The sequence below is a fragment of the Spermophilus citellus genome (genome assembly GCF_964194105.1).
Source record: "Spermophilus citellus genome assembly, chromosome: 6".
Taxonomy (NCBI): Eukaryota; Metazoa; Chordata; class Mammalia; order Rodentia; family Sciuridae; genus Spermophilus; species Spermophilus citellus.
This window is the reverse complement of record NC_138187.1, coordinates 58,032,415-58,104,503: the sequence shown is the minus strand read 5'-3', so window position 1 is coordinate 58,104,503 and position 72,089 is coordinate 58,032,415.

Sequence of the window (72,089 nt, the reverse complement as noted above, 5' to 3'; positions counted from 1 at the left end):
GGAAACAAACCATAGATATAGAACTTGGAACTATTTTATTGTGTCAAGTTTCAAAGAGCTAGCACAAACCGTGTTTGATTTAGAGTTCCAACTACATGTATCCATATAGGAGAAAACAGAGTGAAACCTAAATATTAAAACTGTTAGTGCCAACGAATGGTTTAACCTAGAAGAACGAAATTTGGTGAGCCAAGGAGGATTTGGGTACTGATCATTACCTGAAAGTGTCATCAAGCTTGGGTGAAAAAATGTGTGCTGAGATGTCAGGAAACTCGTAGTTTTTTGGAAGCTTGGCAACCACTTTCCATAAAAGTGATTTTTGCCAGTCTCTGCTTAGGGCTACATCAATAGGAAACAAACCATAGAGATAGAACTTGGAACTACTTTATTGTGTCAAGTTTCAAAGAGCTAGCACAAACCGTGTTTGATTTAGAGTTCCAACTACATGTATCCATATAGGAGAAAACAGAGTGAAACCTAAAAATTAAAACTGTTACTGCCAACGAATGGTTTAACCTAGAAGAACGAAATTTGGAATGCCAAGTCGGATTGGGGTACTGATCATTACCTGAAAGTGTCATCAAGCTTGGGTGAAAAAATGTGTGCTGAGATTTCAGGAAACTCGTAGTTTTTTGGAAGCTTGGCAACACCTTTCCATGAAAGTGATTTGCGACAGTCTCTGCTTAGGGCTACATCAATAGGAAACAAACCATAAAGATAGAACTTGGAACTACTTTATTGTGTCAAGTTTCAAAGAGCTAGGACAAACCGTGTTTGATTTAGAGTTCCAACTACATGTATCCATATAGGAGAAAACAGAGTGAAACCTAAAAATTAAAACTGTTATTGCCAACAAACGGTTTAACCTAGAAGAACGAAATTTGGAATGCCAAGTCGGATTGGGGTACTGATCATTACCTGAATGTGTCATCAAGATTGGGTGCAAACGGTGTGCTGAGATTTCAGGAGACTTGTAGTTTTATGGAAGCTTGGCAACCTTTTTCCATGAAAGTGATTTGTGCCAGTCTCTGCTTAGGTCTACATCAATAGGAAACAAACCATAGAGATAGAACTTGGAACTACTTTATTGAGTCACGTTTCAAAGAGCTAGCACAAACCGTGTTTGATTTAATGTTCCAACTACATGTACCATGTAGGAGAAAACAGAGGGAAACCTAAGAATTAAAACTGTTACAGCCAATGAACGGTTTAACCTAGAAGAAGGAAATTTGGTGAGCCAAGTGGGATGGGCTACTGATCATTACCTGAAAGTGTCATCAAGATTGGATGAAAAAAATGTGTGCTGAGATATCAGGACTCTCATAGGTTTTTGGAAGCTTGGCAACCTTTTTCCATGTAAGTGACATGCGCTGGTCTCTGCTTAAGGCTAAATCAATAGGAAAAAAACCATAGAGATAGAATTTGGAACTACTTTATTTTGTCAAGTTTCAAAGAGCTAGCACAAACTGTGTTAGATTTAGAGTTCCAACTACATGTATCAATATAGGAGAAAACAGAGTGAAACCTAAAAATTATAACTGTTACTGCCAATGAACGGTTTAACCTAGAAAAATGAAATTTGTTGAGCCAAGTGTGATTGGGTACTGATCATTACCTGAAAGTGTCATCAAGATTAGGTAAAAAACTGTGTGCTGATATTTCAGGAAACTCGTAGATTTTCGAAGCTTGCCAACCCCTTTGCATGAAAGTGATTTGGGCCAGTGTCTCCTTAGGGCTACTTCAATAGGAAAAATACCATAGAGATAGAACTTGGAACTACTTTATTGTGTCAAGTTTCAAAGAGCTAGCACAAACCGTGTTTGATTTAGAGTTCCAACTACATGTATCCAAATAGGAGAAAACAGAGTGAAACCTGAAAATTAAAACTGTTACTGCCAAAGAACCGTTTAACCAAGAAGAACGAAATTTGGTGAGTCAAGTGAGATTGGGTACAGATCATTACCTGAAAGTGTCATCAAGATTGTTTGAAAAAATGTGTCCTGAGAATTCAGGATATTCGTAGTTTTTTGGAAGCTTGGCAACCCCTTTCCATGCCAGTGATTTGCGCCAGTCTCTGCTTAGGGCTACATCAATAGGAAACAATGCATAGGGATAGAACTTGGAACTACTTTCGTGTGTCAAGTTTCAAAGAGCTAGCACAAACCATGTTTGATTTGGAGTTCCAACTACATGTATCCATATAGTAGAAAACAGAGTGAAACCTAAAAATTAAAACTGTTACTGCCAACGAACGGTTTAACCTAGAAGAACGAAATTTGGTGAGCCAAGTGGGATTGGGGTACTGATCGTGACCTGAAAGTGTCATCAAGATTGGGTGAAAAAATATATGCTGAGATCAGGAAACTCGTAGTTTTTTGGAAGCTTGGCAACTCCTTTCCATGAAAGTGATTTGCGCCAGTCTCTGCTTAGGGCTACATCAATAGGAAACAATGCATAGGGATAGAACTTGGAACTACTTTATTGTGTCAAGTTTCAAAGAGCTAGCACAAACCGTCTTTGATTTAGAGTTCAAACTACATGTATCCATATAGGAGAAAACAGAGTGAATCCTAAAAATTAAACCTGTTAATGCCAACGAACGGTTAAACCTAGAAGAACGAAATTTGGTGAGAAAAGCGGGATTGGGGTACTAATCATTACCTGAAAGTGTCATCAAGAATGGGTGAAAAAATGTGTGCTGAGATTTCAGGAAACTCGTAATTTTTTAGAAGCTTGGCAACCCCTTTCCATGAAAGTGATTTGCGCCAGTCTCTCCTTAGGGCTACATCAATAGTAAATAAACCATAGAGATAGATCATGGAACTACTTTATTGTGTGAAGATTCAAAGTGCTAGCACAAACCGTCTTTGATTTAGAGTTCCAACTACATGTATCCATATAGGAGAAAACAGAGTGAAACCGAAAAATTAAAACTGTTAATGCCACCGAACGGTTTAACTTAGAAGAATGAAATTTGGTGAGCCAAGCGGGATTGGGGTACTGATCATTACCTGAAACTGTCATCAAGATTGGGTGAAAAAATGTGTGCTGAGATTTCAGGAAACTCGTAGTTTTTTGGAAACCTAGCATCCGCTTTCCATGAATGTGATTTCCGCCAGTCTCTGCTTAGGCCTACATCAATAGGAAACAATCCATAGAGATAGAACTTGGAACTCTTTTATTGTGTAAAGTTTCAAAGAGCTAGCACAAACCGTGTTTGATTTAGAGTGCCAACTACATGTATCCATATATGAGAAAACAGAGTGAAACCTAAAAATTAAACTGTTACTGCCAACGAACCGTTTAACCTAGAAGAAGGAAATTTGGTGAGCCAAGTGGGATTGGGGTACTTATCATTACCTGAAAGTGTCATCAAGATTGCGTGAAAAAACGTGTCCTGAGATTTCAGGAATTTCGTAGTTTTTTGGAACCTTGGCAACCCCTTTCCATGAAAGTGATTTGCGCTGGTCTCTGCTTAGGGCTACATCAATAGGAAACAAACCATAGAGATAGAACTTGGAACTACTTTATTGTGTCAAGATTCAAAGAGCTAGCACAGACCGTCTTGATTTAGAGTTCCAACTACATGTATTCATATAGGAGAAAACAGAGTGAAACCTAAAAATTAAAAGTGTTACTGCCAACGAACGGTTTAACCTAGAAGAACGAAATTTGGTGAGCCAAGTGAGATTGGGTACTGATCATTACCTGAAAGTGTCATCAAGATTGTTTGAAAAAATGTGTGCTGAGAATTCAGGATACTCGTAGTTTTTGGAAGCTTGGCAACCCCTTTCCATGACAGTGATTTGCGCCAGTCTCTGCTTAGGGCTACATCAAGAGGAAACAATGCATAGGGATAGTACTTGGAACTACTTTCGTGTGTCAAGTTTCAAAGAGCTAGCACAAATCGTCTTTGATTTAGAGTTCCAAATACATGTATCAATATAGGAGAAAATAGAGTGAAACCTGAAAATGAAAACTGTTACTGCCAAAGAACGGTTTAACATAGAAGAACGAAATTTGGTGAGCCAAGCAGGATTGGGGTACTGATCATTACCTGAATATGTCATCAAGATTGGGTGCAAATTGTGTGCTGAGATTTCAGGAAACTTGTAGTTTTTTGGAAGCTTGGCAACCCCTTTCCATGTAAGTGATTTGTGCCAGTCTCTGCTTAGGGCTACATCAATAGGAAACAAACCATAGTGATAGAACTTGGAACTACTTTATTGTGTCAAGTTTCAAAGAGCTAGCACAAACCGTGTTTTTTTTAGAGTTCCAACTACATGTATCCATAAAGGAGAAAACAGAGTGAAACCTAAAATTAAAACTGTTACTGCCAACGAACCATTTAACCTAGAAGAACGAAATTTGGTGAGCCAGGTGGGATTGGGGTACTAATCATTACCTGAAAGTGTCATCAAGTTTTGGTGAAAAAATGTGTTCTGAGATTTCAGGAAACTCGTAGTGTTTTGGAAGCTTGGCAACCATTTTCAATGTATGTGGTTTGCGCCAGTCTCTGCTTTGAGCTACATCAATAGGAAACAAACCATAGAGATAGAACTTGGAACTACTTTATTGTGTCAAGATTCAAAGAGCTAGCACAAACCGTCTTTGATTTAGAGTTCCAACTACATGTATCCATATAGGAGAAAACAGAGTGAAACCTAAAAATTAAAACTCTTACTGAAAACGAACGGTTTAACCTAGAAGAATGAAATTTGGTGAGCCAAGTGGGATTGGGGTACTGATCATTACCTGAAAGTGTCATCAAGATTGGGTGAAAAAATGTGTGCTGAGATTTCAGGAAACTCGTAGTTTTTTGGAAGCTTGGCAACCCCTTTCCATGAAAGTGATTTGCGCCATCTCTGCTTAGGGCTACATCAATAGGAAACAAACCATAGAGATAGAACTTGGACCTACTTTATTTTGTCAAGATACAAAGAGCTAGCACAAACCGTGTTTGATTTAGAGTTCCAACTACATGTATCCATATCGGAGAAAACAGAGTGAAACCTAAAAATTAAAACTGTTACTGCCAACGAACGGTTTAACCTAGAAGAACAAAATTTGGTGAGCCAAGTGGGATTGGGGTACTGATCATTACCTGAAAGTGTCATCAAGATTGGGTGAAAAAATGTGTGCTGAGATTTCAGGAAACTCGTAGTTTTTTGGAATCTTGGCAACCCCTTTCCATGAAAGTGATTTGCGCCCGTCTCTGCTTAGGGCTACATCAATAGGAAACAAACCATAGAGATAGAACTTGGAACTACTTTATTGTGTCAAGTTTCAAAGAGCTAGGACAAACCGTCTTTGATTTAGAGTTCCAACTACATGTATCCATATAGGAGAAAACAGAGTGAAACCTGAAAATTAAAACTGTTACTGCAAACGAACGGTTTAACCTAGAAGAACGAAATTTGGTGAGCCAAGTGGGATTGGGATACTGATCATTACCTGAAAGTGTCATCAAGATAGGGTGAAAAAATGTGTGCCTAGATTTCTGGAAACTCGTAGTTTTTTGGATTCTTGGAAACCCCTTTCTATGAGAGTGATTTGCGACAGTCTCTGCTTAGGGCTACATCAATAGGAAACAAACCATAGAGTTAGAACTTGGAACTACTTTATTGTGTCAAGTTTCAAAGAGCTAGCACAAGCCGTGTTTGATTTAGAGTTCCAACTACATGTATCCATATAGGAGAAAACAGAGTGAAACCTGAAAATTAAAACTGTTACTGCCAACGAACGGTTTAACCTAGAAGAACGAAAATTGGTGAGCCAAGTGGGATTGGGTTAGTGATCATCACCTGAAAGTGTCATCAAGATTGGGTGAAAAAATGTGTGCTGAGATTTCAGGAAACTCGTAGTTTTTTGGAAGCTTGGCAACCCCTTTCCTTGAAAGTGATTTGCGCCAGTGCCTCCTTAGGGCTACATCTATAGGAAAAAAACCATAGAGATAGAACTTGAAACTACTTTATTGTGTCAAGTTTCAAAGAGCTAGCACAAACCGTGTTTGATTTAGAGTTCCAACAACATGTATCCATATAGGAGAAAACAGAGTGAAACCTAAAAATTAAAACTGTTACTGCCTATGAACGGTTTAACCTAGAAGAAGGAAAGTTGGTGAGCCAAATGGGATTGAGGTACTGATCATTACCTGAAAGTGTCATCAAGATTGGGTGAAAAAATGTTTGCTGAGATTTCAGGAAACTTGTAGTTTTTTGGAAGCTTGGAATCCCCGTAAGATAAAAGTGATTTGCGTAGGTCTCTGCTTAGGGCTACATCAATAGGAAACAAACCATAGAAATAGAACTTGGAACTACTTTATTGTGTCAAGTTTCAAAGAGCTAGCACTAACCGTCTTTGATTTAGAGTTCCAACTACATGTATCCATATAGGACAAAACAGAGTGAAACCGAAAAATTAAAACTGTTAATGCCACCGAACGGTTTAACCTAGAAGAACGAAATTTGGTGAGCCAAGCTGGATTGGGGTACTGATCATTACCTGAAACTGTCATCAAGATTGGGTGAAAAAATGTGTTCTGAGATTTCAGGAAACTCGTTGTTTTGTGGAAACCTAGCATCCCCTTTCCATGAAAGTGATTTCCGCCAGTCTCTGCTTAGGCCTACATCAATAGGAAACAATCCATAGAGACAGAACTTGGAACTCTTTTATTGTGTCAAGTTTCAAAGAGTTAGCACAAACCGTGTTGGATTTAGAGTGCCAACTACATGTATCCATACAGGAGAAAACAGAGTGAAACCTAAAAATTAAAAGTGTTACTGCCAATGAACGGTTTAACTTAGAAGAATGAAATTTGGTGAGCCAAGTGGGATTGGGGTACTGATCATGACATGAAAGTGTCATCAAGATTGGGTGAAAAAATGTGTGCTGAGATTTCAGGAAACTCGTAGTTTTTTGGAAGCTTGGCAACCCCTTTCCATGAAAGTGACATGCGCCGGTCTCTGCTTAGGGCTACATCAATAGGAAACAAACCATAGTGATAGACCTTGGAACTACTTTATTTTGTCAAGTTTCAAAGAGCTAGCAGAAACCGTCTTTGATTTAGAGTTCCAACTACATGCATCCATATAGGAGAAAACAGAGTGAAACCTAAAAATTAAAACTGTTACTGCCAAGGAACGGTTTAACATAGAAGAAGGAAATTTGGTGAGCCAAGTGGGATTGGGGTACTGATCATTACGTGAAAGTGTCATCAATATTGGGTGAAAAAATGTGTGCTGAGATTTCAGGAAATTCGTAGTTTTTTGGAAGCTTGGCAACCCCTTTCCATGAAAGTGATTTGCACCAGTCTCTGCTTAGGGCTACATCAATAGGAAACAAACCATAGATATAGAACATGGAACTACTTTATTGTGTCAAGTTTCAAAGTGCTAGCAGAAACCGTCTTTGATTTAGAGTTCCACCTACATGTATCCATATAGGAGAAAACAGAGAATAACCTAAATATTAAAACTGTTACTGCCAAAGACCGGTTTAACCTAGAAGAATGAAAGTTGGTCAGCCAATTGGGATTGGGGTACTGATCATTACCTGAAAGTGTCTTCAAGATTGGTTGAAAAAATTTGTGCTGAGATTTCAGGAAACTCACAGTTTTTTGGAAGCTTGGCAACCCCTTTCCATGAAAGTGATTTGGGCCAGTCTCTGCTTAGGGCTACATCAATAGGAAACAAACCATAGAGATAGAACTTGGAACTACTTTATTGTGTCAAGTTTCAAAGAGCTAGCACAAACCGTGTTTGATTTTGAGTTCCAACTACATGTACCCATATAGGAGAAAACAGAGTGAAACATAAAAATTAAAACTGTTACTGCCAACGAACCATTTAACCTAGAAGAACGAAATTTGGTGAGCCAAGTGGGATTGGGGTACTGATCATTACCTGAAAGTGTCATCAAGATTGGGTGAAAAAATGTGTGCTGAGATTTCAGGAAATTCGTAGTTTTTTGGAAGCTTGGCAACCCCTTTCCATGAAAGTGATTTGCACCAGTCTCTGCTTAGGGCTACATCAATAGGTAAAAAACCATAGAGAGAGAACTTGGAACTACTTTATTGTGTCAAGTTTCAAAGAGGTGGCACAAACCTTGTTTGATTTAGAGTTCCAACTACTTGTATCCATATAGGAGAAAAAAGAGTAAAACCTAAATATTAAAACTGTTACTGCCAACGAACGGTTTAACCTAAAAGAACGAAATTTGGTGAGCCAAGGAGTATTGGGGTACTGATCATTACCTGAAAGTGTCATTAAGTTTGGGTGAAAAAATGTGTGCTGAGATTTCAGGAAACTCGTAGTTTTTTGGAAGCTTGGCAACCACTTTCCATAAAAGTGATTTGCGCCAGTCTCTGCTTAGGGCTACATCAATAGGAAACAATCCATAGAGATAGAACATGGAACTACTTTATTGTGTCAAGTTTCAAAGTGCTAGCACAAACCGTCTTTGATTTATAGTTACACCTACAAGTACCCATATAGGAGAAAACAGAGTGAAACATAAAAATTAAAACTGTTACTGCCAACGAACCATTTAACCTAGAAGAACGAAATTTGGTGAGCCAAGTGGAATTGGGGTACTGATCATTACCTGAAAGTGTCATCAAGATTGGGTGAAAAAATGTGTGCTGAGATTTCAGGAAACTCGTAGTTTTTTGGAAGCTTGGCAACCACTTTCCATGAAAGTGATTTGCGCCAGTCTCTGCTTAGGGGTACATCAATAGGAAACAATCCATAGAGACAGTACATGGAACTACTTTATTGTGTCAAGTTTCAAAGTGCTAGCACAAAACGTCTTTGATTTATAGTTCCACCTACATGTACCCATATAGGAGAAAACAGAGTGAAACATAAAAATTAAAACTGTTAGTGCCAACGAACCATTTAACCTAGAAGAACGAAATTTGGTGAGCCAAGTGGGATTGGGGTACTGATCATTACCTGAAAGTGTCATCAAGATTGGGTGAAAAAATGTGTGCTGAGATTTCAGGAAATTCGTAGATTTTTGGAAGCTTGGCAACCCTTTCCATGAAAGTGATTTGCACCAGTCTCTGCTTAGGGCTACATCAATAGGAAACAAACCATAGAGATAGAACTTGGAACTACTTTATTGTGTCAACTTTCAAAGAGCTAGCACAAACCGTGTTTGTTTTAGAGTTCCAACTACATGTATCCATATAGGAGAAAACAGCTTGAAACCTAAAAATTAAAACTGTTACTGGCAACGAACGGTTTAACCTAGAAGAACGAAATTTGGTGAGCCAAGTGGGATTGGGGTACTGATCATTACCTGAAAGTGTCATCAAGATTGGGTGAAAAAATGTGTCCTGAGATTTCAGGAAATTCGTAGATTTTTGGAAGCTTGGCAACCCTTTCCATGAAAGTGATTTGCACCAGTCTCTGCTTAGGGCTACATCAATAGGTAAAAAACCATAGAGAGAGAACTTGGAACTACTTTATTGTGTCAAGTTTCAAAGAGGTGGCAGAAACCTTGTTTGATTTAGAGTTCCAACTACTTGTATCCATATAGGAGAAACAGAGTGAAACCTAAAAATTAAAACTGTTACTGCAAACGGACGGTTTAACCTAGAAGAACAAAATTTGGTGAGCCAAGTGGGATTCGGGTACTGATCATTACCTGAAAGTGTCATCAAGATTGGGTGAAAAAATGTGTGCTGAGATTTCAGGAAACTCGTAGTTTTTTGGTTGCTTGGCAACCCCTTTCCATGAAAGTGATTTGCGCCTGTCTCTGCTTAGGACTACATCAATAGGAAACAAACCATAGAGATAGAACTTGGAACTACTTTATTGTGTCAACTTTCAAAGAGCTAGCACAAACCGTGTTTAATTTAGAGTTCCAACTACATGTATCCATATAGGAGAAAACAGCTTGAAACCTAAAAATTAAAACTGTTACTGGCAACGAACGGTTTAACCTAGAAGAACGAAATTTGGTGAGCCAAGTGGGATTGGGGTACTGATCATTACCTGAAAGTGTCATCAAGATTGGGTGAAAAAGTGTGTGCTGAGATTTCAGGAAACTCGTAGTTCTTTGGAAGCTTGGCAACCCCTTTCCATGAAAGTGATTTGCGCCGGTCTCTTCTTAGGGCTACATCAATAGGAAACAATCCATAGAGATAGAACTTGGAACTACTTTATTGTGTCAAGTTTCAAAGGGCTAGCACAAACCGTCTTTGATTTATAGTTCCACCTATATGTACCCATATAGGAGAAAACAGAGTGAAACATAAAAATTAAAACTGTTACTGCCAACGAACCATTTAACCTAGAAGAACGAAATTTGGTGAGCCAAGTGGGATTGGGGTACTGATCATTACCTGAAAGTGTCATCAAGATTGGGTGAAAAAATGTGTGCTGAGATTTCAGGAAACTCGTAGTTTTTTGGAAGCTTGGCAACCCCTTTCATGAAAGTGATATGAGCCAGTCTCTGCTTAGGGCTAGGTCAATAGGAAACAAGCCATAGACAAAGAACTTGGAACTACTTTATTACGTCAAGATTCAAAGAGCTAGCACAAACCGTCTTTGATTTAGAGTTCCAACTACATGTATCCATATAGGAGAAAACATAGTGAAACCTAAAAATTAAAAGTGTTACTGCCAACGAACGGTTTAACCTAGAAGAAAGAAATTTGGTGAGCCAAGTGGGATTGGGGTACTGATAATTACTTGAAAGTGTCATCAAGATTGGGTGAAAAAATGTGTGCTGAGATTTCAGGAAATTCGTAGTTTTTTGGAAGCTTGGCAACCCCTTTCCATGAAAGTGATTTGCACCAGTCTCTGCTTAGGGCTACATTAATAGGAAACAAACCATAGAGATAGAACATGGAACTACTTTATTGTGTCAAGTTTCCAAGTGCTAGCACAAACCGTCTTTGATTTAGAGTTCCACCTACATGTATCCATATAGGAGAAAACAGAGTAAAACCTAAATATTAAAACTGTTACTGCCAACTAACGGTTTAACCTAAAAGAACGAAATTTGGTGAGCCAAGGAGTATTGGGGTACTGATCATTACCTGAAAGTGTCATTAAGTTTGGGTGAAAAAATGTGTGCTGAGATTTCAGTAAACTCGTAGTTTTTTGGAAGCTTGGCAACCACTTTCCATGAAAGTGATTTGCGCCAGTCTCTGCTTAGGGCTACATCAATAGGAAACAATCCATAGAGATAGAACATGGAACTACTTTATTGTGTCAAGTTTCAAAGTGCTAGCACAAACCGTCTTTGATTTATAGTTACACATATATGTACCCATATAGGAGAAAACAGAGTGAAACATAAAAATTAAAACTGTTACTGCCAACGAACCATTTAACCTAGAAGAACGAAATTTGGTGAGCCAAGTGGGATTGGGGTACTGATCATTACCTGAAAGTGTCATCAAGATTGGGTGAAAAAATGTGTGCTGAGATTTCAGGAAACTCGTAGTTTTTTGGAAGCTTGGCAACCCCTTTCATGAAAGTGATATGAGCCAGTCTCTGCTTAGGGCTAGGTCAATAGGAAACAAGCCATAGACAAAGAACTTGGAACTACTTTATTACGTCAAGATTCAAAGAGCTAGCACAAACCGTCTTTGATTTAGAGTTCCAACTACATGTATCCATACAGGAGAAAACAGAGTGAAACCTAAAAATTAAAAGTGTTACTGCCAACGAAGGGTTTAACCTAGAAGAACGAAATTTGGTGAGCCAAGTGGATTGGGGTACTGATCATTACCTGAAAGTGTCATCAAGATTGCGTGAAAAAATGTGTGCTGAGATTTCAGGAAACTCGTAGTTTTTTGGAAGCTTGGGAACCCCTTTCCATGAAAGTGATTTGCGCCAGTCTCTGCTTAGGGCTACATCATTAGGAAACAAATCATAGAGATAGAACTTGGAACTAATTTATTGTGTCAAGTTTCAAAGAGCTAGCACAAACCGTGTTTGATTTACAGTTCCAACTACATGTATCCATATAGGAGAAAACAGATTAAAACCTAAATATTAAAACTGTTAGTGCCAACGAATGGTTTAACCTAGAAGAAGTAAATTTGGTGAGCCAAGGAGGATTGGGGTACTGATCATTACCTGAAACTGTCATCAAGATTGGGTGAAAAAATGTGTGCTGAGATTTCAGGAAACTCGTAGATTTTGGAAACCTAGCATCACCTTTCCATGAAAGTGATTTCCGCCAGTCTCTGCTTAGGCCTACATCAATAGGAAACAATCCATAGAGATAGAACTTGGAACTCTTTTATTGTGTCAAGTTTCAAAGAGCTAGCACAAACCGTGTTTGATTTAGAGTGCCAACTACATGTATCCATATATGAGAAAACAGAGTGAAACCTAAAAATTAAACTGTTACTGCCAACGAACCGTTTAACCTAGAAGAAGGAAATTTGGTGAGCCAAGTGGGATTCGGGTACTGATCATTACATGAAAGTGTCATCAAGATTGGGTGAAAAAATGTGTGCTGAGATTTCAGGAAACTCATAGTTTTTTGGAAGCTTGGCATCCACGTGATATGAAAGTGATTTGCGCCAGTCTCTGCATAGTGCTACATCAATAGGAAACAAACCATAGATATAGAACTTGGAACTATTTTATTGTGTCAAGTTTCAAAGAGCTAGCACAAACCGTGTTTGATTTAGAGTTCCAACTACATGTATCCATATAGGAGAAAACAGAGTGAAACCTAAATATTAAAACTGTTAGTGCCAACGAATGGTTTAACCTAGAAGAACGAAATTTGGTGAGCCAAGGAGGATTTGGGTACTGATCATTACCTGAAAGTGTCATCAAGCTTGGGTGAAAAAATGTGTGCTGAGATGTCAGGAAACTCGTAGTTTTTTGGAAGCTTGGCAACCACTTTCCATAAAAGTGATTTTTGCCAGTCTCTGCTTAGGGCTACATCAATAGGAAACAAACCATAGAGATAGAACTTGGAACTACTTTATTGTGTCAAGTTTCAAAGAGCTAGCACAAACCGTGTTTGATTTAGAGTTCCAACTACATGTATCCATATAGGAGAAAACAGAGTGAAACCTAAAAATTAAAACTGTTACTGCCAACGAATGGTTTAACCTAGAAGAACGAAATTTGGAATGCCAAGTCGGATTGGGGTACTGATCATTACCTGAAAGTGTCATCAAGCTTGGGTGAAAAAATGTGTGCTGAGATTTCAGGAAACTCGTAGTTTTTTGGAAGCTTGGCAACACCTTTCCATGAAAGTGATTTGCGACAGTCTCTGCTTAGGGCTACATCAATAGGAAACAAACCATAAAGATAGAACTTGGAACTACTTTATTGTGTCAAGTTTCAAAGAGCTAGGACAAACCGTGTTTGATTTAGAGTTCCAACTACATGTATCCATATAGGAGAAAACAGAGTGAAACCTAAAAATTAAAACTGTTATTGCCAACAAACGGTTTAACCTAGAAGAACGAAATTTGGAATGCCAAGTCGGATTGGGGTACTGATCATTACCTGAATGTGTCATCAAGATTGGGTGCAAACGGTGTGCTGAGATTTCAGGAGACTTGTAGTTTTATGGAAGCTTGGCAACCTTTTTCCATGAAAGTGATTTGTGCCAGTCTCTGCTTAGGTCTACATCAATAGGAAACAAACCATAGAGATAGAACTTGGAACTACTTTATTGAGTCACGTTTCAAAGAGCTAGCACAAACCGTGTTTGATTTAATGTTCCAACTACATGTACCATGTAGGAGAAAACAGAGGGAAACCTAAGAATTAAAACTGTTACAGCCAATGAACGGTTTAACCTAGAAGAAGGAAATTTGGTGAGCCAAGTGGGATGGGCTACTGATCATTACCTGAAAGTGTCATCAAGATTGGATGAAAAAAATGTGTGCTGAGATATCAGGACTCTCATAGGTTTTTGGAAGCTTGGCAACCTTTTTCCATGTAAGTGACATGCGCTGGTCTCTGCTTAAGGCTAAATCAATAGGAAAAAAACCATAGAGATAGAATTTGGAACTACTTTATTTTGTCAAGTTTCAAAGAGCTAGCACAAACTGTGTTAGATTTAGAGTTCCAACTACATGTATCAATATAGGAGAAAACAGAGTGAAACCTAAAAATTATAACTGTTACTGCCAATGAACGGTTTAACCTAGAAAAATGAAATTTGTTGAGCCAAGTGTGATTGGGTACTGATCATTACCTGAAAGTGTCATCAAGATTAGGTAAAAAACTGTGTGCTGATATTTCAGGAAACTCGTAGATTTTCGAAGCTTGCCAACCCCTTTGCATGAAAGTGATTTGGGCCAGTGTCTCCTTAGGGCTACTTCAATAGGAAAAATACCATAGAGATAGAACTTGGAACTACTTTATTGTGTCAAGTTTCAAAGAGCTAGCACAAACCGTGTTTGATTTAGAGTTCCAACTACATGTATCCAAATAGGAGAAAACAGAGTGAAACCTGAAAATTAAAACTGTTACTGCCAAAGAACCGTTTAACCAAGAAGAACGAAATTTGGTGAGTCAAGTGAGATTGGGTACAGATCATTACCTGAAAGTGTCATCAAGATTGTTTGAAAAAATGTGTCCTGAGAATTCAGGATATTCGTAGTTTTTTGGAAGCTTGGCAACCCCTTTCCATGCCAGTGATTTGCGCCAGTCTCTGCTTAGGGCTACATCAATAGGAAACAATGCATAGGGATAGAACTTGGAACTACTTTCGTGTGTCAAGTTTCAAAGAGCTAGCACAAACCATGTTTGATTTGGAGTTCCAACTACATGTATCCATATAGTAGAAAACAGAGTGAAACCTAAAAATTAAAACTGTTACTGCCAACGAACGGTTTAACCTAGAAGAACGAAATTTGGTGAGCCAAGTGGGATTGGGGTACTGATCGTGACCTGAAAGTGTCATCAAGATTGGGTGAAAAAATATATGCTGAGATCAGGAAACTCGTAGTTTTTTGGAAGCTTGGCAACTCCTTTCCATGAAAGTGATTTGCGCCAGTCTCTGCTTAGGGCTACATCAATAGGAAACAATGCATAGGGATAGAACTTGGAACTACTTTATTGTGTCAAGTTTCAAAGAGCTAGCACAAACCGTCTTTGATTTAGAGTTCAAACTACATGTATCCATATAGGAGAAAACAGAGTGAATCCTAAAAATTAAACCTGTTAATGCCAACGAACGGTTAAACCTAGAAGAACGAAATTTGGTGAGAAAAGCGGGATTGGGGTACTAATCATTACCTGAAAGTGTCATCAAGAATGGGTGAAAAAATGTGTGCTGAGATTTCAGGAAACTCGTAATTTTTTAGAAGCTTGGCAACCCCTTTCCATGAAAGTGATTTGCGCCAGTCTCTCCTTAGGGCTACATCAATAGTAAATAAACCATAGAGATAGATCATGGAACTACTTTATTGTGTGAAGATTCAAAGTGCTAGCACAAACCGTCTTTGATTTAGAGTTCCAACTACATGTATCCATATAGGAGAAAACAGAGTGAAACCGAAAAATTAAAACTGTTAATGCCACCGAACGGTTTAACTTAGAAGAATGAAATTTGGTGAGCCAAGCGGGATTGGGGTACTGATCATTACCTGAAACTGTCATCAAGATTGGGTGAAAAAATGTGTGCTGAGATTTCAGGAAACTCGTAGTTTTTTGGAAACCTAGCATCCGCTTTCCATGAATGTGATTTCCGCCAGTCTCTGCTTAGGCCTACATCAATAGGAAACAATCCATAGAGATAGAACTTGGAACTCTTTTATTGTGTAAAGTTTCAAAGAGCTAGCACAAACCGTGTTTGATTTAGAGTGCCAACTACATGTATCCATATATGAGAAAACAGAGTGAAACCTAAAAATTAAACTGTTACTGCCAACGAACCGTTTAACCTAGAAGAAGGAAATTTGGTGAGCCAAGTGGGATTGGGGTACTTATCATTACCTGAAAGTGTCATCAAGATTGCGTGAAAAAACGTGTCCTGAGATTTCAGGAATTTCGTACTTTTTTGGAACCTTGGCAACCCCTTTCCATGAAAGTGATTTGCGCTGGTCTCTGCTTAGGGCTACATCAATAGGAAACAAACCATAGAGATAGAACTTGGAACTACTTTATTGTGTCAAGATTCAAAGAGCTAGCACAGACCGTCTTGATTTAGAGTTCCAACTACATGTATTCATATAGGAGAAAACAGAGTGAAACCTAAAAATTAAAAGTGTTACTGCCAACGAACGGTTTAACCTAGAAGAACGAAATTTGGTGAGCCAAGTGAGATTGGGTACTGATCATTACCTGAAAGTGTCATCAAGATTGTTTGAAAAAATGTGTGCTGAGAATTCAGGATACTCGTAGTTTTTGGAAGCTTGGCAACCCCTTTCCATGACAGTGATTTGCGCCAGTCTCTGCTTAGGGCTACATCAAGAGGAAACAATGCATAGGGATAGTACTTGGAACTACTTTCGTGTGTCAAGTTTCAAAGAGCTAGCACAAATCGTCTTTGATTTAGAGTTCCAACTACATGTATCCATATAGGAGAAAACAGAGTGAAACCTGAAAATTAAAACTGTTACTGCCAACGAACGGTTTAACCTAGAAGAACGAAATTTGGTGAGCCAAGTGGGATTGGGATACTGATCATTACCTGAAAGTGTCATCAAGATAGGGTGAAAAAATGTGTGCCTAGATTTCTGGAAACCTGTAGTTTTTTGGATTCTTGGAAACCCCTTTCTATGAGAGTGATTTGCGACAGTCTCTGCTTAGGGCTACATCAATAGGAAACAAACCATAGAGTTAGAACTTGGAACTACTTTATTGTGTCAAGTTTCAAAGAGCTAGCACAAGCCGTGTTTGATTTAGAGTTCCAACTACATGTATCCATATAGGAGAAAACAGAGTGAAACCTGAAAATTAAAACTGTTACTGCCAACGAACGGTTTAACCTAGAAGAACGAAAATTGGTGAGCCAAGTGGGATTGGGTTAGTGATCATCACCTGAAAGTGTCATCAAGATTGGGTGAAAAAATGTGTGCTGAGATTTCAGGAAACTCGTAGTTTTTTGGAAGCTTGGCAACCCCTTTCCTTGAAAGTGATTTGCGCCAGTGCCTCCTTAGGGCTACATCTATAGGAAAAAAACCATAGAGATAGAACTTGAAACTACTTTATTGTGTCAAGTTTCAAAGAGCTAGCACAAACCGTGTTTGATTTAGAGTTCCAACAACATGTATCCATATAGGAGAAAACAGAGTGAAACCTAAAAATTAAAACTGTTACTGCCTATGAACGGTTTAACCTAGAAGAAGGAAAGTTGGTGAGCCAAATGGGATTGAGGTACTGATCATTACCTGAAAGTGTCATCAAGATTGGGTGAAAAAATGTTTGCTGAGATTTCAGGAAACTTGTAGTTTTTTGGAAGCTTGGAATCCCCGTAAGATAAAAGTGATTTGCGTAGGTCTCTGCTTAGGGCTACATCAATAGGAAACAAACCATAGAAATAGAACTTGGAACTACTTTATTGTGTCAAGTTTCAAAGAGCTAGCACTAACCGTCTTTGATTTAGAGTTCCAAATACATGTATCCATATAGGACAAAACAGAGTGAAACCGAAAAATTAAAACTGTTAATGCCACCGAACGGTTTAACCTAGAAGAACGAAATTTGGTGAGCCAAGCTGGATTGGGGTACTGATCATTACCTGAAACTGTCATCAAGATTGGGTGAAAAAATGTGTTCTGAGATTTCAGGAAACTCGTTGTTTTGTGGAAACCTAGCATCCCCTTTCCATGAAAGTGATTTCCGCCAGTCTCTGCTTAGGCCTACATCAATAGGAAACAATCCATAGAGACAGAACTTGGAACTCTTTTATTGTGTCAAGTTTCAAAGAGTTAGCACAAACCGTGTTGGATTTAGAGTGCCAACTACATGTATCCATACAGGAGAAAACAGAGTGAAACCTAAAAATTAAAAGTGTTACTGCCAATGAACGGTTTAACTTAGAAGAAGGAAATTTGGTGAGCCAAGTGGGATTGGGGTACTGATCATGACATGAAAGTGTCATCAAGATTGGGTGAAAAAATGTGTGCTGAGATTTCAGGAAACTCGTAGTTTTTTGGAAGCTTGGCAACCCCTTTCCATGAAAGTGACATGCGCCGGTCTCTGCTTAGGGCTACATCAATAGGAAACAAACCATAGTGATAGACCTTGGAACTACTTTATTTTGTCAAGTTTCAAAGAGCTAGCAGAAACCGTCTTTGATTTAGAGTTCCAACTACATGCATCCATATAGGAGAAAACAGAGTGAAACCTAAAAATTAAAACTGTTACTGCCAAGGAACGGTTTAACATAGAAGAAGGAAATTTGGTGAGCCAAGTGGGATTGGGGTACTGATCATTACGTGAAAGTGTCATCAATATTGGGTGAAAAAATGTGTGCTGAGATTTCAGGAAACTCGTAGTTTTTTGGAAGCTAGGCATCCCTGTAACATGAAAGAGATTTGCGCTGGTCTCTGATTAGGGCTACATCAACAGGAAAAAAAAAACCATAGAGATAGTACTTGGAACTACTTTATTGTGTCAAGTTTCAAAGAGCTAGCACAAACAGTGTTTGATTTAGAGTTCCAACTACATGTATCCTTATAGGAGAAAACAGAGTGAAACCTGAAAATTAAAACTGTTACTGCCAACGAACGGTTTAACCTAGAAGAACGAAATTTGGTGAGCCAAGTGGGATTGGGATACTGATCATTACCTGAAAGTGTCATCTAGATAGGGTGAAAAAATGTGTGCCGAGATTTCTGGAAACTCGTAGTTTTTTGGATTCTTGGCAACCAATTTCCATGAAAGTGATTTGCGCCAGTCTCTGCTTAGGGCTACATCAATAGGAAACAAACCATAGAGATAGAACTTGGAACTACTTTATTGTGTCAAGATTCAAAGAGCTAGCACAAACCGTCTTTGATTTAGAGTTCCAACTACATGTATCCATATAGGAGAAAACAGAGTGAATCCTAAAAATTAAAACTCTTACTGCCAACGAACGGTTTCACCTAGAAGAACGAAATTTGGAATGCCAAGTCGGATTGGGGTACTGATCATTACCTGAAAGTGTCATCAAGCTTGGGTGAAAAAATGTGTGCTGAGATTTCAGGAAACTCGTAGTTTTTTGGAAGCTTGGCAACCCTTTTCCATGAAAGTGATTTGCGACAGTCTCTGCTTAGGGCTACATCAATAGGAAACAAACCATAGAGATAGAACTTGGAACTACTTTATTGTGTCAAGTTTCAAAGAACTAGCACAAACAGTGTTTGATTTAGAGTTCCAACTACATGTATCCATATAGGAGAAAACAGAGTGAAACCTAAAATTTAAAACTGTTACTGCCAATGAACGGTTTAACCTAGAAGAACGAAATTTGGAATGCCAAGTCCTATTGGGCTACTGATCATTACCTGAAAGTGTCATCAAGCTTGGGTGAAAAAATGTGTGCTGAGATTTCAGGAAACTCGTAGTTTTTTGGAAGCTTGGCAACCCCTTTCCATGAAAGTGATTTGCGACAGTCTCTGCTTAGGGCTACATCAATAGGAAACAAACCATAGAGATAGAACTTGGAACTACTTTATTTTGTCAAGTTTCAAAGAGCTAGCACAAACCGTGTTTGATTTAGAGTTCCAACTACATGTATCCATATAGGAGAAAACAGAGTGAAACCTAAAAATTAAAACTGTTACTGCTAACGAACGGTTTAACCTAGAGGAACGAAATTTGGAATGCCAAGTCGGATTGGGCTACTGATCATTACCTGAAAGTGTCATCAAGCTTGGGTGAAAAAATGTGTGCTGAGATGTCAGGAAACTCGTAGTTTTTTGGAAGCTTGGCAACCACTTTCCATGAAAGTGATTTGCGACAGTCTCTGCTTAGGGCTACATCAATAGGAAACAAACCATAGAGATAGAACATGGAACTACTTTATTGTGTCAAATTTCAAAGAGCTAGCACAAACCGTGTTTGATTTAGAGTTCCAACTACATGTATCCATATAGGAGAAAACAGAGTGAAACCTAAAAATTAAAACTGTTACTGCCAACGAATGGTCTGTCCTAGAAGAATGAAATTTGGAATGCCAAGTCGGATTGGGGTACTGATCATTACCTGAAAGTGTCATCAAGCTTGGGTGAAAAAATGTGTGCTGAGATTTCAGGAAACTCGTAGTTTTTTGGAAGCTTGGCAACCCCTTTCCATGAAAGTGATTTGCGACAATCTCTGCTTAGGGCTACATCAATAGGAAACAAACCATAGAGATAGAACTTGGAACTACTTTATTGTGTCAAGTTTCAAAGAGCTAGCACAAACCGTGCTTGATTTAGAGTTCCAACTACATGTATCCATATAGGAGAAAACAGAGTGAAACCTAAATATTAAAACTGTTAGTGCCAACGAATGGTTTAACCTAGAAGAACGAAATTTGGTGAGCCAAGGAGGATTTGGGTACTGATCATTACCTGAAAGTGTCATCAAGCTTGGGTGAAAAAATGTGTGCTGAGATGTCAGGAAACTCGTAGTTTTTTGGAAGCTTGGCAACCCCTTTCCATGAAAGTGATTTGCGACAGTCTCTGCTTAGGGCTACATCAATAGGAAACAAACCATAGAGATAGAACTTGGAACTACTTTATTGTGTCAAGATTCAAAGAGCTAGCACAAACCGTCTTTGAATTAGAGTTCCAACTACATGCATCCATATAAGAGAAAACAGAGTGAAACCTGAAAATTAAAACTGTTACTGCCAACGAACGGTTTAACCTAGAAGAACGAAATTTGGTGAGCCAAGTGGGATTGGGGTACTGATCATTACCTGAAAGTGTCATCAAGATAAGGTGAAAAAATGTGTGCCGAGATTTCTGGAAACTCGTAGTTTTTGGGATTCTTGGCAACCCCTTTCCATGAAAGTGATTTGCGCCAGTCTCTGCTTAGGGCTACATCAATAGGAAACAAACCATAGAGATAGAACTTGGAACTACTTTATTGTGTCAAGATTCAAAGAGCTAGCACAAACCGTCTTTGATTTAGAGTTCCAACTACATGTATCCATATAGGAGAAAACAGAGTGAAACCTAAAAATTAAAACTCTTACTGCCAACGAACGGTTTAACCTAGAAGAACGAAATTTGGTGAGAGAAGTGGGATTGGGGTACTGATCATTACCTGAAAGTGTCATAAATATTGGGTGAAAATATGAGTGCTGAGATTTCAGGAAACTCGTAGTTTTTTGGAAGGTTGGCAACCCCTTTCCATGAAAGTGATTTGCGCCATCTCTGCTTAGGGCTACATCAATCAAAAACAAACCATAGAGATAGAACTTGGACCTACATTATTGTGTCAAGATTCAAAGAGCTAGCACAAACCGTGTTTGATTTAGAGTTCCAACTACATGTATCCATATAGGAGAAAACAGAGTGAAACCTAAAAATTAAAACTGTTACTGCCAACGAAGGGTTTAACCTAGAAGAACGAAATTTGGTGAGCCAAGTGGGATTTGGGTACTGATCATTACCTGAAAGTGTCATCAAGATTGGGGGAAAAAATGTGTGCTGAGATTTTAGGAAACTCGTAGTTTTTTGGAAGGTTGGCAACCCCTTTCCATGAAAGTGATTTGCGCCATCTCTGCTTAGGGCTACATCAATAGGAAACAAACCATAGAGATAGAACTTGGACCTACTTTATTGTGTCAAGATTCAAAGAGCTAGCACAAACCGTGTTTGATTTAGAGTTCCAACTACATGTATCCATATCGGAGAAAACAGAGTGAAACCTAAAAATTAAAACTGTTACTGCCAACGAACGGTTTAAACTAGAAGAACGAAATTTGGTGAGCCAAGTGGGATTGGGGTACTGATCATTACCTGAAAGTGTCATCAAGATTGGGTGAAAAAATGTGTGCTGAGATTTCAGGAAACTCGTAGTTTTTTGGAAGGTTGGCAACCCCTTTCCATGAAAGTGATTTGCGCCATCTCTGCTTAGGGCTACATCAAAGGAAACAAACCATAGAGATAGAATTTGGAACTACTCTATTGTGTCAAGTTTCAAAGAGCCAACACAAACCGTGTTTGATTTAGAGTTCAAACTACATGAATCCATATAGGAAAAAACAGAGTGAAACTTAAAATTTAAAACTGTTACTGCCAATGAACGGTTTAACCTAGAAGAACGAAATTTGGTGAGCCAAGTGGGATTGGGATACTGATCATTACCTGAAAGTGTCATCAAGATAGGGTGAAAAAATGTGTGCCGAGATTTCTGGAAACTCGTAGTTTTTTGGATTCTTGGAAACCCCTTTCCATGAAAGTGATTTGCGCCAGTCTCTGCTTAGGGCTACATCAATAGGAAACAAACCATAGAGATAGAACTTGGAACTACTTTATTGTGTCAAGATTCAAAGAGCTAGCACAAACCGTCTTTGATTTAGAGTTCCAACTACATGTATCCATATAGGAGAAAACAGAGTGAAACCTAAAAATTAAAACTCTTACTGCCAACGAACGGTTTAACCTAGAAGAACGAAATTTGGTGAGAGAAGTGGGATTGGGGTACTGATCTTTACCTGAAAGTGTCATAAATATTGGGTGAAAATATGAGTGCTGAGATTTCAGGAAACTCGTAGTTTTTTGGAAGGTTGGCAACCCCTTTCCATGAAAGTGATTTGCGCCATCTCTGCTTAGGGCTACATCAATCAAAAACAAACCATAGAGATAGAACTTGGACCTACATTATTGTGTCAAGATTCAAAGAGCTAGCACAAACCGTGTTTGATTTAGAGTTCCAACTACATGTATCCATATAGGAGAAAACAGAGTGAAACCTAAAAATTAAAACTGTTACTGCCAACGAAGGGTTTAACCTAGAAGAACGAAATTTGGTGAGCCAAGTGGGATTGGGGTACTGATCATTACCTGAAAGTGTCATCAAGATTGGGTGAAAAAATGTGTGCTGAGATTTCAGGAAACTCGTAGTTTTTTGGAAGGTTGGCAACCCCTTTCCATGAAAATGATTTGCGCCATCTCTGCTTAGGGCTACATCAAAGGAAACAAACCATAGAGATAGAATTTGGAACTACTCTATTGTGTCAAGTTTCAAAGAGCCAGCACAAACCGTGTTTGATTTAGAGTTCAAACTACATGAATCCATATAGGAAAAAACAGAGTGAAACTTAAAATTTAAAACTGTTACTGCCAATGAACGGTTTAACCTAGAAGAACGAAATTTGGTGAGCCAAGTGGGATTGGGATACTGATCATTACCTGAAAGTGTCATCAAGATAGGGTGAAAAAATGTGTGCCGAGATTTCTGGAAACTCGTAGTTTTTTGGATTCTTGGAAACCCCTTTCCATGAAAGTGATTTGCGCCAGTCTCTGCTTAGGGCTACATCAATAGGAAACAAACCATAGAGTTAGAACTTGGAACTACTTTATTGTGTCAAGTTTCAAAGAGCTAGCACAAGCCGTGTTTGATTTAGAGTTCCAACTACATGTATCCATATAGGAGAAAATAGAGTGAAATCTAAAATTAAAACTGTTACTGCCAACGAACGGTTTAACCTAGAAGAACGAAATTTGGTTTGCCAAGTGGGATTGGGGTAGTGATCATTACCTGAAAGTGTCATCAAGATTGGGTGAAAAAATGTGTGCTGAGATTTCAGGAAACTCGTGGTTTTTTGGAAGCTTGGCAACCCCTTTCCATGAAAGTGATTTGCGCCCGTCTCTGCTTAGGGCTACATCAATAGGAAACAAACCATAGAGATAGAACTTGGAACTACTTTATTGTGTCAAGATTCAAAGAGCTAGCACAAACCGTCTTTGATTTAGAGTTCCAACTACATGTATCCATATAGGAGAAAACAGAGTGAAACCTGAAAATTAAAACTGTTACTGCCAACGAACGGTTTAACCTAGAAGAACGAAATTTGGTGAGCCAAGTGGGATTGGGGTACTGATCATTAACTGAAAGTGTCATCAAGATTGGGTGAAAAAATGTGTGTTGAGATTTCAGGAAACTCGTAGTTTTTTGGAAGCTTGGCAACCCATTTCCATGTAAGTGATTTGCGCCAGTCTCTCCTTAGGGCTACATCAATAGGACACAAACCATAGAAATAGAATTTGGAACTACTCTATTGTGTCAAGTTTCAAAGAGCCAGCACAAACCGTGTTTGATTTAGAGTTCAAACTACATGAATCCATATAGGAAAAAACAGAGTGAAACCTAAAATTTAAAACTGTTACTGCCAATCAACGGTTTAACCTAGAAGAACGAAATTTGGTGAGCCAAGTGGGATTGGGATACTGATCATTACATGAAAGTGTCATCTAGATAGGGTGAAAAAATGTGTGCCGAGATTTCTGGAAACTCGTAGTTTTTTGGATTCTTGGCAACCCCTTTCCATGAAAGTGATTTGCGCCAGTCTCTGCTTAGGGCTACATCAATAGGAAACAAACCATAGAGATAGAACTTGGAACTACTTTATTGTGTCAAGATTCAAAGAGCTAGTACAAACCGTCTTTGATTTAGAGTTCCAACTACCTGTATCCATATAGGAGAAAAGAGAGTGAATCCTAAAAATTAAAACTCTTACTGCCAACGAACGGTTTAACCTAGAAGAACGAAATTTGGTGAGCCAAGTGGGATTGGGGTACTGATCATTACCTGAAAGTGTCATCAAGATTGGGTGAAAAAATGTGTGCTGAGATTTCAGGAAACTCGTAGTTTTTTGGAAGGTTGGCAACCCCTTTCCATGAAAGTGATTTGCGCCATCTCTGCTTAGGGCTACATCAATAGGAAACAAACCATAGAGATAGAACTTGGACCTACTTTATTGTGTCAAGATTCAAAGAGCTAGCACAAACCGTGTTTGATTTAGAGTTCCAACTACATGTATCCATATCGGAGAAAACAGAGTGAAACCTAAAAATTAAAACTGTTACTGCCAACGAAGGGTTTAACCTAGAAGAACGAAATTTGGTGAGCCAAGTGGGATTGGGGTACTGATCATTACCTGAAAGTGTCATCAAGATTGGGTGAAAAAATGTGTGCTGAGATTTCAGGAAACTCGTAGTTTTTTGGAAGGTTGGCAACCCCTTTCCATGAAAGTGATTTGCGCCATCTCTGCTTAGGGCTACATCAATAGGAAACAAACCATAGAGATAGAACTTGGACCTACTTTATTGTGTCAAGATTCAAAGAGCTAGCACAAACCGTGTTTGATTTAGAGTTCCAACTACATGTATCCATATCGGAGAAAACAGAGTGAAACCTAAAAATTAAAACTGTTACTGCCAACGAACGGTTTAAACTAGAAGAACGAAATTTGGTGAGCCAAGTGGGATTGGGGTACTGATCATTACCTGAAAGTATCATCAAGATTGGGTGAAAAAATGTGTGCTGAGATTTCAGGAAACTCGTAGTTTTTTGGAAGGTTGGCAACCCCTTTCCATGAAAGTGATTTGCGCCATCTCTGCTTAGGGCTACATCAAAGGAAACAAACCATAGAGATAGAATTTGGAACTACTCTATTGTGTCAAGTTTCAAAGAGCCAGCACAAACCGTGTTTGATTTAGAGTTCAAACTACATGAATCCATATAGGAAAAAACAGAGTGAAACTTAAAATTTAAAACTGTTACTGCCAATGAACGGTTTAACCTAGAAGAACGAAATTTGGTGAGCCAAGTGGGATTGGGATACTGATCATTACCTGAAAGTGTCATCAAGATAGGGTGAAAAAATGTGTGCCGAGATTTCTGGAAACTCGTAGTTTTTTGGATTCTTGGAAACCCCTTTCCATGAAAGTGATTTGCGCCAGTCTCTGCTTAGGGCTACATCAATAGGAAACAAACCATAGAGTTAGAACTTGGAACTACTTTATTGTGTCAAGTTTCAAAGAGCTAGCACAAGCCGTGTTTGATTTAGAGTTCCAACTACATGTATCCATATAGGAGAAAATAGAGTGAAATCTAAAAATTAAAACTGTTACTGCCAACGAACGGTTTAACCTAGAAGAACGAAATTTGGGTTGCCAAGTGGGATTGGGGTAGTGATCATTACCTGAAAGTGTCATCAAGATTGGGTGAAAAAATGTGTGCTGAGATTTCAGGAAACTCGTGGTTTTTTGGAAGCTTGGCAACCCCTTTCCATGAAAGTGATTTGCGCCAGTCTCTGCTTAGGGCTACATCAATAGGAAACAAACCATAGAGATAGAACTTGGAACTACTTTATTGTGTCAAGATTCAAAGAGCTAGCACAAGCCGTGTTTGATTTAGAGTTCCAACTACATGTATCCATATAGGAGAAAATAGAGGGAAATCTAAAAATTAAAACTGTTACTGCCAACGAACGGTTTAACCTAGAAGAACGAAATTTGGTTAGCCAAGTGGGATTGGGGTAGTGATCATTACCTGAAAGTGTCACCAAGATTGGTTGAAAAAATGTGTGCTGAGATTTCAGGAAACTCGTGGTTTTTTGGAAGCTTGGCAACCCCTTTCCATGAAAGTGATTTGCGCCAGTCTCTGCTTAGGGCTACATCAATAGGAAACAAACCATAGAGATAGAACTTGGAACTACTTTATTGTGTCAAGATTCAAAGAGCTAGCACAAACCGTCTTTGAATTAGAGTTCCAACTACATGAATCCATATAGGAAAAAACAGAGTGAAACCTAAAATTTAAAACTGTTACTGCCAATGAACGGTTTAACCTAGAAGAACGAAATTTGGTTAGCCAAGTGGGATTGGGGTAGTGATCATTACCTGAAAGTGTCATAAAGATTGGGTGAAAAAATGTGTGCTGAGATTTCAGGAAACTCGTAGTTTTTTGGAAGCTTGGCAACCCCTTTCCATGAAAGTGATTTGCGCCCGTCTCTGCTTAGGGCTACATCAATAGGAAACAAACCATAGAGATAGAACTTGGAACTACTTTATTGTGTCAAGATTCAAAGAGCTAGCACAAACCGTCTTTGATTTAGAGTTCCAACTACATGTATCCATATAGGAGAAAACAGAGTGAAACCTGAAAATTAAAACTGTTACTGCCAACGAACGGTTTAACCTAGAAGAACGAAATTTGGTGAGCCAAGTGGGATTGGGGTACTGATCATTAACTGAAAGTGTCATCAAGATTGGGTGAAAAAATGTGTGTTGAGATTTCAGGAAACTCGTAGTTTTTTGGAAGCTTGGCAACCCATTTTCATGTAAGTGATTTGCGCCAGTCTCTCCTTAGGGCTACATCAATAGGAAACAAACCATAGAGATAGAATTTGGAACTACTCTATTGTGTCAAGTTTCAAAGAGCCAGCACAAACCGTGTTTGATTTAGAGTTCAAACTACATGAATCCATATAGGAAAAAACAGAGTGAAACTTAAAATTTAAAACTGTTACTGCCAATGAACGGTTTAACCTGGAAGAACGAAATTTGGTGAGCCAAGTGGGATTGGGATACTGATCATTACCTGAAAGTGTCATCAAGATAAGGTGAAAAAATGTGTGCCGAGATTTCTGGAAACTCGTAGTTTTTGGGATTCTTGGCAACCCCTTTCCATGAAAGTGATTTGCGCCAGTCTCTGCTTAGGGCTACATCAATAGGAAACAAACCATAGAGTTAGAACTTGGAACTACTTTATTGTGTCAAGTTTCAAAGAGCTAGCACAAACCGTGTTTGATTTAGAGTTCCAACTATATGTATTCATATAGGAGAAAATAGAGTGAAATCTAAAAATTAAAACTGTTACAGCCAACGAAGGGTTTAACCTAGAAGAACGAAATTTGGTTAGCCAAGTGGGATTGGGGTAGTGATCATTACCTGAAAGTGTCATCAAGATTGGGTGAAAAAATGTGTGCTGAGATTTCAGGAAACTCGTAGTTTTTTGGAAGCTTGGCAACCCCTTTCCATGAAAGTGATTTGCGCCCGTCTCTGCTTAGGGCTACATCAATAGGAAACAAACCATAGAGATAGAACTTGGAACTACTTTATTGTGTCAAGATTCAAAGAGCTAGCACAAACCGTCTTTGATTTAGAGTTCCAACTACATGTATCCATATAGGAGAAAAGAGAGTGAATCCTAAAAATTAAAACTCTTACAGCCAACGAACGGTTTAACCTAGAAGAACGAAATTTGGTGAGCCAAGTGGGATTGGGGTACTGATCATTACCTGAAAGTGTCATCAAGATTGGGTGAAAAAATGTGTGCTGAGATTTCAGGAAACTCGTAGTTTTTTGGAAGGTTGGCAACCCCTTTCCATGAAAGTGATTTGCGCCATCTCTGCTTAGGGCTACATCAATAGGAAACAAACCATAGAGATAGAACTTGGACCTACTTTATTGTGTCAAGATTCAAAGAGCTAGCACAAACCGTGTTTGATTTAGAGTTCCAACTACATGTATCCATATCGGAGAAAACAGAGTGAAACCTAAAAATTTAAACTGTTACTGCCAACGAACGGTTTAACCTAGAAGAACGAAATTTGGTGAGCCAAGTGGGATTGGGGTACTGATCATTACCTGAAAGTGTCATCAAGATTGGGTGAAAAAATGTGTGCTGAGATTTCAGGAAACTCGTAGTTTTTTGGAAGATTGGCAACCCCTTTCCATGAAAGTGATTTGCGCCCGTCTCTGCTTAGGGCTACATCAATAGGAAACAAACCATAGAGATAGAACTTGGAACTACTTTATTGTGTCAAGTTTCAAAGAGCTAGGACAAACCGTCTTTGATTTAGAGTTCCAACTACATGTATCCATATAGGAGAAAATAGAGTGAAATCTAAAAATTAAAACTGTTACTGCCAACGAACGGTTTAACCTAGAAGAACGAAATTTGGTTTGCCAAGTGGGATTGGGGTAGTGATCATTACCTGAAAGTGTCATCAAGATTGGGTGAAAAAATGTGTGCTGAGATTTCAGGAAACTCGTGGTTTTTTGGAAGCTTGGCAACCCCTTTCCATGAAAGTGATTTGCGCCAGTCTCTGCTTAGGGCTACATCAATAGGAAACAAACCATAGAGATAGAACTTGGAACTACTTTATTGTGTCAAGATTCAAAGAGCTAGCACAAACCGTCTTTGAATTAGAGTTCCAACTACATGAATCCATATAGGAAAAAACAGAGTGAAACCTAAAATTTAAAACTGTTACTGCCAATGAACGGTTTAACCTAGAAGAACGAAATTTGGTTAGCCAAGTGGGATTGGGGTAGTGATCATTACCTGAAAGTGTCATAAAGATTGGGTGAAAAAATGTGTGCTGAGATTTCAGGAAACTCGTAGTTTTTTGGAAGCTTGGCAACCCCTTTCCATGAAAGTGATTTGCGCCCGTCTCTGCTTAGGGCTACATCAATAGGAAAAAAACCATAGAGATAGAACTTGGAACTACTTTATTGTGTCAAGATTCAAAGAGCTAGCACAAACCGTCTTTGATTTAGAGTTCCAACTACATGTATCCATATAGGAGAAAAGAGAGTGAATCCTAAAAATTAAAACTCTTACAGCCAACGAACGGTTTAACCTAGAAGAACGAAATTTGGTGAGCCAAGTGGGATTGGGGTACTGATCATTACCTGAAAGTGTCATCAAGATTGGGTGAAAAAATGTGTGCTGAGATTTCAGGAAACTCGTAGTTTTTTGGAAGGTTGGCAACCCCTTTCCATGAAAGTGATTTGCGCCATCTCTGCTTAGGGCTACATCAATAGGAAACAAACCATAGAGATAGAACTTGGACCTACTTTATTGTGTCAAGATTCAAAGAGCTAGCACAAACCGTGTTTGATTTAGAGTTCCAACTACATGTATCCATATCGGAGAAAACAGAGTGAAACCTAAAAATTTAAACTGTTACTGCCAACGAACGGTTTAACCTAGAAGAACGAAATTTGGTGAGCCAAGTGGGATTGGGGTACTGATCATTACCTGAAAGTGTCATCAAGATTGGGTGAAGAAATGTGTGCTGAGATTTCAGGAAACTCGTAGTTTTTTGGAAGCTTGGCAACCCCTTTCCATGAAAGTGATTTGCGCCCGTCTCTGCTTAGGGCTACATCAATAGGAAACAAACCATAGAGATAGAACTTGGAACTACTTTATTGTGTCAAGTTTCAAAGAGCTAGGACAAACCGTCTTTGATTTAGAGTTCCAACTACATGTATCCATATAGGAGAAAACAGAGTGAAACCTGAAAATTAAAACTGTTACTGCCAACGAACGGTTTAACCTAGAAAAACGAAATTTGGTGAGCCAAGTGGGATTGGGGTACTGATCATTAACTGAAAGTGTCATCAATATTGGGTGAAAAAATGTGTGTTGAGATTTCAGGAAACTCGTAGTTTTTTGGAAGCTTGGCAACCCCTTTCCATGTAAGTGATTTGCGCCAGTCTTTCCTTAGGGCTACATCAATAGGAAACAAACCATAGAGACAGAATTTGGAACTACTCTATTGTGTCAAGTTTCAAAGAGCCAGCACAAACCGTGTTTGATTTAGAGTTCAAACTACATGAATCCATATAGGAAAAAACAGAGTGAAACTTAAAATTTAAAACTGTTACTGCCAATGAACGGTTTAACCTAGAAGAACGAAATTTGGTGAGCCAAGTGGGATTGGGATACTGATCATTACCTGAAAGTGTCATCAAGATAGGGTGAAAAAATGTGTGCCGAGATTTCTGGAAACTCGTGGTTTTTTGGAAGCTTGGCAACCCCTTTCCATGAAAGTGATTTGCGCCAGTCTCTGCTTAGGGCCACATCAATAGGAAACAAACCATAGAGTTAGAACTTGGAACTACTTTATTGTGTCAAGTTTCAAAGAGCTAGCACAAGCCGTGTTTGATTTAGAGTTCCAACTACATGTATCCATATAGGAGAAAATAGAGTTAAATCTAAAAATTAAAACTGTTACTGCCAACGAACGGTTTAACCTAGAAGAACGAAATTTGGTTTGCCAAGTGGGATTGGGGTAGTGATCATTACCTGAAAGTGTCATCAAGATTGGGTGAAAAAATGTGTGCTGAGATTTCAGGAAACTCGTGGTTTTTTGGAAGCTTGGCAACCCCTTTCCATGAAAGTGATTTGCGCCAGTCTCTGCTTAGGGCTACATCAATAGGAAACAAACCATAGAGATAGAACTTGGAACTACTTTATTGTGTCAAGATTCAAAGAGCTAGCACAAACCGTCTTTGATTTAGAGTTCCAAATACATGTATCCATATAGGAGAAAACAGAGTGAAACCTAAAAATTAAAACTCTTACTGCCAACAAACGGTTTAACCTAGAAGAACGAAATTTGGAGAGCCAAGTGGGATTGGGGTACTGATCATTACCTGAAAGTGTCATCAAGATTGGGTGAAAAAATGTTTGCTGAGATTTCAGGAAACTCGTGGTTTTTTGGAAGCTTGGCAACCCCTTTCCATGAAAGTGATTTGCGCCATCTCTGCTCCTGGCTACATCAATAGGAAACAAACCAGAGAGATAGAACTTGGACCTACTTTATTGTGTCAAGATTCAAAGAGCTAGCACAAACCGTGTTTGATTTAGAGTTCCAACTACATGTATCCATATCGGAGAAAACAGAGTGAAACCTAAAAATTTAAACTGTTACTGCCAACGAACGGTTTAACCTAGAAGAACGAAATTTGGTGAGCCAAGTGGGATTGGGGTACTGATCATTACCTGAAAGTGTCATCAAGATTGGGTGAAAAAATGTGTGCTGAGATTTCAGGAAACTCGTGGTTTTTTGGAAGCTTGGCAACCCCTTTCCATGAAAGTGATTTGCGCCAGTCTCTGCTTAGGGCTACATCAATAGGAAACAAACCATAGAGATAGAACTTGGAACTACTTTATTGTGTCAAGATTCAAAGAGCTAGCACAAACCGTCTTTGATTTAGAGTTCCAACTACATGTATCCATATAGGAGAAAACAGAGTGAAACCTAAAAATTAAAACCCTTACTGCCAACGAACGGTTTAACCTAGAAGAACGAAATTTGGTGAGCCAAGTGGGATTGGGGTACTGATCATTACCTGAAAATGTCATAAAGATTGGGTGAAAAAATGTGTGCTGAGATTTCAGGAAACTCGTAGTTTTTTGGAAGGTTGGCAACCCCTTTCCATGAAAGTGATTTGCGCCATCTCTGCTTAGGGCTACATCAATAGGAAACAAACCATAGAGATAGAACTTGGACCTACTTTATTGTGTCAAGATTCAAAGAGCTAGCACAAACCGTGTTTGATTTAGAGTTCCAACTACATGTATCCATATCGGAGAAAACAGAGTGAAACCTAAAAATTAAAACTGTTACTGCCAACGAACGGTTTAACCTAGAAGAACGAAATTTGGTGAGCTAAGTGGGATTGGGGTACTGATCATTACCTGGAAGTGTCATCAAGATTGGGTGAAAAAATGTGTGCTGAGATTTCAGGAAACTCGTAGTTTTTTGGAATGTTGGCAACCCCTTTCCATGAAAGTGATTTGCGCCATCTCTGCTTAGGGCTACATCAAAGGAAACAAACCATAGAGATAGAATTTGGAACTACTCTATTGTGTCAAGTTTCAAAGAGCCAGCACAAACCGTTTTGATTTAGAGTTCAAACTACATGAATCCATATAGGAAAAAACAGAGTGAAACTTAAAATTTAAAACTGTTACTGCCAATGAACGGTTTAACCTAGAAGAACGAAATTTGGTGAGCCAAGTGGGATTGGGATACTGATCATTACCTGAAAGTGTCATCAAGATAGGGTGAAAAAATGTGTGCCGAGATTTCTGGAAACTCGTAGTTTTTTGGATTCTTGGAAACCCCTTTCCATGAAAGTGATTTGCGCCAGTCTCTGCTTAGGGCTACATCAATAGGAAACAAACCATAGAGTTAGAACTAGGAACTACTTTATTGTGTCAAGTTTCAAAGAGCTAGCACAAGCCGTGTTTGATTTAGAGTTCCAACTACATGTATCCATATAGGAGAAAATAGAGTGAAATCTAAAAATTAAAACTGTTACTGCCAACGAATGGTTTAACCTAGAAGAACGAAATTTGGTTTGCCAAGTGGGATTGGGGTAGTGATCATTACCTGAAAGTGTCATCAAGATTGGGTGAAAAAATGTGTGCTGAGATTTCAGGAAACTCGTGGTTTTTTGGAAGCTTGGCAACCCCTTTCCATGAAAGTGATTTGCGCCAGTCTCTGCTTAGGGCTACATCAATAGGAAACAAACCATAGAGATAGAACTTGGAACTACTTTATTGTGTCAAGATTCAAAGAGCTAGCACAAACCGTCTTTGATTTAGAGTTCCAACTACATGAATCCATATAGGAAAAAACAGAGTGAAACCTAAAATTTAAAACTGTTACTGCCAATGAATGGTTTAACCTAGAAGAACGAAATTTGGTGAGCCAAGTGGGATTGGGGTAGTGATCATTACCTGAAAGTGTCATCAAGATTGGGTGAAAAAATGTGTGCTGAGATTTCAGGAAACTCGTAGTTTTTTGGAAGGTTGGCAACCCCTTTCCATGAAAGTGATTTGCGCCATCTCTGCTTAGGGCTACATCAATAGGAAACAAACCATAGAGATAGAACTTGGACCTACTTTATTGTGTCAAGATTCAAAGAGCTAGCACAAACCGTGTTTGATTTAGAGTTCCAACTACATGTATCCATATCGGAGAAAACAGAGTGAAACCTAAAAATTAAAACTGTTACTGCCAACGAACGGTTTAACCTAGAAGAACGAAATTTGGTGAGCTAATTGGGATTGGGGTACTGATCATTACCTGGAAGTGTCATCAAGATTGGGTGAAAAAATGTGTGCTGAGATTTCAGGAAACTCGTAGTTTTTTGGAATGCTGGCAACCCCTTTCCATGAAAGTGATTTGCGCCATCTCTGCTTAGGGCTACATCAAAGGAAACAAACCATAGAGATAGAATTTGGAACTACTCTATTGTGTCAAGTTTCAAAGAGCCAGCACAAACCGTTTTGATTTAGAGTTCAAACTACATGAATCCATATAGGAAAAAACAGAGTGAAACTTAAAATTTAAAACTGTTACTGCCAATGAACGGTTTAACCTAGAAGAACGAAATTTGGTGAGCCAAGTGGGATTGGGATACTGATCATTACCTGAAAGTGTCATCAAGATAGGGTGAAAAAATGTGTGCCGAGATTTCTGGAAACTCGTAGTTTTTTGGATTCTTGGAAACCCCTTTCCATGAAAGTGATTTGCGCCAGTCTCTGCTTAGGGCTACATCAATAGGAAACAAACCATAGAGTTAGAACTAGGAACTACTTTATTGTGTCAAGTTTCAAAGAGCTAGCACAAGCCGTGTTTGATTTAGAGTTCCAACTACATGTATCCATATAGGAGAAAATAGAGTGAAATCTAAAAATTAAAACTGTTACTGCCAACGAATGGTTTAACCTAGAAGAACGAAATTTGGTTTGCCAAGTGGGATTGGGGTAGTGATCATTACCTGAAAGTGTCATCAAGATTGGGTGAAAAAATGTGTGCTGAGATTTCAGGAAACTCGTGGTTTTTTGGAAGCTTGGCAACCCCTTTCCATGAAAGTGATTTGCGCCAGTCTCTGCTTAGGGCTACATCAATAGGAAACAAACCATAGAGATAGAACTTGGAACTACTTTATTGTGTCAAGATTCAAAGAGCTAGCACAAACCGTCTTTGATTTATAGTTCCAACTACATGAATCCATATAGGAAAAAACAGAGTGAAACCTAAAATTTAAAACTGTTACTGCCAATGAATGGTTTAACCTAGAAGAACGAAATTTGGTGAGCCAAGTGGGATTGGGGTAGTGATCATTACCTGAAAGTGTCATCAAGATTGGGTGAAAAAATGTGTGCTAGATTTCAGGAAACTCGTGGTTTTTTGGAAGCTTGGCAACCCCTTTCCATGAAAGTGATTTGCGCCAGTCTCTGCTTAGGGCTACATCAATAGGAAACAAACCATAGAGATAGAACTTGGAACTACTTTATTGTGTCAAGATTCAAAGAGCTAGCACAAACCGTCTTTGATTTAGAGTTCCAACTACATGTATCCATATAGGAGAAAACAGAGTGAAACCTAAAAATTAAAACTCTTACTTCCAACAAACGGTTTAACCTAGAAGAACGAAATTTGGAGAGCCAAGTGGGATTGGTGTACTGATCATTACCTGAAAGTGTCATCAAGATTGGGTGAAAAAATGTGTGCTGAGATTTCAGGAAACTCGTAGTTTTTTGGAAGGTTGGCAACCCCTTTCCATGAAAGTGATTTGCGCCATCTCTGCTTAGGGCTACATCAATAGGAAACAAACCATAGAGATAGAACTTGGACCTACTTTATTGTGTCAAGATTCAAAGAGCTAGCACAAACCGTGTTTGATTTAGAGTTCCAACTACATGTATCCATATCGGAGAAAACAGAGTGAAACCTAAAAATTTAAACTGTTACTGCCAACGAACGGTTTAACCTAGAAGAACGAAATTTGGTGAGCCAAGTGGGATTGGGGTACTGATCATTACCTGAGAGTGTCATCAAGATTGGGTGAAAAAATGTGTGCTGAGATTTCAGGAAACTCGTAGTTTTTTGGAAGCTTGGCAACCCCTTTCCATGAAAGTGATTTGCGCCCGTCTCTGCTTAGGGCTACATCAATAGGAAACAAACCATAGAGATAGAACTTGGAACTACTTTATTGTGTCAAGTTTCAAAGAGCTAGGACAAACCGTCTTTGATTTAGAGTTCCAACTACATGTATCCATATAGGAGAAAACAGAGTGAAACCTGAAAATTAAAACTGTTACTGCCAACGAACGGTTTAACCTAGAAGAACGAAATTTGGTGAGCCAAGTGGGATTGGGGTACTGATCATTTACTGAAAGTGTCATCAAGATTGGGTGAAAAAATGTGTGCTGAGATTTCAGGAAAATTGTAGTTTTTTGGAAGCTTGGCAACTTCTTTCCATGTAAGTGATGTGCGCCAGTCTCTGCTTAGGGCTACATCAATAGGAAACAAACCATAGAGATAGAATTTGGAACTACTCTATTGTGTCAAGTTTCAAAGAGCCAGCACAAACCGTGTTTGATTTAGAGTTCAAACTACATGAATCCATATAGGAAAAAACAGAGTGAAACCTAAAATTTAAAACTGTTACTGCCAATGAACGGTTTAACCTAGAAGAACGAAATTTGGTGAGCCAAGTGGGATTGGGATACTGATCATTACCTGAAAGTGTCATCAAGATAGGGAGAAAAAATATGTGCCGAGATTTCTGGAAACTCTTAGTTTTTTGGATTCTTGGCAACCCCTTTCCATGAAAGTGATTTGCGCCAGTCTCTGCTTAAGGCTACATCAATAGGAAACAAACCATAGAGTTATAACTTGGAACTACTTTATTGTGTCAAGTTTCAAAGAGCTAGCACAAACCGTGTTTGATTTAGAGTTCCAACTACATGTATCCATATAGGAGAAAATAGAGTGAAATCTAAAAATTAAAACTGTTACTGCCAACGAACGTTTTAACCTAGAAGAATGAAATTTGGTTAGCCAAGTGGGATTGGGGTAGTGATCATTACCTGAAAGTGTCATCAAGATTGGGTGAAAAAATGTGTGCTGAGATTTCAGGAAACTCGTGGTTTTTTGGAAGCTTGACAACCCCTTTCCATGAAAGTGATTTGCGCCCGTCTCTGCTTAGGGCTACATCAATAGGAAACAAACCATAGAGATAGAACTTGGAACTACTTTATTCTGTCAAGATTCAAAGAGCTAGCACAAACCGTCTTTGATTTAGAATTCCAACTACATGTATCCATATAGGAGAAAACAGAGTGAATCCTGAAAATTAAAACTGTTACTGCCAACGAACGGTTTAACCTAGAAGAACGAAATTTGGTGAGCCAAGTGGGATTGGGGTACTGATCATTAACTGAAAGTGTCATCAAGATTGGGTGAAAAAATGTGTGTTGAGATTTCAGGAAACTCGTAGTTTTTTGGAAGCTTGGCAACCCATTTCCATGTAAGTGATTTGCGCCAGTCTCTCCTTAGGGCTACATCAATAGGAAACAAACCATAGAGATAGAATTTGGAACTACTCTATTGTGTCAAGTTTCAAAGAGCCAGCACAAACCGTGTTTGATTTAGAGTTCAAACTACATGAATCCATATAGGAAAAAACAGAGTGAAACTTAAAATTTAAAACTGTTACTGCCAATGAATGGTTTAACCTGGAAGAACGAAATTTGGTGAGCCAAGTGGGATTGGGATACTGATCATTACCTGAAAGTGTCATCAACATATGGTGAAAAAATGTGTGCCGAGATTTCTGGAAACTCGTAGTTTTTGGGATTCTTGGCAACCCCTTTCCATGAAAGTGATTTGCGCCAGTCTCTGCTTAGGGCTACATCAATAGGAAACAAACCATAGAGTTAGAACTTGGAACTACTTTATTGTGTCAAGTTTCAAAGAGCTAGCACAAACCGTGTTTGATTTAGAGTTCCAACTACATGTATTCATATAGGAGAAAATAGAGTGAAATCTAAAAATTAAAACTGTTACAGCCAACGAAGGGTTTAACCTAGAAGAACGAAATTTGGTTAGCCAAGTGGGATTGGGGTAGTGATCATTACCTGAAAGTGTCATCAAGATTGGGTGAAAAAATGTGTGCTGAGATTTCAGGAAACTCGTAGTTTTTTGGAAGCTTGGCAACCCCTTTCCATGAAAGTGATTTGCGCCCGTCTCTGCTTAGGGCTACATCAATAGGAAACAAACCATAGAGATAGAACTTGGAACTACTTTATTGTGTCAAGATTCAAAGAGCTAACACAAACCGTCTTTGATTTAGAGTTCCAACTACATGTATCCATATAGGAGAAAACAGAGTGAAACCTAAAAATTAAAACTCTTACTGCCAACGAACGGTTTAACCTAGAAGAACGAAATTTGGTGAGAGAAGTGGGATTGGGGTACTGATCATTACCTGAAAGTGTCATCAATATTGGGTGAAAAAATGAGTGCTGAGATTTCAGGAAACTCGTAGTTTTTTGGAAGGTTGGAAACCCCTTTCCATGAAAGTGATTTGCACCATCTCTGCTTAGGGCTACATCAATAAAAAACAAACCATAGAGATAGAACTTGGACCTACATTATTGTGTCAAGATTCAAAGAGCTAGCAAAAACCGTGTTTGATTTAGAGTTCCAACTACATGTATCCATATAGGAGAAAACAGAGTGAAACCTAAAAATTAAAACTGTTACTGCCAACGAACGGATTAACCTAGAAGAACGAAATTTGGTGAGCCAAGTGGGATTGGGGTACTGATCATTACCTGAAAGTGTCATAAAGATTGGGTGAAAAAATGTGTGCTGAGATTTCAGGAAACTCGTAGTTTTTTGGAAGCTTGGCAACCCCTTTCCATGAAAGTGATTTGCGCCCGCCTCTGCTTAGGGCTACATCAATAGGAAACAAACCATAGAGATAGAACTTGGAACTACTTTATTGTGTCAAGTTTCAAAGAGCAAGGACAAACCGTCTTTGATTTAGAGTTCCAACTACATGTATCCATATAGGAGAAAACAGCGTGATACCTGAAAATTAAAACTGTTACTGCCAACGAACGGTTTAACCTAGAAGAACGAAATTTGGTGAGCCAAGTGGGATTGGGGTACTGATCATTAACTGAAAGTGTCATCAAGATTGGGTGAAAAAATGTGTGCTGAGATTTCAGGAAACTCGTAGTTTTTTGGAAGCTTGGCAACCCCTTTCCATGTAAGTGATTTGCGCCAGTCTCTGCTTAGGGCTACATCAATAGGAAACAAACCATAGAGATAGAATTTGGAACTACTCTATTGTGTCAAGTTTCAAAGAGCCAGCACAAACAGTGTTTGATTTAGAGTTCAAACAACATGAATCCATATAGGAAAAAACAGAGTGAAACCTAAAATTTAAAACTGTTACTGCCAATCAACGGTTTAACCTAGAAGAACGAAATTTGGTGAGCCAAGTGGGATTGGGATACTGATCATTACCTGAAATTGTCATCTAGATAGGGTGAAAAAATGTGTGCCGAGATTTCTGGAAACTCGTAGTTTTTTGGTTGCTTGGCAAAGCCTTTCCATGAAAGTGATTTGCGCCAGTCTCTGCTTAGGGCTACATCAATAGGAAACAAACCATAGAGATAGAACGTGGAACTACTTTATTGTGTCAAGATTCAAAGAGCTAGCACAAACCGTCTTTGATTTAGAGTTCCAACTACATGTATCCATATAGGAGAAAAGAGAGTGAATCCTAAAAATTAAAACTCTTACAGCCAACGAACGGTTTAACCTAGAAGAACGAAATTTGGTGAGCCAAGTGGGATTGGGGTACTGATCATTACCTGAAAGTGTCATCAAGATTGGGTGAAAAAATGTGTGCTGAGATTTCAGGAAACTCGTAGTTTTTTGGAAGGTTGGCAACCCCTTTCCATGAAAGTGATTTGCGCCATCTCTGCTTAGGGCTACATCAATAGGAAACAAACCATAGAGATAGAACTTGGACCTACTTTATTGTGTCAAGATTCAAAGAGCTAGCACAAACCGTGTTTGATTTAGAGTTCCAACTACATGTATCCATATCGGAGAAAACAGAGTGAAACCTAAAAATTAAAACTGTTACTGCCAACGAACGGATTAACCTAGAAGAACGAAATTTGGTGAGCCAAGTGGGATTGGGGTACTGATCATTACCTGAAAGTGTCATAAAGATTGGGTGAAAAAATGTGTGCTGAGATTTCAGGAAACTCGTAGTTTTTTGGAAGCTTGGCAACCCCTTTCCATGAAAGTGATTTGCGCCCGCCTCTGCTTAGGGCTACATCAATAGGAAACAAACCATAGAGATAGAACTTGGAACTACTTTATTGTGTCAAGTTTCAAAGAGCAAGGACAAACCGTCTTTGATTTAGAGTTCCAACTACATGTATCCATATAGGAGAAAACAGCGTGATACCTGAAAATTAAAACTGTTACTGCCAACGAACGGTTTAACCTAGAAGAACGAAATTTGGTGAGCCAAGTGGGATTGGGGTACTGATCATTAACTGAAAGTGTCATCAATATTGGGTGAAAAAATGTGTGTTGAGATTTCAGGAAACTCGTAGTTTTTTGGAAGCTTGGCAACCCCTTTCCATGTAAGTGATTTGCGCCAGTCTTTCCTTAGGGCTACATCAATAGGAAACAAACCATAGAGACAGAATTTGGAACTACTCTATTGTGTCAAGTTTCAAAGAGCCAGCACAAACCGTGTTTGATTTAGAGTTCAAACTACATGAATCCATATAGGAAAAAACAGAGTGAAACTTAAAATTTAAAACTGTTACTGCCAATGAACGGTTTAACCTAGAAGAACGAAATTTGGTGAGCCAAGTGGGATTGGGATACTGATCATTACCTGAAAGTGTCATCAAGATAGGGTGAAAAAATGTGTGCCGAGATTTCTGGAAACTCGTGGTTTTTTGGAAGCTTGGCAACCCCTTTCCATGAAAGTGATTTGCGCCAGTCTCTGCTTAGGGCCACATCAATAGGAAACAAACCATAGAGTTAGAACTTGGAACTACTTTATTGTGTCAAGTTTCAAAGAGCTAGCACAAGCCGTGTTTGATTTAGAGTTCCAACTACATGTATCCATATAGGAGAAAATAGAGTTAAATCTAAAAATTAAAACTGTTACTGCCAACGAACGGTTTAACCTAGAAGAACGAAATTTGGTTTGCCAAGTGGGATTGGGGTAGTGATCATTACCTGAAAGTGTCATCAAGATTGGGTGAAAAAATGTGTGCTGAGATTTCAGGAAACTCGTGGTTTTTTGGAAGCTTGGCAACCCCTTTCCATGAAAGTGATTTGCGCCAGTCTCTGCTTAGGGCTACATCAATAGGAAACAAACCATAGAGATAGAACTTGGAACTACTTTATTGTGTCAAGATTCAAAGAGCTAGCACAAACCGTCTTTGATTTAGAGTTCCAAATACATGTATCCATATAGGAGAAAACAGAGTGAAACCTAAAAATTAAAACTCTTACTGCCAACAAACGGTTTAACCTAGAAGAACGAAATTTGGAGAGCCAAGTGGGATTGGGGTACTGATCATTACCTGAAAGTGTCATCAAGATTGGGTGAGAAAATGTTTGCTGAGATTTCAGGAAACTCGTGGTTTTTTGGAAGCTTGGCAACCCCTTTCCATGAAAGTGATTTGCGCCATCTCTGCTCCTGGCTACATCAATAGGAAACAAACCAGAGAGATAGAACTTGGACCTACTTTATTGTGTCAAGATTCAAAGAGCTAGCACAAACCGTGTTTGATTTAGAGTTCCAATTACATGTATCCATATCGGAGAAAACAGAGTGAAACCTAAAAATTTAAACTGTTACTGCCAACGAACGGTTTAACCTAGAAGAACGAAATTTGGTGAGCCAAGTGGGATTGGGGTACTGATCATTACCTGAAAGTGTCATCAAGATTGGGTGAAAAAATGTGTGCTGAGATTTCAGGAAACTCGTGGTTTTTTGGAAGCTTGGCAACCCATTTCCATGAAAGTGATTTGCGCCAGTCTCTGCTTAGGGCTACATCAATAGGAAACAAACCATAGAGATAGAACTTGGAACTACTTTATTGTGTCAAGATTCAAAGAGCTAGCACAAACCGTCTTTGATTTAGAGTTCCAACTACATGTATCCATATAGGAGAAAACAGAGTGAAACCTAAAAATTAAAACCCTTACTGCCAACGAACGGTTTAACCTAGAAGAACGAAATTTGGTGAGCCAAGTGGGATTGGGGTACTGATCATTACCTGAAAATGTCATAAAGATTGGGTGAAAAAATGTGTGCTGAGATTTCAGGAAACTCGTAGTTTTTTGGAAGGTTGGCAACCCCTTTCCATGAAAGTGATTTGCGCCATCTCTGCTTAGGGCTACATCAATAGGAAACAAACCATAGAGATAGAACTTGGACCTACTTTATTGTGTCAAGATTCAAAGAGCTAGCACAAACCGTGTTTGATTTAGAGTTCCAACTACATGTATCCATATCGGAGAAAACAGAGTGAAACCTAAAAATTAAAACTGTTACTGCCAACGAACGGTTTAACCTAGAAGAACGAAATTTGGTGAGCTAAGTGGGATTGGGGTACTGATCATTACCTGGAAGTGTCATCAAGATTGGGTGAAAAAATGTGTGCTGAGATTTCAGGAAACTCGTAGTTTTTTGGAATGTTGGCAACCCCTTTCCATGAAAGTGATTTGCGCCATCTCTGCTTAGGGCTACATCAAAGGAAACAAACCATAGAGATAGAATTTGGAACTACTCTATTGTGTCAAGTTTCAAAGAGCCAGCACAAACCGTTTTGATTTAGAGTTCAAACTACATGAATCCATATAGGAAAAAACAGAGTGAAACTTAAAATTTAAAACTGTTACTGCCAATGAACGGTTTAACCTAGAAGAACGAAATTTGGTGAGCCAAGTGGGATTGGGATACTGATCATTACCTGAAAGTGTCATCAAGATAGGGTGAAAAAATGTGTGCCGAGATTTCTGGAAACTCATAGTTTTTTGGATTCTTGGAAACCCCTTTCCATGAAAGTGATTTGCGCCAGTCTCTGCTTAGGGCTACATCAATAGGAAACAAACCATAGAGTTAGAACTAGGAACTACTTTATTGTGTCAAGTTTCAAAGAGCTAGCACAAGCCGTGTTTGATTTAGAGTTCCAACTACATGTATCCATATAGGAGAAAATAGAGTGAAATCTAAAAATTAAAACTGTTACTGCCAACGAATGGTTTAACCTAGAAGAACGAAATTTGGTTTGCCAAGTGGGATTGGGGTAGTGATCATTACCTGAAAGTGTCATCAAGATTGGGTGAAAAAATGTGTGCTGAGATTTCAGGAAACTCGTGGTTTTTTGGAAGCTTGGCAACCCCTTTCCATGAAAGTGATTTGCGCCCGTCTCTGCTTAGGGCTACATCAATAGGAAACAAACCATAGAGATAGAACTTGGAACTACTTTATTGTGTCAAGATTCAAAGAGCTAGCACAAACCGTCTTTGATTTAGAGTTCCAACTACATGTATCCATATAGGAGAAAACAGAGTGAAACCTAAAAATTAAAACTCTTACTTCCAACAAACGGTTTAACCTAGAAGAACGAAATTTGGAGAGCCAAGTGGGATTGGTGTACTGATCATTACCTGAAAGTGTCATCAAGATTGGGTGAAAAAATGTGTGCTGAGATTTCAGGAAACTCGTAGTTTTTTGGAAGGTTGGCAACCCCTTTCCATGAAAGTGATTTGCGCCATCTCTGCTTAGGGCTACATCAATAGGAAACAAACCATAGAGATAGAACTTGGACCTACTTTATTGTGTCAAGATTCAAAGAGCTAGCACAAACCGTGTTTGATTTAGAGTTCCAACTACATGTATCCATATCGGAGAAAACAGAGTGAAACCTAAAAATTTAAACTGTTACTGCCAACGAACGGTTTAACCTAGAAGAACGAAATTTGGTGAGCCAAGTGGGATTGGGGTACTGATCATTACCTGAGAGTGTCATCAAGATTGGGTGAAAAAATGTGTGCTGAGATTTCAGGAAACTCGTAGTTTTTTGGAAGCTTGGCAACCCCTTTCCATGAAAGTGATTTGCGCCCGTCTCTGCTTAGGGCTACATCAATAGGAAACAAACCATAGAGATAGAACTTGGAACTACTTTATTGTGTCAAGTTTCAAAGAGCTAGGACAAACCGTCTTTGATTTAGAGTTCCAACTACATGTATCCATATAGGAGAAAACAGAGTGAAACCTGAAAATTAAAACTGTTACTGCCAACGAACGGTTTAACCTAGAAGAACGAAATTTGGTGAGCCAAGTGGGATTGGGGTACTGATCATTTACTGAAAGTGTCATCAAGATTGGGTGAAAAAATGTGTGCTGAGATTTCAGGAAAATTGTAGTTTTTTGGAAGCTTGGCAACTTCTTTCCATGTAAGTGATGTGCGCCAGTCTCTGCTTAGGGCTACATCAATAGGAAACAAACCATAGAGATAGAATTTGGAACTACTCTATTGTGTCAAGTTTCAAAGAGCCAGCACAAACCGTGTTTGATTTAGAGTTCAAACTACATGAATCCATATAGGAAAAAACAGAGTGAAACCTAAAATTTAAAACTGTTACTGCCAATGAACGGTTTAACCTAGAAGAACGAAATTTGGTGAGCCAAGTGGGATTGGGATACTGATCATTACCTGAAAGTGTCATCAAGATAGGGTGAAAAAATGTGTGCCGAGATTTCTGGAAACTCTTAGTTTTTTGGATTCTTGGCAACCCCTTTCCATGAAAGTGATTTGCGCCAGTCTCTGCTTAAGGCTACATCAATAGGAAACAAACCATAGAGTTATAACTTGGAACTACTTTATTGTGTCAAGTTTCAAAGAGCTAGCACAAACCGTGTTTGATTTAGAGTTCCAACTACATGTATCCATATAGGAGAAAATAGAGTGAAATCTAAAAATTAAAACTGTTACTGCCAACGAACGTTTTAACCTAGAAGAATGAAATTTGGTTAGCCAAGTGGGATTGGGGTAGTGATCATTACCTGAAAGTGTTATCAAGATTGGGTGAAAAAATGTGTGCTGAGATTTCAGGAAACTCGTGGTTTTTTGGAAGCTTGGCAACCCATTTCCATGTAAGTGATTTGCGCCAGTCTCTGCTTAGGGCTACATCAATAGGAAACATACCTTAGAGATAGAATTTGGAACTACTCTATTGTGTCAAGTTTCAAAGAGCCAGCACAAACCGTGTTTGATTTAGAGTTCAAACTACATGAATCCATATAGGAAAAAACAGAGTGAAACTTAAAATTTAAAACTGTTACTGCCAATGAACGGTTTAACCTAGAAGAACGAAATTTTGTGAGCCAAGTGGGATTGGGATACTGATCATTACCTGAAAGTGTCATCAAGATAGGGTGAAAAAATGTGTGCCGAGATTTCTGGAAACTCGTAGTTTTTTGGATTCTTGGCAACCCCTTTCCATGAAAGTGATTTGCGCCAGTCTCTGCTTAGGGCTACATCAATAGGAAACAAACCATAGAGTTAGAACTTTGAACTACTTTATTGTGTCAAGTTTCAAAGAGCTAGCACAAACCGTGTTTGATTTAGAGTTCCAACTACATGTATCCATATAGGAAAAATAGAGTGAAATCTAAAAATTAAAACTGTTACTGCCAACGAACGGTTTAACCTAGAAGAACGAAATTTGGTTAGCCAAGTGAGATTGGGGTAGTGATCATTACCTGAAAGTGTTATCAAGATTGGGTGAAAAAATGTGTGCTGAGATTTCAGGAAACTCGTGGTTTTTTGGAAGCTTGGCAACCCCTTTCCATGAAAGTGATTTGCGCCAGTCTCTGCTTAGGGCTACATCAATAGGAAACAAACCATAGAGATAGATCTTGGAACTACTTTATTGTGTCAAGATTCAAAGAGCTAGCACAAACCGTCTTTGATTTAGAGTTCCAACTACATGTATCCATATAGGAGAAAACAGAGTGAAACCTAAAAATTAAAACTCTTACTGCCAACGAACGGTTTAACCTAGAAGAACGAAATTTGGTGAGCCAAGTGGGATTGGGGTACTGATCATTACCTGAAAGTGTCATCAAGATTGGGTGAAAAAATGTGTGCTCAGATTTCAGGAAACTCGTAGTTTTTTGGAAGGTTGGCAACCCCTTTCCATGAAAGTGATTTGCGCCATCTCTGCTTAGGGCTACATCAATAGGAAACAAACCATAGAGATAGAACTTGGACCTACTTTATTGTGTCAAGATTCAAAGAGCTAGCACAAACCGTGTTTGATTTAGAGTTCCAACTACATGTATCCATATCGGAGAAAACAGAGTGAAACCTAAAAATTAAAACTGTTACTGCCAACGAACGTTTTAACCTAGAAGAACGAAATTTGGTGAGCCAAGTGGGATTGGGGTACTGATCATTACCTGAAAGTGTCATCAAGATTGGGTGAAAAAATGTGTGCTGAGATTTCAGGAAACTCGTAGTTTTTTGGAAGCTTGGCAACCCCTTTCCATGAAAGTGATTTGCGCCCGTCTCTGCTTAGGGCTACATCAATAGGAAACAAACCATAGAGATAGAACTTGGAACTACTTTATTGTGTCAAGTTTCAAAGAGCTAGGACAAACCGTCTTTGATTTAGAGTTCCAACTACATGTATCCATATAGGAGAAAACAGAGTGAAACCTGAAAATTAAAACTGTTACTGCCAACGAACGGTTTAACCTAGAAGAATGAAATTTGGTGAGCCAAGTGGGATTGGGGTACTGATCATTAACTGAAAGTGTCATCAAAATTGGGTGAAAAAATGTGTGCTGAGATTTCAGGAAATTCGTGGTTTTTTGGAAGCTTGGCAACCCCTTTCCATGTAAGTGATTTGCGCCAGTCTCTGCTTAGGGCTACATCAATAGGAAACAAACCATAGAGATAGAATTTGGAACTACTCTATTGTGTCAAGTTTCAAAGAGCCAGCACAAACCGTGTTTGATTCAGAGTTCAAACTACATGAATCCATATAGGAGAAAACAGAGTGAAACCTAAAATTTAAAACTGTTACTGCCAATGTACGGTTTAACCTAGAAGAACGAAATTTGGTGAGCCAAGTGGGATTGGGATACTGATCATTACCTGAAAGTGTCATAAAGATTGGGTGAAAAAATGTGTGCTGAGATTTCAAAAAACTCGTAGTTTTTTGGAAGGTTGGCAACCCCTTTCCATGAAAGTGATTTGCGCCATCTCTGCTTAGGGCTACATCAATAGGAAACAAACCATAGAGATAGAACTTGGACCTACTTTATTGTGTCAAGATTCAAAGAGCTAGCACAAACCGTGTTTGATTTAGAGTTCCAACTACATGTATCCATATCGGAGAAAACAGAGTGAAACCTAAAAATTAAAACTGTTACTGCCAACGAACGGATTAACCTAGCAGAACGAAATTTGGTGAGCCAAGTGGGATTGGGGTACTGATGATTACCTGAAAGTGTCATCAAGATTGGGTGAAAAAATGTGTGCTGAGATTTCAGGAAACTCGTAGTTTTTTGGAAGCTTGGCAACCCCTTTCCATGAAAGTGATTTGCGCCCGTCTCTGCTTAGGGCTACATCAATAGGAAACAAACCATAGAGATAGAACTTGGAACTACTTTATTGTGTCAAGTTTCAAAGAGCTAGGACAAACCGTCTTTGATTTAGAGTTCCAACTACATGTATCCATATAGGAGAAAACAGAGTGAAACCTGAAAATTAAAACTGTTACTGCCAACGAACGTTTTAACCTAGAAGAACGATATTTGGTGAGCCAAGTGGGATTGGGGTACTGATCATTACCTGAAAGTGTCATCAAGATTGGTTGAAAAAATGTGTGCTGAGATTTCAGGAAACTCGTAGTTTTTTGGAAGCTTGGCAACCCCTTTCCATGAAAGTGATTTGCGCCCGTCTCTGCTTAGGGCTACATCAATAGGAAACAAACCATAGAGATAGAACTTGGAACTACTTTATTGTGTCAAGTTTCAAAGAGCTAGGACAAACCGTCTTTGATTTAGAGTTCCAACTACATGTATCCATATAGGAGAAAAGAGTGAAACCTGAAAATTAAAACTGTTACTGCCAACGAACGGTTTAACCTAGAAGAACGAAATTTGGTGAGCCAAGTGGGATTGGGGTACTGATCATTAACTGAAAGTGTCATCAAAATTGGGTGAAAAAATGTGTGCTGAGATTTCAGGAAATTCGTAGTTTTTTGGAAGCTTGGCAACCCCTTTCCATGTAAGTGATTTGCGCCAGTCTCTGCTTAGGGCTACATCAATAGGAAACAAACCATAGAGATAGAATTTGGAACTACTCTATTGTGTCAAGTTTCAAAGAGCCAGCACAAACCGTGTTTGATTCAGAGTTCAAACTACATGAATCCATATAGGAGAAAACAGAGTGAAACCTAAAATTTAAAACTGTTACTGCCAATGTACGGTTTAACCTAGAAGAACGAAATTTGGTGAGCCAAGTGGGATTGGGATACTGATCATTACCTGAAAGTGTCATAAAGATTGGGTGAAAAAATGTGTGCTGAGATTTCAAAAAACTCGTAGTTTTTTGGAAGGTTGGCAACCCCTTTCCATGAAAGTGATTTGCGCCATCTCTGCTTAGGGCTACATCAATAGGAAACAAACCATATAGATAGAACTTGGACCTACTTTATTGTGTCAAGATTCAAAGAGCTAGCACAAACCGTGTTTGATTTAGAGTTCCAACTACATGTATCCATATCGGAGAAAACAGAGTGAAACCTAAAAATTAAAACTGTTTCTGCCAACGAACGGATTAACCTAGCAGAACGAAATTTGGTGAGCCAAGTGGGATTGGGGTACTGATGATTACCTGAAAGTGTCATCAAGATTGGGTGAAAAAATGTGTGCTGAGATTTCAGGAAACTCGTAATTTTTTGGAAGCTTGGCAACCCCTTTCCATGAAAGTGATTTGCGCCCGTCTCTGCTTAGGGCTACATCAATAGGAAACAAACCATAGAGATAGAACTTGGAACTACTTTATTGTGTCAAGTTTCAAAGAGCTAGGACAAACCGTCTTTGATTTAGAGTTCCAACTACATGTATCCTTATAGGAGAAAACAGAGTGAAACCTGAAAATTAAAACTGTTACTGCCAACGAACGTTTTAACCTAGAAGAACGATATTTGGTGAGCCAAGTGGGATTGGGGTACTGATCATTACCTGAAAGTGTCATCAAGATTGGGTGAAAAAATGTGTGCTGAGATTTCAAAAAACTCGTAGTTTTTTGGAAGGTTGGCAACCCCTTTCCATGAAAGTGATTTGCGCCATCTCTGCTTAGGGCTACATCAATAGGAAACAAACCATAGAGATAGAACTTGGACCTACTTTATTGTGTCAAGATTCAAAGAGCTAGCACAAACCGTGTTTGATTTAGAGTTCCAACTACATGTATCCATATCGGAGAAAACAGAGTGAAACCTAAAAATTAAAACTGTTACTGCCAACGAACGGATTAACCTAGCAGAACGAAATTCGGTGAGCCAAGTGGGATTGGGGTACTGATCATTACCTGAAAGTGTCATCAAGATTGGGTGAAAAAATGTGTGCTGAGATTTCAGGAAACTCGTAGTTTTTTGGAAGCTTGGCAACCCCTTTCCATGAAAGTGATTTGCACCCGTCTCTGCTTAGGGCTACATCAATAGGAAACAAACCATAGAGATAGAACTTGGAACTATTTATAGTGTCAAGTTTCAAAGAGCTAGGACAAACCGTTTTTGATTTAGAGTTCCAACTACATGTATCCATATAGGAGAAAACAGAGTGAAACCTGAAAATTAAATCTGTTACTGCCAATGAACTGTTTAACCTAGAAGAACGAAATTTGGTGAGCCAAGTGGGATTGGGGTACTGATCATTAACTGAAAGTGTCATCAAGATTGGGTGAAAAAATGTGTGTTGAGATTTCAGGAAACTCGTAGTTTTTTGGAAGCTTGGCAACCCCTTTCCATGTAAGTGATTTGCGCCAGTCTCTGCTTAGGGCTACATCAATAGGAAACAAACCATAGAGATAGAATTTGGAACTACTCTATTGTGTCAAGTTTCAAAGAGCCAGCACAAACCGTGTTTGATTTAGAGTTCAAACTACATGAATCCATATAGGAAAAAACAGAGTGAAACCTAAAAATTAAAACTGTTACTGCCAACGAACGGTTTAACCTAGCAGAACGAAATTTGGTGAGCCAAGTGGGATTGGGGTACTGATCATTACCTGAAAGTGTCATCAAGATTGGGTGAAAAAATGTGTGCTGAGATTTCAGGAAACTCGTAGTTTTTTGGAAGCTTGGCAACCCCTTTCCATGAAAGTGATTTGCGCCCGTCTCTGCTTAGGGCTACATCAATAGGAAACAAACCATAGAGATAGAACTTGGAACTACTTTATTGTGTCAAGTTTCAAAGAGCTAGGACAAACCGTCTTTGATTTAGACTTCCAAATACATGTATCCATATAGGAGAAAACAGAGTGAAACCTGAAAATTAAAACTGTTACTGCCAACGAACGGTTTAACCTAGAAGAACGAAATTTGGTGAGCCAAGTGGGATTGGGATACTGATCATTACCTGAAAGTGTCATCAAGATAGGGTGAAAAAATGTGTGCCGAGATTTCTGGAAACTCGTAGTTTTTTGGATTCTTGGCAACCCATTTCCATGAAAGTGATTTGCACCAGTCTCTGCTTAGGGCTACATCAATAGGAAACAAACCATAGAGTTAGAACTTTGAACTACTTTATTGTGTCAAGTTTCAAAGAGCTAGCACAAACCGTGTTTGATTTAGAGTTCCAACTACATGTATCCATATAGGAGAAAATAGAGTGAAATCTAAAAATTAAAACTGTTACTGCCAACGAACGGTTTAACCTAGAAGAACGAAATTTGGTTAGCCCAGTGGGATTGGGGTAGTGATCATTACCTGAAAGTGTCATCAAGATTGGGTGAAAAAATGTGTGCTGAGATTTCAGGAAACTCGTGGTTTTTTGGAAGCTTGGCAACCCCTTTCCATGAAAGTGATTTGCGCCAGTCTCTGCTTAGGGCTACATCAATAGGAAACAAACCATAGAGATAGAACTTGGAACTACTTTATTGTGTCAAGATTCAAAGAGCTAGCACAAACCGTCTTTGATTTAGAGTTCCAACTACATGTATCCATATAGGAGAAAACAGAGTGAAACCTAAAAATTAAAACTCTTACTGCCAACGAACGGTTTAACCTAGAAGAACGAAATTTGGTGAGCCAAGTGGGATTGGGGTACTGATCATTACCTGAAAGTGTCATCAAGATTGGGTGAAAAAATGTGTGCTCAGATTTCAGGAAACTCGTAGTTTTTGGAATGTTGGCAACCCCTTTCCATGAAAGTGATTTGCGCCATCTCTGCTTAGGGCTACATCAATAGGAAACAAACCATAGAGATAGAACTTGGGCCTACTTTATTGTGTCAAGATTCAAAGAGCTAGTACAAACCGTGTTTGATTTAGTGTTCCAACTACATGTATCCATATCGGAGAAAACAGAGTGAAACCTAAAAATTAAAACTGTTACTGCCAACGAACATTTTAACCTAGCAGAACGAAATTTGGTGAGCCAAGTGGGATTGGGGTACTGATCATTACCTGAAAGTGTCATCAAGATTGGGTGAAAAAATGTGTGCTGAGATTTCAGGAAACTCGTAGTTCTTTGGAAGCTTGGCAACCCCTTTCCATGAAAGTGATTTGCGCCCGTCTCTGCTTAGGGCTACATCAATAGGAAACAAACCATAGAGATAGAACTTGGAACTACTTTATTGTGTCAAGTTTCAAAGAGCTAGGACAAACCGTCTTTGATTTAGAGTTCCAACTACATGTATCCATATAGGAGAAAACAGAGTGAAACCTGAAAATTAAAACTGTTACTGCCAACGAACGGTTTAACCTAGAAGAACGAAATTTGGTGAGCCAAGTGGGATTGGGGTACTGATCATTAACTGAAAGTGTCATCAAGATTGGGTGAAAAAATGTGTGCTGAGATTTCAGGAAACTCGTGGTTTTTTGGAAGCTTGGCAACCCCTTTCCATGTAAGTGATTTGCGCCAGTCTCTGCTTAGGGCTACATCAATAGGAAACAAACCATAGAGATAGAATTTAAAACTACTCTATTGTGTCAAGTTTTAAAGAGCCAGCACAAACCGTGTTTGATTCAGAGTTCAAACTACATGAATCCATATAGGAGAAAACAGAGTGAAACCTAAAATTTAAAACTGTTACTGCCAATGTACGTTTTAACCTAGAAGAACGAAATTTGGTGAGCCAAGTGGGATTGGGATACTGATCATTACCTGAACGTGTCATAAAGATTGGGTGAAAAAATGTGTGCTGAGATTTCAAAAAACTCGTAGTTTTTTGGAACGTTGGCAACCCCTTTAAATGAAAGTGATTTGCGCCATCTCGGCTTAGGGCTACATCAATAGGAAACAAACCATAGAGATAGAACTTGGACCTACTTTATTGTGTCAAGATTCAAAGAGCTAGCACAAACCGTGTTTGATTTAGAGTTCCAACTACATGTATCCATATCGGAGAAAACAGAATGAAACCTAAAAATTAAAACTGTTACTGTCAACGAACGGTTTAACCTAGCAGAACGAAATTTGGTGAGCCAAGTGGGATTGGGGTACTGATCATTACCTGAAAGTGTCATCAAGATTGGGTGAAAAAATGTGTGCTGAGATTTCAGGAAACTCGTAGTTTTTTGGAAGATTGGCAACCCCTTTCCATGAAAGTGATTTGCGCCCGTCTCTGCTTAGGGCTACATCAATAGGAAACAAACCATAGAGATAGAACTTGGAAGTACTTTATAGTGTCAAGTTTCAAAGAGCTAGGACAAACCGTCTTTGATTTAGAGATCCAACTACATGTATCCATATAGGAGAAAACAGAGTGAAACCTGAAAATTAAAACTGTTACTGCCAACGAACGGTTTAACCTAGAAGAACGAAATTTGGTGAGCCAAGTGGGATTGGGGTACTGATCATTAACTGAAAGTGTCATCAAGATTGGGTGAAAAAATGTGTGTTGAGATTTCAGGAAACTCGTAGTTTTTTGGTAGCTTGGCAACCCCTTTCCATGTAAGTGATTTGCGCCAGTCTCTGCTTAGGGCTACATCAATAGGAAACAAACCATAGAGATAGAATTTGGAACTACTCTATTGTGTCAAGTTTCAAAGAGCCAGCACAAACCGTGTTTGATTTAGAGTTCAAACTACATGAATCCATATAGGAAAAAACAGATTGAAACCTAAAAATTAAAACTCTTACTGCCAACGAACGGTTTAACCTAGCAGAACGAAATTTGGTGAGCCAAGTGGGATTGGGGTACTGATCATTACCAGAAAGTGTCATCAAGATTGGGTGAAAAAATGTGTCCTGAGATTTCAGGAAACTCGTAGTTTTTTGGAAGCTTGGCAACCCCTTTCCATGAAAGTGATTTCCGCCCGTCTCTGCTTAGGGCTACATCAATAGGAAACAAACCATAGAGATAACACTTGGAACTACTTTATTGTGTCAAGTTTCAAAGAGCTAGGACAAACCGTCTTTGATTTAGAGTTCCAACTACATGTATCCATATAGGAGAAAACAGAGTGAAACCTGAAAATTAAAACTGTTACTGCCAACGAACGGTTTAACCTAGAAGAACGAAATTTGGTGAGCCAAGTGGGATTGGGATACTGATCATTACCTGAAAGTGTCATCAAGATAGGGTGAAAAAATGTGTGCCGAGATTTCTGGAAACTCGTAGTTTTTTGGATTCTTGGCAATCCCTTTCCATGAAAGTGATTTGCGCCAGTCTCTGCTTAGGGCTACATCAATAGGAAACAAACCATAGAGTTAGAACTTTGAACTAATTTATTGTGTCAAGTTTCAAAGAGCTAGCACAAACCGTGTTTGATTTAGAGTTCCAACTACATGTATCCATATAGGAGAAAACAGAGTGAAACCTGAAAATTAAAACTGTTACTGCCAACGAACGGTTTAACCTAGAAGAACGAAATTTGGTGAGCCAAGTGGGATTGGGGTACTGATCATTAACTGAAAGTGTCATCAAAATTGGGTGAAAAAATGTGTGCTGAGATTTCAGGAAACTCGTGGTTTTTTGGAAGCTTGGCAACCCCTTTCCATGTAAGTGATTTGCGCCAGTCTCTGCTTAGGGCTACATCAATAGGAAACAAACCATAGAGATAGAATTTGGAACTACTCTATTGTGTCAAGTTTCAAAGAGCCAGCACAAACCGTGTTTGATTCAGAGTTCAAACTACATGAATCCATATAGGAGAAAACAGAGTGAAACCTAAAATTTAAAACTGTTACTGCCAATGTACGGTTTAACCTAGAAGAACGAAATTTGGTGAGCCAAGTGGGATTGGGATACTGATCATTACCTGAAAGTGTCATAAAGATTGGGTGAAAAAATGTGTGCTGAGATTTCAAAAAACTCGTAGTTTTTTGGAAGGTTGGCAGCCCCTTACCATGAAAGTGATTTCGCCATCTCTGCTTAGGGCTACATCAATAGGAAACAAACCATAGAGATAGAACTTGGACCTACTTTATTGTGTCAAGATTCAAAGAGCTAGCACAAACCGTGTTTGATTTAGAGTTCCAACTACATGTATCCATATCGGAGAAAACAGAGTGAAACCTAAAAATTAAAACTGTTACTGCCAACGAACGGATTAACCTAGCAGAACGAAATTTGGTGAGCCAAGTGGGATTGGGGTACTGATCATTACCTGAAAGTGTCATCAAGATTGGGTGAAAAAATATGTGCTGAGATTTCAGGAAACATGTAGTTTTTTGGAAGCTTGGCAACCCCTTTCCATGAAAGTGATTTGCGCCCGTCTCTGCTTAGGGCTACATCAATAGGAAACAAACCATAGAGATAGATCTTGGAACTACTCTATTGTGTCAAGTTTCAAAGAGCCAGCACAAACCGTGTTTGATTTAGAGTTCAAACTACATGAATCCATATAGGAAAAAACAGAGTGAAACCTAAAAATTAAAACTGTTACTGCCAACGAATGGTTTAACCTAGCAGAACGAAATTTGGTGAGCCAAGTGGGATTGGGGTACTGATCATTACCAGAAAGTGTCATCAAGATTGGGTGAAAAAATGTGTGCTGAGATTTCAGGAAACTCGTAGTTTTTTGGAAGCTTGGCAATCCCTTTCCATGAAAGTGATTTGCGCCCGTCTCTGCTTAGGGCTACATCAATAGGAAACAAACCATAGAGATAGAACTTGGAACTACTTTATTGTGTCAAGTTTCAAAGAGCTAGGACAAACCGTCTTTGATTTAGAGTTCCAACTACATGTATCCATATAGGAGAAAACAGAGTGAAACCTGAAAATTAAAACTGTTACTGCCAACGAACGGTTTAACCTAGAAGAACGAAATTTGGTGAGCCAAGTGGGATTGGGGTACTGATCATTAACTGAAAGTGTCATCAAGATTGGGTGAAAAAATGTGTGCTGAGATTTCAGGAAACTCGTAGTTTTTTGGAAGCTTGGCAACCCTTTTCCATGAAAGTGATTTGCGCCCGTCTCTGCTTAGGGCTACATCAATAGGAAACAAACCATAGAGATATAACTTGGAACTACTTTATTGTGTCAAGTTTCAAAGAGCTAGGACAAACCGTCTTTGATTTAGAGTTCCAACTACATGTATCCATATAGGAGAAAACAGAGTGAAACCTGAAAATGAAAACTGTTACTGCCAACGAACGTTTTAACCTAGAAGAACGAAATTTGGTGAACCAAGTGGGATTGGGGTACTGATCATTACCTGAAAGTGTCATCAAGATTGGGTGAAAAAATGTGTGCTGAGATTTCAGGAAACTCGTAGTTTTTTGGAGGCTTGGCAACCCCTTTCCATGAAAGTGATTTGCGCCCGTCTCTGCTTAGGGCTACATCAATAGTAAACAAACCATAGAGATAGAACTTGGAACTACTTTATTGTGTCAAGTTTCAAAGAGCTAGGACAAACCGTCTTTGATTTAGAGTTCCAACTACATGTATCCATATAGGAGAAAACAGAGTGAAACCTGAAAATTAAAACTGTTACTGCCAACGAACGGTTTAACCTAGAAGAACGAAATTTGGTGAGCCAAGTGGGATTGGGGTACTGATCATTAACTGAAAGTGTCATCAAGATTGGGTGAAAAAATGTGTGCTGAGATTTCAGGAAACTCGTGGTTTTTTGGAAGCTTGGCAACCCCTTTCCATGTAAGTGATTTGCGCCCGTCTCTGCTTAGGGCTACATCAATAGGAAACAAACCATAGAGATAGAATTTGGAACTACTCTATTGTGTCAAGTTTCAAAGAGCCAGCACAAACCGTGTTTGATTCAGAGTTCAAACTACATGAATCCATATAGTAGAAAACAGAGTGAAACCTAAAATTTAAAACTGTTACTGCCAATGTACGGTTTAACCTAGAAGAACGAAATTTGGTGAGCCAAGTGGGATTGGGATACTGATCATTACCTGAAAGTGTCATAAAGATTGGGTGAAAAAATGTGTGCTGAGATTTCAAAAAACTCGTAGTTTTTTGGAAGGTTGGCAACCCCTTTCCATGAAAGTGATTTGCGCCATCTCTGCTTAGGGCTACATCAATAGGAAACAAACCATAGAGATAGAACTTGGACCTACTTTATTGTGTCAAGATTCAAAGAGCTAGCACAAACCGTGTTTGATTTAGAGTTCCAACTACATGTATCCATATCGGAGAAAACAGAGTGAAACCTAAAAATTAAAACTGTTACTGCCAACGAACGGATTAACCTAGCAGAACGAAATTCGGTGAGCCAAGTGGGATTGGGGTACTGATCATTACCTGAAAGTGTCATCAAGATTGGGTGAAAAAATGTGTGCTGAGATTTCAGGAAACTCGTAGTTTTTTGGAAGCTTGGCAACCCCTTTCCATGAAAGTGATTTGCGCCCGTCTCTGCTTAGGGCTACATCAATAGGAAACAAACCATAGAGATAGAACTTGGAACTATTTATAGTGTCAAGTTTCAAAGAGCTAGGACAAACCGTTTTTGATTTAGAGTTCCAACTACATGTATCCATATAGGAGAAAACAGAGTGAAACCTGAAAATTAAATCTGTTACTGCCAACGAACTGTTTAACCTAGAAGAACGAAATTTGGTGAGCCAAGTGGGATTGGGGTACTGATCATTAACTGAAAGTGTCATCAAGATTGGGTGAAAAAATGTGTGTTGAGATTTCAGGAAACTCGTAGTTTTTTGGAAGCTTGGCAACCCCTTTCCATGTAAGTGATTTGCGCCAGTCTCTGCTTAGGGCTACATCAATAGGAAACAAACCATAGAGATAGAATTTGGAACTACTCTATTGTGTCAAGTTTCAAAGAGCCAGCACAAACCGTGTTTGATTTAGAGTTCAAACTACATGAATCCATATAGGAAAAAACAGAGTGAAACCTAAAAATTAAAACTGTTACTGCCAACGAACGGTTTAACCTAGCAGAACGAAATTTGGTGAGCCAAGTGGGATTGGGGTACTGATCATTACCTGAAAGTGTCATCAAGATTGGGTGAAAAAATGTGTGCTGAGATTTCAGGAAACTCGTAGTTTTTTGGAAGCTTGGCAACCCCTTTCCATGAAAGTGATTTGCGCCCGTCTCTGCTTAGGGCTACATCAATAGGAAACAAACCATAGAGATAGAACTTGGAACTACTTTTTTGTGTCAAGTTTCAAAGAGCTAGGACAAACCGTCTTTGATTTAGAGTTCCAAATACATGTATCCATATAGGAGAAAACAGAGTGAAACCTGAAAATTAAAACTGTTACTGCCAACGAACGGTTTAACCTAGAAGAACGAAATTTGGTGAGCCAAGTGGGATTGGGATACTGATCATTACCTGAAAGTGTCATCAAGATAGGGTGAAAAAATGTGTGCCGAGATTTCTGGAAACTCGTAGTTTTTTGGATTCTTGGCAACCCATTTCCATGAAAGTGATTTGCACCAGTCTCTGCTTAGGGCTACATCAATAGGAAACAAACCATAGAGTTAGAACTTTGAACTACTTTATTGTGTCAAGTTTCAAAGAGCTAGCACAAACCGTGTTTGATTTAGAGTTCCAACTACATGTATCCATATAGGAGAAAATAGAGTGAAATCTAAAAATTAAAACTGTTACTGCCAACGAACGGTTTAACCTAGAAGAACGAAATTTGGTTAGCCCAGTGGGATTGGGGTAGTGATCATTACCTGAAAGTGTCATCAAGATTGGGTGAAAAAATGTGTGCTGAGATTTCAGGAAACTCGTGGTTTTTTGGAAGCTTGGCAACCCCTTTCCATGAAAGTGATTTGCGCCAGTCTCTGCTTAGGGCTACATCAATAGGAAACAAACCATAGAGATAGAACTTGGAACTACTTTATTGTGTCAAGATTCAAAGAGCTAGCACAAACCGTCTTTGATTTAGAGTTCCAACTACATGTATCCATATAGGAGAAAACAGAGTGAAACCTAAAAATTAAAACTCTTACTGCCAACGAACGGTTTAACCTAGAAGAACGAAATTTGGTGAGCCAAGTGGGATTGGGGTACTGATCATTACCTGAAAGTGTCATCAAGATTGGGTGAAAAAATGTGTGCTCAGATTTCAGGAAACTCGTAGTTTTTGGAAGGTTGGCAACCCCTTTCCATGAAAGTGATTTGCGCCATCTCTGCTTAGGGCTACATCAATAGGAAACAAACCATAGAGATAGAACTTGGGCCTACTTTATTGTGTCAAGATTCAAAGAGCTAGTACAAACCGTGTTTGATTTAGTGTTCCAACTACATGTATCCATATCGGAGAAAACAGAGTGAAACCTAAAAATTAAAACTGTTACTGCCAACGAACGTTTTAACCTAGAAGAACGAAATTTGGTGAGCCAAGTGGGATTGGGGTACTGATCATTACCTGAAAGTGTCATCAAGATTGGGTGAAAAAATGTGTGCTGAGATTTCAGGAAACTCGTAGTTCTTTGGAAGCTTGGCAACCCCTTTCCATGAAAGTGATTTGCGCCCGTCTCTGCTTAGGGCTACATCAATAGGAAACAAACCATAGAGATAGAACTTGGAACTACTTTATTGTGTCAAGTTTCAAAGAGCTAGGACAAACCGTCTTTGATTTAGAGTTCCAACTACATGTATCCATATAGGAGAAAACAGAGTGAAACCTGAAAATTAAAACTGTTACTGCAAATGAACGGTTTAACCTAGAAGAACGAAATTTGGTGAGCCAAGTGGGATTGGGGTACTGATCATTAACTGAAAGTGTCATCAAGATTGGGTGAAAAAATGTGTGCTGAGATTTCAGGAAACTCCTGGTTTTTTGGAAGCTTGGCAACCCCTTTCCATGTAAGTGATTTGCGCCAGTCTCTGCTTAGGGCTACATCAATAGGAAACAAACCATAGAGATAGAATTTAAAACTACTCTATTGTGTCAAGTTTTAAAGAGCCAGCACAAACCGTGTTTGATTCAGAGTTCAAACTACATGAATCCATATAGGAGAAAACAGAGTGAAACCTAAAATTTAAAACTGTTACTGCCAATGTACGTTTTAACCTAGAAGAACGAAATTTGGTGAGCCAAGTGGGATTGGGATACTGATCATTACCTGAACGTGTCATAAAGATTGGGTGAAAAAATGTGTGCTGAGATTTCAAAAAACTCGTAGTTTTTTGGAAGGTTGGCAACCACTTTAAATGAAAGTGATTTGCGCCATCTCGGCTTAGGGCTACATCAATAGGAAACAAACCATAGAGATAGAACTTGGACCTACTTTATTGTGTCAAGATTCAAAGAGCTAGCACAAACCGTGTTTAATTTAGAGTTCCAACTACATGTATCCATATCGGAGAAAACAGAGTGAAACCTAAAAATTAAAACTGTTACTGCCAACGAACGGTTTAACCTAGCAGAACGAAATTTGGTGAGCCAAGTGGGATTGGGGTACTGATCATTACCTGAAAGTGTCATCAAGATTGGGTGAAAAAATGTGTGCTGAGATTTCAGGAAACTCGTAGTTTTTTGGAAGATTGGCAACCCCTTTCCATGAAAGTGATTTGCGCCCGTTTCTGCTTAGGGCTACATCAATAGGAAACAAACCATAGAGATAGAACTTGGAACTACTTTATAGTGTCAAGTTTCAAAGAGCTAGGACAAACCGTCTTTGATTTAGAGATCCAACTACATGTATCCATATAGGAGAAAACAGAGTGAAACCTGAAAATTAAAACTGTTACTGCCAACGAACGGTTTAACCTAGAAGAACGAAATTTGGTGAGCCAAGTGGGATTGGGGTACTGATCATTAACTGAAAGTGTCATCAAGATTGGGTGAAAAAATGTGTGTTGAGATTTCAGGAAACTCGTAGTTTTTTGGTAGCTTGGCAACCCCTTTCCATGTAAGTGATTTGCGCCAGTCTCTGCTTAGGGCTACATCAATAGGAAACAAACCATAGAGATAGAATTTGGAACTACTCTATTGTGTCAAGTTTCAAAGAGCCAGCACAAACCGTGTTTGATTTAGAGTTCAAACTACATGAATCCATATAGGAAAAAACAGATTGAAACCTAAAAATTAAAACTCTTACTGCCAACGAACGGTTTAACCTAGCAGAACGAAATTTGGTGAGCCAAGTGGGATTGGGGTACTGATCATTACCAGAAAGTGTCATCAAGATTGGGTGAAAAAATGTGTCCTGAGATTTCAGGAAACTCGTAGTTTTTTGGAAGCTTGGCAACCCCTTTCCATGAAAGTGATTTGCGCCCGTCTCTGCTTAGGGCTACATCAATAGGAAACAAACCATAGAGATAACACTTGGAACTACTTTATTGTGTCAAGTTTCAAAGAGCTAGGACAAACCGTCTTTGATTTAGAGTTCCAACTACATGTATCCATATAGGAGAAAACAGAGTGAAACCTGAAAATTAAAACTGTTACTGCCAACGAACGGTTTAACCTAGAAGAACGAAATTTGGTGAGCCAAGTGGGATTGGGATACTGATCATTACCTGAAAGTGTCATCAAGATAGGGTGAAAAAATGTGTGCCGAGATTTCTGGAAACTCGTAGTTTTTTGGATTCTTGGCAATCCCTTTCCATGAAAGTGATTTGCGCCAGTCTCTGCTTAGGGCTACATCAATAGGAAACAAACCATAGAGATAGAACTTGGAACTACTTTATTGTGTCAAGTTTCAAAGAGCTAGCACAAACCGTGTTTGATTTAGAGTTCCAACTACATGTATCCATATAGGAGAAAACAGAGTGAAACCTGAAAATTAAAACTGTTACTGCCAACGAACGGTTTAACCTAGAAGAACGAAATTTGGTGAGCCAAGTGGGATTGGGGTACTGATCATTAACTGAAAGTGTCATCAAAATTGGGTGAAAAAATGTGTGCTGAGATTTCAGGAAACTCGTGGTTTTTTGGAAGCTTGGCAACCCCTTTCCATGTAAGTGATTTGCGCCAGTCTCTGCTTAGGGCTACATCAATAGGAAACAAACCATAGAGATAGAATTTGGAACTACTCTATTGTGTCAAGTTTCAAAGAGCCAGCACAAACCGTGTTTGATTCAGAGTTCAAACTACATGAATCCATATAGGAGAAAACAGAGTGAAACCTAAAATTTAAAACTGTTACTGCCAATGTACGGTTTAACCTAGAAGAACGAAATTTGGTGAGCCAAGTGGGATTGGGATACTGATCATTACCTGAAAGTGTCATAAAGATTGGGTGAAAAAATGTGTGCTGAGATTTCAAAAAACTCGTAGTTTTTTGGAAGGTTGGCAGCCCCTTACCATGAAAGTGATTTCGCCATCTCTGCTTAGGGCTACATCAATAGGAAACAAACCATAGAGATAGAACTTGGACCTACTTTATTGTGTCAAGATTCAAAGAGCTAGCACAAACCGTGTTTGATTTAGAGTTCCAACTACATGTATCCATATCGGAGAAAACAGAGTGAAACCTAAAAATTAAAACTGTTACTGCCAACGAACGGATTAACCTAGCAGAACGAAATTTGGTGAGCCAAGTGGGATTGGGGTACTGATCATTACCTGAAAGTGTCATCAAGATTGGGTGAAAAAATGTGTGCTGAGATTTCAGGAAACATGTAGTTTTTTGGAAGCTTGGCAACCCCTTTCCATGAAAGTGATTTGCGCCCGTCTCTGCTTAGGGCTACATCAATAGGAAACAAACCATAGAGATAGATCTTGGAACTACTCTATTGTGTCAAGTTTCAAAGAGCCAGCACAAACCGTGTTTGATTTAGAGTTCAAACTACATGAATCCATAGAGGAAAAAACAGAGTGAAACCTAAAAATTAAAACTGTTACTGCCAACGAATGGTTTAACCTAGCGGAACGAAATTTGGTGAGCCAAGTGGGATTGGGGTACTGATCATTACCAGAAAGTGTCATCAAGATTGGGTGAAAAAATGTGTGCTGAGATTTCAGGAAACTCGTAGTTTTTTGGAAGCTTGGCAATCCCTTTCCATGAAAGTGATTTGCGCCCGTCTCTGCTTAGGGCTACATCAATAGGAAACAAACCATAGAGATAGAACTTGGAACTACTTTATTGTGTCAAGTTTCAAAGAGCTAGGACAAACCGTCTTTGATTTAGAGTTCCAACTACATGTATCCATATAGGAGAAAACAGAGTGAAACCTGAAAATTAAAACTGTTACTGCCAACGAACGGTTTAACCTAGAAGAACGAAATTTGGTGAGCCAAGTGGGATTGGGGTACTGATCATTAACTGAAAGTGTCATCAAGATTGGGTGAAAAAATGTGTGCTGAGATTTCAGGAAACTCGTAGTTTTTTGGAAGCTTGGCAACCCTTTTCCATGAAAGTGATTTGCGCCCGTCTCTGCTTAGGGCTACATCAATAGGAAACAAACCATAGAGATAGAACTTGGAACTACTTTATTGTGTCAAGATTCAAAGAGCTAGCACAAACCGTCTTTGATTTAGAGTTCCAACTACATGTATCCATATAGGAGAAAACAGAGTGAAACCTAAAAATTAAAACTCTTACTGCCAACGAACGGTTTAACCTAGAAGAACGAAATTTGGTGAGCCAAGTGGGATTGGGGTACTGATCATTACCTGAAAGTGTCATCAAGATTGGGTGAAAAAATGTGTGCTCAGATTTCAGGAAACTCGTAGTTTTTGGAAGGTTGGCAACCCCTTTCCATGAAAGTGATTTGCGCCATCTCTGCTTAGGGCTACATCAATAGGAAACAAACCATAGAGATAGAACTTGGGCCTACTTTATTGTGTCAAGATTCAAAGAGCTAGTACAAACCGTGTTTGATTTAGTGTTCCAACTACATGTATCCATATCGGAGAAAACAGAGTGAAACCTAAAAATTAAAACTGTTACTGCCAACGAACGTTTTAACCTAGAAGAACGAAATTTGGTGAGCCAAGTGGGATTGGGGTACTGATCATTACCTGAAAGTGTCATCAAGATTGGGTGAAAAAATGTGTGCTGAGATTTCAGGAAACTCGTAGTTCTTTGGAAGCTTGGCAACCCCTTTCCATGAAAGTGATTTGCGCCCGTCTCTGCTTAGGGCTACATCAATAGGAAACAAACCATAGAGATAGAACTTGGAACTACTTTATTGTGTCAAGTTTCAAAGAGCTAGGACAAACCGTCTTTGATTTAGAGTTCCAACTACATGTATCCATATAGGAGAAAACAGAGTGAAACCTGAAAATTAAAACTGTTACTGCAAATGAACGGTTTAACCTAGAAGAACGAAATTTGGTGAGCCAAGTGGGATTGGGGTACTGATCATTAACTGAAAGTGTCATCAAGATTGGGTGAAAAAATGTGTGCTGAGATTTCAGGAAACTCCTGGTTTTTTGGAAGCTTGGCAACCCCTTTCCATGTAAGTGATTTGCGCCAGTCTCTGCTTAGGGCTACATCAATAGGAAACAAACCATAGAGATAGAATTTAAAACTACTCTATTGTGTCAAGTTTTAAAGAGCCAGCACAAACCGTGTTTGATTCAGAGTTCAAACTACATGAATCCATATAGGAGAAAACAGAGTGAAACCTAAAATTTAAAACTGTTACTGCCAATGTACGTTTTAACCTAGAAGAACGAAATTTGGTGAGCCAAGTGGGATTGGGATACTGATCATTACCTGAACGTGTCATAAAGATTGGGTGAAAAAATGTGTGCTGAGATTTCAAAAAACTCGTAGTTTTTTGGAAGGTTGGCAACCACTTTAAATGAAAGTGATTTGCGCCATCTCGGCTTAGGGCTACATCAATAGGAAACAAACCATAGAGATAGAACTTGGACCTACTTTATTGTGTCAAGATTCAAAGAGCTAGCACAAACCGTGTTTAATTTAGAGTTCCAACTACATGTATCCATATCGGAGAAAACAGAGTGAAACCTAAAAATTAAAACTGTTACTGCCAACGAACGGTTTAACCTAGCAGAACGAAATTTGGTGAGCCAAGTGGGATTGGGGTACTGATCATTACCTGAAAGTGTCATCAAGATTGGGTGAAAAAATGTGTGCTGAGATTTCAGGAAACTCGTAGTTTTTTGGAAGATTGGCAACCCCTTTCCATGAAAGTGATTTGCGCCCGTTTCTGCTTAGGGCTACATCAATAGGAAACAAACCATAGAGATAGAACTTGGAACTACTTTATAGTGTCAAGTTTCAAAGAGCTAGGACAAACCGTCTTTGATTTAGAGTTCCAACTACATGTATCCATATAGGAGAAAACAGAGTGAAACCTGAAAATTAAAACTGTTACTGCCAACGAACGGTTTAACCTAGAAGAACGAAATTTGGTGAGCCAAGTGGGATTGGGGTACTGATCATTAACTGAAAGTGTCATCAAGATTGGGTGAAAAAATGTGTGTTGAGATTTCAGGAAACTCGTAGTTTTTTGGTAGCTTGGCAACCCCTTTCCATGTAAGTGATTTGCGCCAGTCTCTGCTTAGGGCTACATCAATAGGAAACAAACCATAGAGATAGAATTTGGAACTACTCTATTGTGTCAAGTTTCAAAGAGCCAGCACAAACCGTGTTTGATTTAGAGTTCAAACTACATGAATCCATATAGGAAAAAACAGATTGAAACCTAAAAATTAAAACTCTTACTGCCAACGAACGGTTTAACCTAGCAGAACGAAATTTGGTGAGCCAAGTGGGATTGGGGTACTGATCATTACCAGAAAGTGTCATCAAGATTGGGTGAAAAAATGTGTCCTGAGATTTCAGGAAACTCGTAGTTTTTTGGAAGCTTGGCAACCCCTTTCCATGAAAGTGATTTGCGCCCGTCTCTGCTTAGGGCTACATCAATAGGAAACAAACCATAGAGATAACACTTGGAACTACTTTATTGTGTCAAGTTTCAAAGAGCTAGGACAAACCGTCTTTGATTTAGAGTTCCAACTACATGTATCCATATAGGAGAAAACAGAGTGAAACCTGAAAATTAAAACTGTTACTGCCAACGAACGGTTTAACCTAGAAGAACGAAATTTGGTGAGCCAAGTGGGATTGGGATACTGATCATTACCTGAAAGTGTCATCAAGATAGGGTGAAAAAATGTGTGCCGAGATTTCTGGAAACTCGTAGTTTTTTGGATTCTTGGCAATCCCTTTCCATGAAAGTGATTTGCGCCAGTCTCTGCTTAGGGCTACATCAATAGGAAACAAACCATAGAGATAGAACTTGGAACTACTTTATTGTGTCAAGTTTCAAAGAGCTAGCACAAACCGTGTTTGATTTAGAGTTCCAACTACATGTATCCATATAGGAGAAAACAGAGTGAAACCTGAAAATTAAAACTGTTACTGCCAACGAACGGTTTAACCTAGAAGAACGAAATTTGGTGAGCCAAGTGGGATTGGGGTACTGATCATTAACTGAAAGTGTCATCAAAATTGGGTGAAAAAATGTGTGCTGAGATTTCAGGAAACTCGTGGTTTTTTGGAAGCTTGGCAACCCCTTTCCATGTAAGTGATTTGCGCCAGTCTCTGCTTAGGGCTACATCAATAGGAAACAAACCATAGAGATAGAATTTGGAACTACTCTATTGTGTCAAGTTTCAAAGAGCCAGCACAAACCGTGTTTGATTCAGAGTTCAAACTACATGAATCCATATAGGAGAAAACAGAGTGAAACCTAAAATTTAAAACTGTTACTGCCAATGTACGGTTTAACCTAGAAGAACGAAATTTGGTGAGCCAAGTGGGATTGGGATACTGATCATTACCTGAAAGTGTCATAAAGATTGGGTGAAAAAATGTGTGCTGAGATTTCAAAAAACTCGTAGTTTTTTGGAAGGTTGGCAGCCCCTTACCATGAAAGTGATTTCGCCATCTCTGCTTAGGGCTACATCAATAGGAAACAAACCATAGAGATAGAACTTGGACCTACTTTATTGTGTCAAGATTCAAAGAGCTAGCACAAACCGTGTTTGATTTAGAGTTCCAACTACATGTATCCATATCGGAGAAAACAGAGTGAAACCTAAAAATTAAAACTGTTACTGCCAACGAACGGATTAACCTAGCAGAACGAAATTTGGTGAGCCAAGTGGGATTGGGGTACTGATCATTACCTGAAAGTGTCATCAAGATTGGGTGAAAAAATGTGTGCTGAGATTTCAGGAAACATGTAGTTTTTTGGAAGCTTGGCAACCCCTTTCCATGAAAGTGATTTGCGCCCGTCTCTGCTTAGGGCTACATCAATAGGAAACAAACCATAGAGATAGATCTTGGAACTACTCTATTGTGTCAAGTTTCAAAGAGCCAGCACAAACCGTGTTTGATTTAGAGTTCAAACTACATGAATCCATAGAGGAAAAAACAGAGTGAAACCTAAAAATTAAAACTGTTACTGCCAACGAATGGTTTAACCTAGCGGAACGAAATTTGGTGAGCCAAGTGGGATTGGGGTACTGATCATTACCAGAAAGTGTCATCAAGATTGGGTGAAAAAATGTGTGCTGAGATTTCAGGAAACTCGTAGTTTTTTGGAAGCTTGGCAATCCCTTTCCATGAAAGTGATTTGCGCCCGTCTCTGCTTAGGGCTACATCAATAGGAAACAAACCATAGAGATAGAACTTGGAACTACTTTATTGTGTCAAGTTTCAAAGAGCTAGGACAAACCGTCTTTGATTTAGAGTTCCAACTACATGTATCCATATAGGAGAAAACAGAGTGAAACCTGAAAATTAAAACTGTTACTGCCAACGAACGGTTTAACCTAGAAGAACGAAATTTGGTGAGCCAAGTGGGATTGGGGTACTGATCATTAACTGAAAGTGTCATCAAGATTGGGTGAAAAAATGTGTGCTGAGATTTCAGGAAACTCGTAGTTTTTTGGAAGCTTGGCAACCCTTTTCCATGAAAGTGATTTGCGCCCGTCTCTGCTTAGGGCTACATCAATAGGAAACAAACCATAGAGATATAACTTGGAACTACTTTATTGTGTCAAGTTTCAAAGAGCTAGGACAAACCGTCTTTGATTTAGAGTTCCAACTACATGTATCCATATAGGAGAAAACAGAGTGAAACCTGAAAATGAAAACTGTTACTGCCAACGAACGTTTTAACCTAGAAGAACGAAATTTGGTGAACCAAGTGGGATTGGGGTACTGATCATTACCTGAAAGTGTCATCAAGATTGGGTGAAAAAATGTGTGCTGAGATTTCAGGAAACTCGTAGTTTTTTGGAGGCTTGGCAACCCCTTTCCATGAAAGTGATTTGCGCCCGTCTCTGCTTAGGGCTACATCAATAGTAAACAAACCATAGAGATAGAACTTGGAACTACTTTATTGTGTCAAGTTTCAAAGAGCTAGGACAAACCGTCTTTGATTTAGAGTTCCAACTACATGTATCCATATAGGAGAAAACAGAGTGAAACCTGAAAATTAAAACTGTTACTGCCAACGAACGGTTTAACCTAGAAGAACGAAATTTGGTGAGCCAAGTGGGATTGGGGTACTGATCATTAACTGAAAGTGTCATCAAGATTGGGTGAAAAAATGTGTGCTGAGATTTCAGGAAACTCGTGGTTTTTTGGAAGCTTGGCAACCCCTTTCCATGTAAGTGATTTGCGCCCGTCTCTGCTTAGGGCTACATCAATAGGAAACAAACCATAGAGATAGAATTTGGAACTACTCTATTGTGTCAAGTTTCAAAGAGCCAGCACAAACCGTGTTTGATTCAGAGTTCAAACTACATGAATCCATATAGGAGAAAACAGAGTGAAACCTAAAATTTAAAACTGTTACTGCCAATGTACGGTTTAACCTAGAAGAACGAAATTTGGTGAGCCAAGTGGGATTGGGATACTGATCATTACCTGAAAGTGTCATAAAGATTGGGTGAAAAAATGTGTGCTGAGATTTCAAAAAACTCGTAGTTTTTTGGAAGGTTGGCAACCCCTTTCCATGAAAGTGATTTGCGCCATCTCTGCTTAGGGCTACATCAATAGGAAACAAACCATAGAGATAGAACTTGGACCTACTTTATTGTGTCAAGATTCAAAGAGCTAGCACAAACCGTGTTTGATTTAGAGTTCCAACTACATGTATCCATATCGGAGAAAACAGAGTGAAACCTAAAAATTAAAACTGTTACTGCCAACGAACGGATTAACCTAGCAGAACGAAATTCGGTGAGCCAAGTGGGATTGGGGTACTGATCATTACCTGAAAGTGTCATCAAGATTGGGTGAAAAAATGTGTGCTGAGATTTCAGGAAACTCGTAGTTTTTTGGAAGCTTGGCAACCCCTTTCCATGAAAGTGATTTGCGCCCGTCTCTGCTTAGGGCTACATCAATAGGAAACAAACCATAGAGATAGAACTTGGAACTATTTATAGTGTCAAGTTTCAAAGAGCTAGGACAAACCGTTTTTGATTTAGAGTTCCAACTACATGTATCCATATAGGAGAAAACAGAGTGAAACCTGAAAATTAAATCTGTTACTGCCAACGAACTGTTTAACCTAGAAGAACGAAATTTGGTGAGCCAAGTGGGATTGGGGTACTGATCATTAACTGAAAGTGTCATCAAGATTGGGTGAAAAAATGTGTGTTGAGATTTCAGGAAACTCGTAGTTTTTTGGAAGCTTGGCAACCCCTTTCCATGTAAGTGATTTGCGCCAGTCTCTGCTTAGGGCTACATCAATAGGAAACAAACCATAGAGATAGAATTTGGAACTACTCTATTGTGTCAAGTTTCAAAGAGCCAGCACAAACCGTGTTTGATTTAGAGTTCAAACTACATGAATCCATATAGGAAAAAACAGAGTGAAACCTAAAAATTAAAACTGTTACTGCCAACGAACGGTTTAACCTAGCAGAACGAAATTTGGTGAGCCAAGTGGGATTGGGGTACTGATCATTACCTGAAAGTGTCATCAAGATTGGGTGAAAAAATGTGTGCTGAGATTTCAGGAAACTCGTAGTTTTTTGGAAGCTTGGCAACCCCTTTCCATGAAAGTGATTTGCGCCCGTCTCTGCTTAGGGCTACATCAATAGGAAACAAACCATAGAGATAGAACTTGGAACTACTTTATTGTGTCAAGTTTCAAAGAGCTAGGACAAACCGTCTTTGATTTAGAGTTCCAAATACATGTATCCATATAGGAGAAAACAGAGTGAAACCTGAAAATTAAAACTGTTACTGCCAACGAACGGTTTAACCTAGAAGAACGAAATTTGGTGAGCCAAGTGGGATTGGGATACTGATCATTACCTGAAAGTGTCATCAAGATAGGGTGAAAAAATGTGTGCCGAGATTTCTGGAAACTCGTAGTTTTTTGGATTCTTGGCAACCCATTTCCATGAAAGTGATTTGCACCAGTCTCTGCTTAGGGCTACATCAATAGGAAACAAACCATAGAGTTAGAACTTTGAACTACTTTATTGTGTCAAGTTTCAAAGAGCTAGCACAAACCGTGTTTGATTTAGAGTTCCAACTACATGTATCCATATAGGAGAAAATAGAGTGAAATCTAAAAATTAAAACTGTTACTGCCAACGAACGGTTTAACCTAGAAGAACGAAATTTGGTTAGCCCAGTGGGATTGGGGTAGTGATCATTACCTGAAAGTGTCATCAAGATTGGGTGAAAAAATGTGTGCTGAGATTTCAGGAAACTCGTGGTTTTTTGGAAGCTTGGCAACCCCTTTCCATGAAAGTGATTTGCGCCAGTCTCTGCTTAGGGCTACATCAATAGGAAACAAACCATAGAGATAGAACTTGGAACTACTTTATTGTGTCAAGATTCAAAGAGCTAGCACAAACCGTCTTTGATTTAGAGTTCCAACTACATGTATCCATATAGAAGAAAACAGAGTGAAACCTAAAAATTAAAACTCTTACTGCCAACGAACGGTTTAACCTAGAAGAACGAAATTTGGTGAGCCAAGTGGGATTGGGGTACTGATCATTACCTGAAAGTGTCATCAAGATTGGGTGAAAAAATGTGTGCTCAGATTTCAGGAAACTCGTAGTTTTTGGAAGGTTGGCAACCCCTTTCCATGAAAGTGATTTGCGCCATCTCTGCTTAGGGCTACATCAATAGGAAACAAACCATAGAGATAGAACTTGGGCCTACTTTATTGTGTCAAGATTCAAAGAGCTAGTACAAACCGTGTTTGATTTAGTGTTCCAACTACATGTATCCATATCGGAGAAAACAGAGTGAAACCTAAAAATTAAAACTGTTACTGCCAACGAACGTTTTAACCTAGAAGAACGAAATTTGGTGAGCCAAGTGGGATTGGGGTACTGATCATTACCTGAAAGTGTCATCAAGATTGGGTGAAAAAATGTGTGCTGAGATTTCAGGAAACTCGTAGTTCTTTGGAAGCTTGGCAACCCCTTTCCATGAAAGTGATTTGCGCCCGTCTCTGCTTAGGGCTACATCAATAGGAAACAAACCATAGAGATAGAACTTGGAACTACTTTATTGTGTCAAGTTTCAAAGAGCTAGGACAAACCGTCTTTGATTTAGAGTTCCAACTACATGTATCCATATAGGAGAAAACAGAGTGAAACCTGAAAATTAAAACTGTTACTGCCAACGAACGGTTTAACCTAGAAGAACGAAATTTGGTGAGCCAAGTGGGATTGGGGTACTGATCATTAACTGAAAGTGTCATCAAGATTGGGTGAAAAAATGTGTGCTGAGATTTCAGGAAACTCCTGGTTTTTTGGAAGCTTGGCAACCCCTTTCCATGTAAGTGATTTGCGCCAGTCTCTGCTTAGGGCTACATCAATAGGAAACAAACCATAGAGATAGAATTTAAAACTACTCTATTGTGTCAAGTTTTAAAGAGCCAGCACAAACCGTGTTTGATTCAGAGTTCAAACTACATGAATCCATATAGGAGAAAACAGAGTGAAACCTAAAATTTAAAACTGTTACTGCCAATGTACGTTTTAACCTAGAAGAACGAAATTTGGTGAGCCAAGTGGGATTGGGATACTGATCATTACCTGAACGTGTCATAAAGATTGGGTGAAAAAATGTGTGCTGAGATTTCAAAAAACTCGTAGTTTTTTGGAAGGTTGGCAACCCCTTTAAATGAAAGTGATTTGCGCCATCTCGGCTTAGGGCTACATCAATAGGAAACAAACCATAGAGATAGAACTTGGACCTACTTTATTGTGTCAAGATTCAAAGAGCTAGCACAAACCGTGTTTGATTTAGAGTTCCAACTACATGTATCCATATCGGAGAAAACAGAGTGAAACCTAAAAATTAAAACTGTTACTGCCAACGAACGGTTTAACCTAGCAGAACGAAATTTGGTGAGCCAAGTGGGATTGGGGTACTGATCATTACCTGAAAGTGTCATCAAGATTGGGTGAAAAAATGTGTGCTGAGATTTCAGGAAACTCGTAGTTTTTTGGAAGATTGGCAACCCCTTTCCATGAAAGTGATTTGCGCCCGTTTCTGCTTAGGGCTACATCAATAGGAAACAAACCATAGAGATAGAACTTGGAACTACTTTATAGTGTCAAGTTTCAAAGAGCTAGGACAAACCGTCTTTGATTTAGAGATCCAACTACATGTATCCATATAGGAGAAAACAGAGTGAAACCTGAAAATTAAAACTGTTACTGCCAACGAACGGTTTAACCTAGAAGAACGAAATTTGGTGAGCCAAGTGGGATTGGGGTACTGATCATTAACTGAAAGTGTCATCAAGATTGGGTGAAAAAATGTGTGTTGAGATTTCAGGAAACTCGTAGTTTTTTGGTAGCTTGGCAACCCCTTTCCATGTAAGTGATTTGCGCCAGTCTCTGCTTAGGGCTACATCAATAGGAAACAAACCATAGAGATAGAATTTGGAACTACTCTATTGTGTCAAGTTTCAAAGAGCCAGCACAAACCGTGTTTGATTTA